Source organism: Schistosoma haematobium, chromosome 1 (genome assembly GCF_000699445.3).
Source record: "Schistosoma haematobium chromosome 1, whole genome shotgun sequence".
Taxonomy (NCBI): domain Eukaryota; kingdom Metazoa; phylum Platyhelminthes; class Trematoda; order Strigeidida; family Schistosomatidae; genus Schistosoma; species Schistosoma haematobium.
Window position 1 is genome coordinate 17,554,176 of NC_067196.1, and position 72,089 is coordinate 17,626,264.

General features: G+C 36.5%; 3 protein-coding genes across 4 annotated transcripts in view; 1 reads left to right on the forward strand and 2 right to left on the reverse strand.

Moving 5' to 3' along the window:
• Nucleotides 1–1,741: 1,741 nt before the first annotated feature.
• TMEM9B_1 (Transmembrane protein 9B) lies at nucleotides 1,742–29,212 on the reverse strand. Of its 2 annotated transcripts, XM_051211788.1 has the most exons (19): nucleotides 29,040–29,212; nucleotides 20,960–21,049; nucleotides 20,802–20,914; nucleotides 20,666–20,753; nucleotides 18,656–19,010; nucleotides 17,020–17,816; nucleotides 16,381–16,524; nucleotides 12,745–12,783; nucleotides 12,039–12,063; nucleotides 10,625–10,657; nucleotides 9,733–9,774; nucleotides 8,932–8,952; nucleotides 7,535–7,555; nucleotides 6,310–6,336; nucleotides 5,925–5,942; nucleotides 5,025–5,045; nucleotides 4,496–4,516; nucleotides 2,672–2,694; nucleotides 1,742–1,869 (listed from the first exon to the last, which is right to left on the reverse strand). In XM_051211788.1, the coding sequence occupies exons 2-6, from the start codon at nucleotides 21,008–21,010 to the stop codon at nucleotides 17,602–17,604; spliced, it is 822 nt and encodes a 273-aa protein (XP_051073285.1). In that variant the 5' UTR covers nucleotides 21,011–21,049; nucleotides 29,040–29,212; the 3' UTR covers nucleotides 1,742–1,869; nucleotides 2,672–2,694; nucleotides 4,496–4,516; nucleotides 5,025–5,045; nucleotides 5,925–5,942; nucleotides 6,310–6,336; nucleotides 7,535–7,555; nucleotides 8,932–8,952; nucleotides 9,733–9,774; nucleotides 10,625–10,657; nucleotides 12,039–12,063; nucleotides 12,745–12,783; nucleotides 16,381–16,524; nucleotides 17,020–17,601. The 2 variants fall into 2 exon arrangements, with proteins under 2 accessions (XP_051073285.1, XP_035588398.1); XM_035733221.2 differs by lacking the exon at nucleotides 16,381–16,524 and having other exon boundaries at nucleotides 17,020–17,819.
• Nucleotides 29,213–35,513: 6,301 nt separating this feature from the next.
• MS3_00003924 (uncharacterized protein) lies at nucleotides 35,514–52,500 on the reverse strand. Its single transcript, XM_051211800.1, has 12 exons — nucleotides 52,463–52,500; nucleotides 51,022–51,142; nucleotides 50,903–50,984; nucleotides 50,786–50,859; nucleotides 50,632–50,744; nucleotides 48,723–48,912; nucleotides 46,370–46,442; nucleotides 44,144–44,749; nucleotides 42,321–42,685; nucleotides 41,368–41,692; nucleotides 38,124–38,191; nucleotides 35,514–36,235 (listed from the first exon to the last, which is right to left on the reverse strand). The coding sequence occupies exons 2-12, from the start codon at nucleotides 51,102–51,104 to the stop codon at nucleotides 36,106–36,108; spliced, it is 2,109 nt and encodes a 702-aa protein (XP_051073286.1). The 5' UTR covers nucleotides 51,105–51,142; nucleotides 52,463–52,500; the 3' UTR covers nucleotides 35,514–36,105.
• Nucleotides 52,501–63,167: 10,667 nt separating this feature from the next.
• The window catches only part of MS3_00003935 (uncharacterized protein), a 22,898-nt gene continuing 13,976 nt past the window's right edge, over nucleotides 63,168–72,089 (forward strand). The window contains exons 1-4 of the mRNA XM_051211812.1: nucleotides 63,168–63,202; nucleotides 69,960–70,252; nucleotides 70,286–70,501; nucleotides 71,625–72,035. Of these exons, the coding sequence (XP_051073287.1) occupies nucleotides 69,983–70,252; nucleotides 70,286–70,501; nucleotides 71,625–72,035 (897 nt within the window). The 5' untranslated portion in view covers nucleotides 63,168–63,202; nucleotides 69,960–69,982. The remainder of the gene's footprint in view (nucleotides 63,203–69,959; nucleotides 70,253–70,285; nucleotides 70,502–71,624; nucleotides 72,036–72,089) is intronic.

Here is a 72,089-nt window from a genome sequence, read left to right on the forward strand (position 1 = left end):
TCTTGTTGCTTGTTAAGTCAGTCGTCGCTATTACTTCTTTTAGGAAATCTGCTACTAACATCGGTCTTGGAAGGCTTGTGGTTAGACATACGTACAACCTCTAACATGTGCCCCCCTATGTAGTGGACAGCTTACTTACTTACTTACTTACGCCTATTACTCCCGATGGAGCATAGGTCGCCGACCAGTTTTCTCTAATCCACTCTGTTCTGGGTCTTCCTTTCCAGTTCTGTCTAATTTTTGCTCATTTTTGTCATCTCTGTCTCCATTTCTTGGCGTAATGTGTTCTTTGGTATTCCTCTTTTCTTTTGGCCTTGAGGATTCCAAGTCAGAGCTTGCCTTGTGATGCAGTTGTGTGCTTTCCTCAATCTGTGTCCTATCCACTTCCAGTACCCCTTCCTGGTTTCTCCCTCCGCTAGGATCTGGTTTGCTCTCCCCCCACAGCAGGTTGTTGCTGATAGTGTCTGGTCAACGGATCCGAAGTATTTTGCGAAGACAACTGTTAATAAACACTTTTATCTTCTGGATGATGGTTTTCGTAGTTCTCCAGGTTTTCGCCCCATACAGAAGAACACTCTTGACATTTGTGCGCATCCACGATTCTGCGCCCTGCGAGATTCGAACCGCTGAGAAGTCCCACAATAGGACGAAATGGCCGTCCAGTACTTCCAGGTTTCCAACGGTGGTTTAACATCAATCGGTTCATGATCTCAATCAAAAACCTTATAATCTCCACAACCCCTATACTGTTCATTAAATATTGGAAAACAATACTTATTTTTATTCTTCATATTATTTCTGTGTTTATTTTCTAAGAGAATGCTTCATAGGATAAAGTTTTTCACGAGTGAATAATATACAAATACACATTGGAAGTACATTATCTTTTCGCCTTTGTAGTCCATTTATTTTTCAAATTATTGTATAAAATATCAAATAATATACAATGATAGTTAGTCAATGTATTTAGTTGTAGCTTTTACAAATTACATATAAACTATTGTAGGATGTTTTTTGTTTTTTAATCGTAATCGACAATAGTAGAAGAATATCAAATGTTTGATCGTAATGATTTTATTTAATTCTACCATGTTGAAGCAAATGGTAATCTGATAATTTAATGACTATTTAGAAAACATATGAAAAATACACGTTTCCATAAACTGATGACATTTCATTGAATATTTGTTTAGTAGGTTATATTTCTTTTGAGTTGACAAATTGGATATATCATGAATTCATTTTATTTTGTAGGTTCTCGTCAGTTGCTTACAATATGAGAGGTTTGGTTGGAAGTTTTATTGAAGACATATTCGTATAGTATAACAATGGTGTACGAATATGTCTTCAATATAACTTCCAACCAAACCTTTCATGTTGTAAGCAACCGACGAGAACCTATAAAATAAAAGAAATTCATGCTATTCTGCTAGACTCTTTATTCTTACTCTTTTCAAAATGATAAAGGGATTTATGTGTATGAAATGGGATATATGATGGAAAGGACTTATACTACTAACAACATCTATATTTATATGTGATTCGAAACCTTTATATTTATATATAATGTAAAGTTTGCTCATGTATAATGAACAAAAATATATGACGAGTTACAAGCCTTTACATCGAAATACATTTATATGATAAGCCATAAAACATTTTCATAATTTTCTACCTTATTTCTAGTAACTGAACTGTTTTAACATTATACCTCTCAACTAATTCAATACAAGATGTATTACTTTGGGAGAAAAAAAATAACTATGATGGTGATAAATTCAAAAATGATATTTTATTTGAATTGGTCAACGTGTATCATATTGATATCATTCAACATATTTTCATCCGTTCGAATTTAGTTTATGTAATCTAAAGAATTGAACATAAAGATATAATGTAATCGATGAAAAACAATAAATCCATAGGAGAAATTTAATTATCAGAAGGGGTTTGTGGAGATTGAAATCATGAGTCAATTGAACCTAGACCACCATGGAAAATCTGGAAGCACTGGACGGTCGTCTCATCCTATTGTGGGACTCTTGAGCAGTGTGCACCCACGATCTCTCATTACGGGGTTCGAACTCAGGACCTATCAGTCTCGTGCGTGAGCGTCTCAACACTAGACCACTGAGTCGGCATCCAACGGTGTTAATGTTTAACTTCAACTAATCCACGGCCGTCCAGTGCTTCCAGGTTTTCCATTGTGGTCTAGCTTCAAATGACTCATGATTTCAATCTGAGAAATTTAATTATTCATCTTTGAGTAAATCTTCTTTTCAATTATTATATGATGTAGACTTTGGTGTCTAATAAGGATTAGTTATCTTTTACATAATACTATCAGTCATGTTGGTTATATTGATGACATTTTATATCATCCTATTGTATATGGTATGATTTTTGTATTATAAGAAATGATTCAGTCAATAAATGTTATAAGACTGTAAAACATTTTATGAAGTGACTAGATCTGAACTTCAGAATTATTCATAGTAGACACTTGAAAGAAAGTTTAATTTATGGATCAAATTATTGCAATAGTACAATCATTGGTTTTATCCAGTTACTAATTTTATTACAACCATCCATATAACTCCTATACAATGAAATCAATCAGTCTAATCAGTTTAGAGTATTCACTAAAACAAATTAATATCTTTCAACTTACATGATACAGTCCTTGCGAACACTCTTAGAAATTAATATAAACAGATAGTTTGTCATTAATACAATGATTGTTCAGCGAAAATTATAATAAGGAGTTTATTCCTCTGATTTACTGTTTCGTTTATTATTTTCTATATAAAATTCTTATACTGCTTGTTATACTCAGTAATGAAAATAACACTAGCCATCTCATGAAATGAGAAATTTAAAAACAGATTTAATATAATAGATATATGTATTTTATATAGTGACATATCGATTATAAATTAACATTGAATAATTGGAAGAAAGAGGATTAATAATAATCGAAGTAATTATTCGAAAATTAAGCAGTTGCTACGTCGCATAATATATGAAAAAAAGAGAAGGAACTGACAAAATATTTTGATGAAAAGCGGTACAAAAAACATTTAATGCAGCCAAACTGCCTGCCATCTTCTACAACCGCCTCACAATAAGAACGACTAATAATGACAGATTACCTGAATTTGCCACATCTATGTGTATTTATTGATTCAAATGCCCCTGTAGAGCCAGTTATATAGGACGTACAATTCGGCAAATTCGTCGTTGTATAACAGAACACCATCCTCCATGGTTGAGCAAAGGACAGATAAGAGTGACTACGAGTTCTATCCTCGCTTACTTGGTGGACACAGATCATCAAGTTGAACTGAACAAAGCTTTTAAGGTTATTCCATCAAATTTATCACATGGTTTACAAGTGCGTCTTTTGCACATTGTTGAAGCCATCGCAATCCATGTTCACAAATCTAAACTTTGCATCCGAAAGAAGTCCGTACAATCACTCTCGCTATCTTGGCCATCGGTATACGGGAGTTTGTAGCAGAACCTTTGATAAACTGTTTTCATATTTCTTCCATTTTTTTGTATTTTGCTTATTCTCAACATTCGTCTCTTGATTCTTACATAACTACTATACTGCTGACCATTCATCAAAATATTTTGTTAGTTCCTTCTCTTTTTTATATATATTATGCAACGTAGCAACTGCCTAATTTTCAGATAATTACTTTGATCATTATTAATCCTCTTTCTTTCAATTATTCAATGTTAATTTATAATCTATATTCCATTATATAATTATTACGTAGCGTATCCACTCAATGAGTATTATTTCATTATTGTAAATCAAATATTTTAATGGTGAAGTTAATAATTTAAGTGTAAATACTAAAATGTAAATATTACTGAATATTTGAGAATACGAGTCAATTGAAGCTAGACCACAATGGAAAACCTGGAAGCACTGGACGGCCGTGGATTAGTTGAAGTTAAACATTAACACCGTTGGATGCCGACTCAGTGGTCTAGTGGTGAGGCGCTGACGCGCGAGACTGATAGGTCCTGAGTTCGAACCCCGTAATGAGAGATCGTGGGTGCACACTGCTCAAGAGTCCCACAATAGGATGAGACGACCGTCCAGTGCTTCCAGATTTTCCATGGCGGTCTAACTTCAATTGACTCTTGATCTCAACTATTGAAATTACTACAATCTCCAATAAAACCCTTCTGATATTACTGAATATTTTTATGTTGTAGACAAAATATATGTGTACTGGATTCGATTAGAAAAACCTTAAATAGACTAATATATAATAATATGAATTTTAATACATTCATTAAAATCATTCAATGGGAGAATCTATAAATAATTTATAAATGAACACTAGCAGAAGCGATAATGAAGACTGAAGTGATTTGCCGAATCTAAAAATAACCAATCAGTATAAAACATAATTTAGAAACTAATTTGTTAACTTGTTGTATATTTTGATTTAAGTTGTTTCGAAATAAAACTTACTCAAATACATAGTACATTGGGCTAAAGATAAGGAATTAATATTTTTAGAGAAAAATAAGAGGGGAGCAAATATAATCTGCTATCTTGCTGAAATAAATTCAACATTTACGAATTCCATAGAACCTTCCTATTATCTATCAATATAATTTGATTTTAACACTTTCCTCATATGCTATTTTACAATGCAAGTGATTTAATACACAAACTGACATTAAATTACTATAGGAGGCTTAATGGAGATTTTCCACTTCTTATAGTTAACACCAGTGACTAATCCTTTTTAAGTGACTAAAAATAACCATAAATCACTGAACAGCTGTTTCTTCATAGCATGGAACTTTAAAACCGTAGGTGCTAGTTTCGGTGGTGAATGCGTACAGTTTAGAGATCACAAACTGTGACGAGACAGGTAGCCAATGCTTCCTGATACTCAATCCCCCTATTATAAAGATCAGTACGTGATGTTAATAATATTATTAACATAAAACTTTTAAACTAATTTAATACTAGTTAAAAAAATTTCACTCACTTCACCAACCACAATGGTAGGCTATGTTGTGTAAATATTTTGAAAATTAGAATGAATATTCCTCATCACTGTGGTCAAATTCGAAATGGTCGGCAGTATGCTTTCCTAATAATAATTTCCGTTATGATTAAATAAAATGAGGATATCCAATAAATATAAGTGAAGTTATAGTCTCTGTGAAAGTTTTCAAATGAATGTCGTCTGACTTCAAGAGGTATATCCTGGAGTTCTAGTGAGAAGCAGTGACCAGTTGAGTTCAATCGGGTCTGTTGTGAGATAGTAACTCACTGATGACAAAGGGTTGACGTGTCGCTCAATTTCGTGGATTAGCCAAAGCTAGACATTAACACCGTTGGATACTGGCTCAGTGGTTTAGTAGTTAAGCGCTCGCGCTCCTGGGTTTGAATCTCGAGAGGCGGGATTGTGGATGCGCACTGCTGAGGCTCCCCACAATAGTACGGAACGGCAGTCCAGTGTTTCCAGGTTTCCCATGGTGGTCTAACTTCAAATGACTCATGATCTCAATCATTAAAAAAAAAAGAATGTCGAATTGTCACATTGTCTTGTCTGTTTACAAAATGCCAATCAAATTATACAATGACTGGAGGTACTGACATATAAATAAATTCAATGAGTAGAAATCATATCACAGTTTCTCTTATCTGGCTTGCGAATAAACATCCTTCTCAAATACGATACACTTTGTTGTTTAGTATACCACAAAAGTAAGGTTTCCTCATTCACAATATCACGTATGTAACTAGTGATAAAACACGATCAGATTACTGAGGTACATTTATTATCATTCATATTGTATCCTGTTATTGTTAAATGACTTATTTTATCGATAAAAGAAATTACGATCTCAAAAAAAAACAGTAAACATCAATGAAAACTTACACAGATCCAGAATTAAGCCTACGATGAAAATAGATTCAAGAAAGAGATATTAGACTTCATTGTCAGAACTTGAATTCATTGTCCATTGTGTGGTCTACAAAGTCTTTCAGAGTCATTCGTGTTTAAATAATCGTCAAATAATGTTCCACATGATTAACATTTACAGTATGAATGTATGATTTATTCACTAACGAAGAAACTAGTTTATTGAGTAGACGTTTTGCACTACGATGTTCATTCCGTCAATGTTTTCAAAGTCAGTCGTTATAATTCGGTTTAAATGATGTCATCACTTAAGCTAAAATCAATCATACAATATATATACGCATGGCTGAATGTACACTAATTAGTTCTATAAAAAAAGCCAAGTCAGTCTACAACTTACAGTTCAGAAAATCTGTGAAATGGGCTCCTGAAGTGTACAAAGAATAATTAATATACTGGCCTAAATGAGGTTTTATGTAAGTGAAATTTAACAGCTAAATATTAATTAGTGAAATGATAAAATTTTCATTCTGTGAATCTGTTGATTTTTAAAACTAATAACCGATAAAACATGTTCAGAGCAATATACCATAAACAAGCACATAACATTGCAAATAAGATATTGTGCCCTGTTAAAGGTTACTCAATCCCTTCTAATAGTTCTTAAATTGAAATCACTTTTCATAGATCATCTACAATCTGTACACAGCTCTTTTCGGAATCTTTCCAGTCAGTAACAATGTCAATAGAATTAACTTCTGAATTACATAATAATATAATTAGTTTGTATTTTCTTGATTGCTGGAAAACTATTCAAATATTTATCATCAGAAAACTTGCTAATTTGTTTTATCTTCATTATAAATCAAAGTAATGTCATTCAATAATAACGATAATACATCTAATTCACTCATTTGAATTACAATGGTCTAAGTAATTCGATTATCTATGGGATAAAAAATTATTTGAACGTTCATGACAATGGACTACTGTTCGTTGTGGTGTATGTAAACAAAAGTAGTCATCTAAATGTTTAGTCAGATTAAATCGAATATATGCACAGTGGAATAAGTAACAGTGCGCACCCGCATGAACGCTCAACCTACTTGACCACTGAGACGGCATCCGACGGCGTTAATGTCTAACCTCCACCAATCCACGAAATTACGCGGACATCTTCTGAAACTGAAGGTGCTGAGTTTGAATCCCGCGAGCGGGATCGTGGATGCGCACCGCTGAGGAGTCCCACAATAGGACGAAACGGCCGTCTAGTGCTTCCAGGTTCTCAATCGTGGTCTAACATCAATTGGTTCAAGATCTCAATCAATAACTTCATGATCTCCACAACCTCATACTGAAAATAAATAACAAACTGTAATCTCTATAGTAATATAAGTGATAAACACGAAAGATGTAGAAAATTTGTGTAATGGAATCAAAATAAGAAGTTATTTCGTTTTTATGGAAGATAAATAGTCTTCGGAGAATCAGGTTTATCCTTCAGTTTCCATAATACTGTATTATATCGTATTTTTTTACATATACAATAGGAAAAAATATGATTTGACTTGATTAGATAATGAAAAAGCATATTATAAAATCTGATGTGGAATAAGTAGTCTTACTCTTCTTCTTCTAATTGCTTACTATAATTCAAAGAATGATTAAGGGGTAAATAAATGGCATGGGTTTAAATATATTATCAGAGATGATGTGTGTGTGACCACTAGATTTCTTGATATAAACAGAAAGTTATACGCTTTGAATAATAGCAAGCATATACTTCCATTCCAAATGTGAAATTAAATTAAGAGCTAATTGGGACGGTATCTAATATTCAACTGATAACTTTCAGAATATTAAATACCAAACTGGTTTAACATCTTTCTGTAAATGTGACATTGGTTTTATTGAAGCCAGAAAAATGGTAATTTGATCCAGGTATTATAGCTAGTAATTTTTTTATTATTTAAAGTGATCGGTTTAGAGATCAAGACGAATAATCACAGTTACACTCGTGGCTACATTCAGATGATGAATTCCACAACCCAACAACCAGAACGACTGAACTTAATTCTATCGTTTGCCAAATAATATGTATGTCAGACAGAGTTCAGACGTTTCACTGTAGCTTGCATGAAGAACAAAGTTTCGTAACTACAAATCGCAGTCTGCTTGAACCCTAAAATAATTTTAGAAATAATATCATTAGAGTAATACAATAAACGCTGCTGAAAATAACATTACCACTACCATTTAATAAAATGGGAAAACATGTTGTTTGTTTACAAACATGATCCATATTGAAATAGATCGGGACATTACCTCTGAGCAATTTACACGGACAGAGTAGTGAAATTTAATTCTCAGACACGAAACACAATTAATGGAATTGTAAAATACTGAAGAGTAGACAGTTGGATTTAGAACTATCAAATGTTCAGTTATGTCGAGCTATTCATCTCGTGTAAATCACAGCTCAAAAGCCTACTTCTGTCAGCTTTCATATTCCGTTCTATCTTAATACTGGTATGAGGTACTCTTGAGTGTGAAAATAATATAATCACTGAATATTATCAGAGGTATCACATCAACACCACTAATGAAGACACTTTAAGTTAGAGCAGTTTTTATTTTCGTTTAGGTCTTTCTAGAAGATTTATTCATGAAATTGCCACATTTATTGTAACTGTATGATTTTGTGACGTTTGTAATAGTACTGAATAAAATGTGTCTGTATTATTCATGCATAAAGGAAGATTTTGAGTGTGATGGAGATTAGAAAGAAAGGATGCAGTGTTATTTATTTCGGAGCACAATTTAGCTTTTTCAATCAATGTGGGAACTATAATACATCGATTAAATCATTACTTTCAATCACCTACAAGGTTGTACTGTTGTATAGCATTTCATTAATATCATGTTTAGTTTTCCAAATAGAACCATTTAGGCATTTCGTATTTGATCAAAAAATTGCTAACTATCGAAGTAAGAATAACATATTTAAAAATGTTCATCTTACTGTGGAAAATCGGGAAGTTGGCTAAGACATGTGGTAAAGGAAAATGTTGGTATGATCGTTTATGATAATCCATGGAGAAACATTGTTTGGGTTACTTTTGTAATCCTTCATAAAAGGGTTAAATCTGTTAACAAGTACTAATATTTTCATTTGCATCACATGTGTACTGAAGAAACAACAGATTATTTGAATTACAAACTAAATCACATAGACTAAACTAAACTAATTTCAAAGTAAGTACAACTTAAAATCAGTAGTTTCTCAGCTTTTAATTAAGAGTTTGGCAAAGTCGAATAGGAAGAAATAATTCATTAGGCAACAGCAACCTCTCTATTTCAAGCTAGCTAAAGACTAATGTAACTCTAATTGGAAATCGCTCACCATTATTCTTCGCGACTTTCAATCTTAACATTAGAGATTACGGGTAAAATTATTCTTCATACACTATACGACAATCTATGTCTTTTTTCAAGTTGAAGCTTTCGGGAAATAATTACGGTTAGGAAACTAACCATGACATTCCTTGAACTTACTCATCCAATATCAAATACGGCATTAAATTATTAAATTCCAACAGGTCCTGACATAAATGATGTCAATTCTTAAGGAAAATCACCTTGGAGTATGCTGGGAAATGTTTCATTCATGTGGCAAAATGCATCGTAATACTCGCATTAACATCTCAGTTCTTAGAGTTGGTCACAGTATGTAGATCGAATTATGCAACTTGATCTGTAAGCGAAACTTTTTGACGAACAATGAAGTGAAATGGATTTCTAAAATCAAAGGTCAAAAGCTTACTCGTCGTATTCAGGCATCTTATCAGAGTTTCTGTTAATAGATCTAAAAGGGATACGAACAAGATTAGTGATACCATCGAGTGTCCTTTTTACCCTAATTTCCAAAATTCTAATTATCTCTACTATTATTTGAAAAGTAGTTAGAAAGTAATCTTATTCTCATTGAACTGTGATAAAAAACACTGAAGCTTATTCCTATAACAATTTAGTTGGTGTCTAACATATCAAGGAATCTTTACTGATTCGGAGTAATTATCACACTTCACAAAGGTAACGTAAAAAAGTTTTTTATTCACTGGATAGTAAGTAACCTTTCCTCCAGTCTCTTGTGATATTTAATCATGCTTGTTAACAAATTAATACTTTTCAAATCAGTATGTTATTTCGTTTGAAAAGAAACTATTATGCTGGACAAATATCATGTTTTCTGACATCAGCTCATTCGACGCTTATGTCGGTGATCCAGTTTCGAGAGAAGACACTACTTAATCACTCCATATTATTTATTACTTGACACATTCCACTCAGTGATTTCATGAACCCGAAACACCCTTTAATTGCAAATCTTCAAACCTTGATTCATAATACTCAACCGAGTCACTTTTTAAAGCTGTGTCGAATTATCATTGTTATTACTGCATGTGAGTTCAGACCTGGAAAAAATTTATGTCGTTATATCATAATTGACTGACACTCTACGATTCGAATATGCTAATGATTTTTCTACATATCTCCAATTACGGTGACAAAAATAAGATAAAACAACGAAAATACACCTGATATGCTGGTGTGGAAATATTTGAGCAGATAAGTTTAGCTTCTTTTCTCAAAATAATTGAGTTAAATAATGTGAAGAGAAGACTATATATAAAGGTTCATACATTAAGTCTTACTTGTGTGTGACTTGACTATTATATTTACCTAGACTGGAAAGATGCCGTTGAAAACGTCGAATTACTAGTAATATTGAGCTTAGAATCTGAATAGAACAAGTGAACAAAATCGAGTTTCTTCATCATTGTCTTGAAATGAGCTTGAAACTCATACACTGATTTGTTCGACGTGTTTCCGGGAATAAACTTTAATGAAATACATACTGAAGTAGAGCTCCCCAGGACAAAGACATTGGTGAATCATTGTACAACTAGTTGACGTTAATAATACTACATGGGGATGTTACGTGCAAGGATTTTTGATGATGTAAAGAATGAATAAAACCTTCTTGGAAGCAGCTTTTTAAAAAACTCAAAAGCTAGATTAATGCCTGACTGAGAATATGAATCACATTTGATGATGAAATATTCATTTGAAGTATAATACCTGTCACTTTATGTTTAATATGGGTAAATTATTTAGCTTTAATGACTAACTGTAGAGGAAAAACTATTTATGGTCATTGACTAAAGTCATTGTGTGTGTTTTCCTTCGCTTGACATTTATCTACTGTTTAGTGTTTCATGGTTTCCTATAGATCTTCAGCCGATACCAGTCTATGATGACAGTTAACCTTATATTATAGGTTAGAACTTATTATATCTGATTTATCATTGATGTTACGATCATTTGTATTGACTCAATTTGACCGAAAGTGTATTCACACTTCTCTTTGTGTTTTTTTAATATTCTAAACCCCAATAACTATCAAATAACAGTTATCTATGTCGAATTCATTTTTGATATGAGCTATTACGAAAATTTACTGTTCGAAGTTCGAGAAATTTGTAATTCATTAAATCAAATATAAAGAAAATGGTGTTTATCTCTATTGAACATCGTTGAGTCCTTCAATACTAGTTTATTTTGTAAAATGTAACATGTTATAAACAAAATCATGTTTCATCAAATTCCCTTATTGTTTGCTGTTATAGTTCAAGGTAAATAGATGTTAGAAGCATACTAACATGATGTTCTAAACTTTTTGATAAATTTTTGTCCTCTGAGCTGGATAGTTCAGTCGTGGAGCTTTCATAGTTCTTCCGAACGACATTATCAGCACAAACTTCAGGTTCTAGACTTTCATAAAGTGATATTTGCCTAATGTACACAATAGTCTTACTGTATATAATAATTCAAATACAGATTGAAACTTGATAACATAACAAAAAAACCGATCAATTTGAATTAATAAGTGAAATTGCAAGCGTGATATCATTACGATTACACATTGAAGCATCCTTAAGTGTTACATAATACAACCTTATTTAAATGAATAATAATTGATAGATATTGAATTACATTTATTATGATAAAATGTAATTTATTTTTAAAAAAAATGTTTATAATTTGTTTATCATTAATAATTCTTACTTGTAATAATTTACTTTTTCTATAACTGCAAATAAAACAGCATTTCCAAATTATGAACTTATTATTAGGAAAGATGAACTATAAATATTGGTTATTATACTAGAGAATATTGCAACAACTTATAATGTTATGGTAAACGGTGGATTAGTTGAAGTTAGACGATAACACCGTTGGATACTGGCTCAGTGGTCTAAAAGTTAAGTGTTCGCGTGTAAGACTGATAAGTTCTGGGTTTGAATCTCGTGAGGCAAGATCATGGATGCGCACTGTTGAGAAATCCCATACTAGGATTAAATGACCGTCTAGTAGTTCCAAGTTTTCCATGGTGATCTAGCTTCAATTGACTTATGAAATTCAACTATTAAATTATAATGTTACGCTCATTTTGTTTGTATTTTGATGTATTCAACTTTGTGTGAATAAATGGAGTATAAATACATTATCAATTATTTAAAATAAATTGCTGTAATGTGAGCATATTTACAAAACAAGTGACCGAGAATTATAAGCCGGTAAAGATCTGATTATATGACTACGTATCCATTATTAATTCTTTAAAACTATATAATTTCTCAAATTGATTGTTTAGAAGAAGTATATTAAGAAATATAATTGGTTATCAGTATTTGAATCTTTATTAGATTTTTTGATAGTTATATTTCTTTTAATATGTTACAATAAAGCTTCATTAGAAAATAATACTTACGTGGTTCAATGTTTGAATGCACGCTGAGAATGGTGTACACTAAAGTTACGTAAAGTGTAAAGAAATTCATTTCTAAATACGAATTGTAAGTTGAACAGTTAGACAATTATAATACTTGGAATAATTTCAGTGTTCTCCAACATATATATATATATACACGGGTACACAGGCTAATTTCTCTTAGCAATTAAAAGTAATATTTGATGAATAAACTAATTTATTAGTTAACATACATAATCATAAAATATCCAGTTTCAAATGTGAAATACAAATGGAAATAAACATATCCTTTTACATATAAATAATGTTAATGTGTAATAGACGTAATTGTTTTGAATAAACAAAAATGATAGGTAAACATGCATTTCTTTTTCTTTTTTTGCATCAATATTGCAAAGCAGTTCATTCATATGAAATTTTACTAAAACGTCTAAATGTACTTTAAAATTTCGTAAAGTGATTTTATCAATTTATTCAATATTCCACAGATTGAAATCGAGTCAATTGAAGCTAGACCACCATTGAAAATTTGGAAGCACTGGACGGCCGTTTCGTTCTAGTATGGGACTTCTCAGCAGTGCGCATCCACGATCCCACACCCCGCAAGATCCGAACCCACGACCTATCAGTCTCGCGCCAAGCTCTTAACCAACTAGACCACTGAACCGGCACCCAATGGTGTTAATGTCTAACTTCAAGCAATCCACGGAGTTGCGCCACCGTACACCATTGTCTTCAGTGAGTTACTATCTCACACCAGACCTGGTCGAACTCCATTGGTAACAGCTTCTCACTAGAACTCCAGGTGTATCTCTTGAAGTCAGTCACTAGTGAGCAGATGATTATTATCAGAAGGGGTTTGTGGAGATTTTAGAAATCTCACAGATTGAAATCATGAGTCAATTGAAGCTAGACCACCATGGAAAACCTGGAAGCACTGGACGGCCATTTTCTTTCTACAACTGAACTCATGATATTTAAGGATGAGACTATCATTTATGAATGACCTTTGAGCGATGCTAGACTGACCTTGAGAATGTCTACCTGACAAGTAGGACCAAATGAGGGCTATAAATTAGTATAAGGAATTCGTATTATGATTTATAGTTAGTGGTTTAAGTTAGGAATTAGATTTAGGATTTTCATCATGAACTGATATCAACTATAATAGCAAAACGTTATTTAGCCAAATGGATGCGTAAATTTTGCGCCAAAATCCGAAACCTATTATCTTATACCTGATTGGTTCATCTATAAATTATAGTCTCGCCTATTTAAACTTCACAAGAAGTATATTATCCACACAGTTTGTTGAACAGAAAAAAATGATAGTCAAATTTTAAAAGTTTATTTAAGTTGGCAATAAAATTTAGTTGTCAATTAATGTTGAAGGAGAATATTTATTTCCATTAATAATCATATTAATATCTACAGGGTAGAATGTTCTATTTGAAGATAGGATCTGTTTCAAGGGTACATAGTTTTACTTTAGTATGAGGTATTTATACGAAATAAACAATTAGTTGGAAATAGTGAATTCGACTGATTTATATAAAGAAAGCCTATTGTTTCTTAATGTGCTTAAAATGCTAAATGTTGAACGTTCGAAAATACTTTACTTTAAATTTGTAATGTAGAAATTATATATCAACAGTTTTTTTTTTATTTACTTAATTACATAATTCATGACATCGAATGAAAACAAGGGAATTTCTTCAATAGAGAAAATGGAATGGACTATAGTTATAACGAATAAGTGAGTGAAATAAACTATACGAAAAAAGTTTCTGTTTACCATTAGAGCAACCATATTTGGTCGTTGGTACACAGTTTGGCGTAATGTGTCGAAATCAAAATGTAGGCATTGCACTTTGCAATGATTTATCAGCCTTATACAATTCAGTTGAAACAGAGTGTATATACATACACGAGCTCTCAGTTTTTCAGGGATAAATTTATGTATAAAGTTTGTATAAGATGTTACCTTTGTTCTAATTCTGTCTTGATCTTCTTGTTCACCTCTTGTTTTATGTTGCTCTATACTACTTACTGATATTCAGTAACGAGTTTCATATCTAATCAACTTTGAGATTCATTTATTTGAACACATATATTGATACAAGGGGGAACCAGATACATATTTGAGGGCTGTGATACTACCCGGGTAGCCAAACCGAAGCAGGTGGTTTTCTTAGGGGGCCATACCCGGAAGCTTCGACCTAAAGTTCTGATCCACAAGACAGAAGAGCATCGTAAGGAGATGCAGTCCCATGGTGGCCAGTGACCAACAATTGGTTCATACGCCATTTGTTCTGTCAGGATACTGGAGCCCATGGGCACCATCGATTTAGAATCAGGGTATTCCAACTTCCCTAGGTGGACTCTCCGTGTCCACCAACCCGGTTAGTGCGCCGGAATTCTCTTTTCGTCCTCTCAATTTCGTAAACAACACCCACGCCGCGAGAAGGCAGTGATTAGGACTTCCCTGGCAGAGGCTATATACGCGTGGCCATGTGAGAGCATTTCGAGAGGGAGAGCGGACTCTCCCCACTGTCGGCCGTACCAGGGCATTTGTGGGCATCAACTTTGAGAATGTGGTGTGGAACGTGTATTTCTTATCACAAATTGTTCTTAAGTACCTGCGTAGACAAGTAACCTTTACTCTATTTTTTGTTTCGGCAGAACAGCTTCCATATTTTGTGCTCTTGTCGTTTGTTCGATTGTTACCAGTCACCAATGACCTTAGTCAGCTGACGACTTTATTTACACCATTGTATGTTGTAGATAATTTCTGGGTAATTACTGAAGGAAGCATTTTTCTCTTTAATATACACAGACACATTAACTGCCATAAATACCTCACAAGTTGAGGTTTGTCACCAATCTAAATATATTTTGTAATGATATAACTATTCACTAAATAAAATATATATTGGAATTCGATTTTCACGCGTAAGTGATTCGTGTGGTTGGATGCCTCGGTAGGATTTAATACAACCTGTAAATGAACTGGGATAAGGCGGAACAGTCATGTAACCACGAAATGTATCATTCCAACTCTATTAATTATTTGGTACTTATTCACGTTTAATAATGTCTTTCCTCATGTACAATTTTCATGTGTTGATTTTGTTTATTTCTCTACCACTCATTAGCATTTTTTAAACCACATAAACTAACAGTACAACTACTACAATGATTAATTTCTATATCGATTCACACCTCACAATTGACTGACACATTAATCTATACAGTACATAATTCAACACTCACTTCCTATATATTTTAAACTTATTGGTCTACTGGTCAAGTACCTGGGATATAACCATTCCTAAAATATTTTGTACGAAACCCCTTTTAAATCTCATCTCCAAGTGAATCTAATTATACACTGGGGTCGGTCTAAAAGATCTACGGAATTAGTTGGAATTTATAATAATTGGAAACAGATACACTTACGCCCACGTTGGATAAAAAATGGTAAATCGGACGTCGCAAATCATAACGTCTCAACAATTCATCAGCCATTTTCCCTCCAACACTAGATTTATTATATTGACATTATAAAATTAACGATTTGGTGGATAATATTTATCGTCACTAAAAACGAACGCAAATTTTAGGAGTCATACTCACCTTGGTTTCAAGTTTTGTTTGGCTTGAAAGTCATTCAGTGCTCAGTTACCAAATCCATAAGCAGTATTCACCCATTATAATCATGTAAGCGTAACCTCTAGGCGGGAGACGTATGACACATCATCAGCCATTTATACTTATAATCTACGAGCCATATATAAATTAAATTGTTGAAAGACAAAATAAATTTCCTTACGAAAAGTTACGATTAGTGAAGCTTAATGTATTGGGTAATTAGTTCATTATATATATTACCAACCATCAATAATGATGTGAAGGCTAGAGTCAAGTCAGGGCACTCAAGTCGAATCAGGTGGTTTCCATAGAGGATCACCCCTGAGCTTTTCAAATAAACGTCTGGTACATGAGATAATATAAGATACAATCCCATAATAAGCTACTTAATCTCTGAACGTCCTGGACCTCATGCTCATTGGTCCGAGGCCAGGGTTTTTAAATTCCCAAATGTGAATTTTAAGTGTCCATCAAATTCACCTGAGCTGCAAATATCTGCGAGACAACTGTAGCAATCTTACACTTTCGTCGTCTCAGCAACACTGTCTAAACTTTCCTATACTCTACTTTTGATGGCCGTAAGAGAAAATGATTACTGACAAAACAAAGATCATCTATACTTACATGATTTTGACACATTCTGCGATGCTTTTGTCCCCAGTATTGTTCTTAAGGGTAGTCAGTAATCACGAATTAATATGACCACTAGACAGATTTATATATTTCTTAAGATAGAATGTATTCATTTGATTTATTTACAAAGCACTGTGAAATACCGGATCTTAACGTGACAAATAATTGCATTTTACATCTTGTGACTGCAATTGAATGAAAAAGTAAGATAAAACTGAATAATGAATATTAATGAATTACAGTCAAGTCCACGAATCATGAACAAAAGTTGTTAGTTTGATTATGCAACAAATAGTTAAGTATATGAGATTAAAAAGTTTCAATTAAGCAAATAAATAACGTTGACCAAAAAATTATTGTATATATACACAGTTCAGTATTCCAATGAGATTTAGAAATTATATTTTAGCTTTCTAAAGCTAGTCCATTATTTATTTTTTAATGAACAATATAGGAGAAAATCAACAGTCATATAGGTTTCAGACCAGTTACCCAGGACTCCTAATTAATGTTATATTGTCAGTAAAGAAATCACTGATGAAAAAAGATTTAAATAAATTGTTATACTACATGTTAATTTAGTAAACTACGTTCGCTGAAGACACGAGTACGTTGTGCTTCAACATTTCCTTTCCAACGCTGTTGTTGATCTCGAACACGATTTACAACACTAGATACTCCAACAGATGTAGAAGGTATTGTGGTAAGATTTAATCCATTAGGATCTTCAACTTGATCATTTGAAATTAGCCCAGAGCGATTACGCAATCGCCAGCGATTTGAAGGAGCTGCTTTAAAGAAAGTAAAACCGAATCCTCACTTTTATAGTAAATAGGTGAACATGACAAAATCAGTAAAATCTAAGCATAAATTGTCTGAACGGCAATTTTTTGCACATATAGTTAATGGAATTGTGATATAGTACTAAGGTCATGATGGGAAACAGTTATCTTTATTTGAACGCTAGGAGATGACTATACATTTCGAGTGAAGTTTATTGCAAATTAAGTTTGAATGGATAGAAAAACGACAAAGTTATCAAAATTACGAAATAAAACCGCTAATAAAGCAATAAAACGTGTAACATTAAGCAACATGTTGGTATATCATGATCTATTTGATAATTTATAATAAGTTGGTTATTTGAAAAGTAGCGGAACTTAAAAGCATTGTTGATTGACTTATTTGTGGTTAATCTGTTCGAAGTAATGCATTTGTTGGAAGCTTAACATACTACCCTAATATATATATATGCATGCATGTTCTAACAATTCACATTGGTGGATATCGATTAAATTGTTAAGTTTTTTCGATCATAGCCTATGGTTAGAGATCGCCACATCTCTACCATTCCGCTTAGCATAAGAGATTTTATATTTTATGTGATCAAATTTTATTAGCGATTAATAAGGTAGTTTTTGGATTTTTGTATAACTTGAAAACCAGTCAAAACTAGATTACAAGTTCGCTTTTACGTGGTTATGTATGTGCATGGTGGGACAAACTAATCCCCTTCACTCTTCAACTGACGTCAGTTTGTAATGATAATTAACCCAAAGTAATTATAAACAACAGAATTCAGAATACGGTCAGTGGCTAATTCACAATTGAAAACTTTAAAACTTACTGATTATTCTCAAATTGGAATCCATAAATTGTTTAGGAGTCAACTTAGTTTTATCCCAAATAACTGCTTTATCAATCGCTTTAGAATATACAGCTGAATCACCATGACCACTACTACTAACGGGAATGTTTATATTAACCCATGAATTAGTTGATCTTGCATCATTTATCTTGTCATTATTATTGTGTTGATTAATAGTAAAGTTATTTGGCTGTTGTGGTTCTGAACATATTCCCATATCAATTATTGTTTTATGTGATAAATGTCTTGTAGATAGTAATGGTTCAAGTAGTAAGAGAAATAGCATATATAAAACCAAGGCTGTAATGACTGTTAGAATAAGGCAAACAACAACCTAAAATAATATGAAAAGAAATAATGGTTGATAGACCAAATGTAATATAAACGACTTATTGACCGATGAATATAATGTGATTAAATAAGCTGTTTCTGACATTTCTACCTCGTATAAAATGGAAAGATACATTATTTAACTATTTATTCATTGAAAAACATAAACCAAAGGTACTTAAGCACAGAAAAAACGTGACATGCACAGGCTGAACTAATCACTTTGACGCTGTTTGGTATATTAGATCCCTAGAAATCACTTGGTAAACGTCTTATTTTTATAATTTTATTTTGGAAACTTGAATTTCTTGTTTTCACGCCGAAAGCGCCCATTTTCACCTTTATATTGTATTTCCCACTTGGCAGGTCCTTAAATGTCATTGATTCGTCCCCTCTTTTAATATGCTATTTTGTGACGTTTCCCAAGGATATTTCTATATTATATATACGCTTGAGTTACGTGCTTTTTGTCGTTTGTGCTTCTTACTGCTTGTGGAATATACTTTCTCTTATCTGAACCTGGACTTCTCCCTCTGGTTAGCGGGACTGAGACGCATCGGAATAGTTTAGCTGTCATGTCGTTGTGTCGCTGATCCTTCGTTCCATTTGCCGACTTTTAGGTGATCTCATAATATCTTCAGACATAGTAGATGCTAAACACGTGTTAATTCAAACCAAATGTTGCTAAGCTATTCAACAGTATTAAAAGAAATACTTTTATTTGTGCTTTAGTGGCTTGAGATCATACAGGATATATCTAAAAGATAAAACGGTGATGAATAAAGGTATACGATTAGGATTATTTTATTTATTTGCTGTAAATAAGCACACTTTGATTGCAACATATCTCCACTTGCATATTCATGATTATTAAGAGCTAGTTACTACAATAAAATATTATTAGGTTCAACAGCTATAACAAACGTTAGATGACTTTTGATGATAAAATACGTTCCCATTATGAAAAATAGAGAATATAAACGCATATATTACGCACGCCTCATCACCACTAAGAAAGAATCACTAGTAAAAATCGTATTAGTTGGACTTTGGAAATGCTATCACATTATTGTGTATCCTATTTTTTTAACCTATTAACCTACGTAACATTATCATACATCATCGACACATAATACAAGTGAAAAGGCAGATACTTATTAATGTATTTATCAGGTAAAAACGAAGAAATAGCAATCTATTCATGATTACTTGGATTTGAAAACTGTTACTTTGTTCAGTATTTTTAAAGATACGGGAACTTTACAACTTATTTTCAAGCCAACTTGTAGTACAAAGGAGTAAACTTGAAATTAAGAAGTAAATTACCAGTTTCTAAAACAAGTAGCAGAGTACTAAGTTATTATTTACAAAATCCAACTTAATTCAATTAGTTACATATTTGAATCAACCATCTGTGACCTGAATACGAGACAAAGTTTCTACTAATAGTGAGAATGACAATAATGAAGACAGATACATCCATTCTGTTTTCCGATAACTGTGATGAGATATATTAGTCATGAATTATTTTTAAGATTTTCTTATCACTAAGTTATAGTACTGAACAAGAAATGAACTAAAATAAAATTTTACGATACACTTAAGTATTCTTATAAACGTCAAGAAACTATTTATTTCAGTACGAATAATAAAACCTACTTTTATGGTAGCAGTATTTCTAACCTGAAATTTGCATTCACAATAACGACAAAGGTCTTTATCGTTTTGTAACATATATTCACAGGTACTACATTAAAGAAAAATATTAGACAAATGTCAATTTAAAGTAGTATACCATTTCTCAGAAGGAATCGCTTTCACATATATCTTCTTTGATGATTTAGTATTATTCATATAGGAGCTTGGGAGTAAACAGACACATTTACACCGAGCATCTTCGTAAGCTGCCTATAATGTGAGAATGAAATTAGCTCAACAAACAACATGGATTACCGAAGCAGAATTTATGATTAATACACATATGAACACTGCATAAAACTCCATTTGTTACATACGGTCCAGAATTATATCATGGATAATAACCTAACAAATGATTAACAGATCAACAGGTCAAAACTTTCTCAAAAGATATATTTAAAAAAAAGAAAATAAGCACGAAATTCATAAGGCATATGTACTAGTCTCTAACCTTGGTTGTCAGCGACTACTAAGTCCTCCAGACTGAGGCTTTATTTTGACGTTAAAAAAGTAGAGCAGGAAAACTATGATAAAGTGCCAGATAATCTGACTGTCTTCCAGTTTAATAATCTTATTTCACTAACTGAGCTTTACTCCTTTTATTCTTATCAGAGTTTACTCAATATGTAATCGCATGTTTCTAGCCGATTGAACTTTTGTTACAATCAATGTTGTAGAATGTTTTTCTACACAAGATGTACATTTACAAAATTCAGCCTATTGAATTTATTTACACCCTGACTATACCATACTGACGTGTCTTCAAAACAACTTCCAACTAAACACTTTCACGTAAGCAATTTAAACTCATTTCAGAATTATTTTTGTAAATATTACAGGTTGTAAGCAGTTAAAGACAACCAAATGAAATTAAATGGATTCATGCTATTCTGCAAGAATCTTTGTTCTTGCCCTCTTCTAAATGTGTTTTCTCGTTAGCTATCCATATTTAATTCAAAGATACAGTTTTTAGATGTCACTCGCTGTTTGCATGTAGTATCAGGATGTGATCTTAGAAACCAACATTACCGAGAACTATATAGCCCCCAAATGCCCTGGTATGGTCGAGAGTGGGGTGAGCTCGCCCGCCCTCTCGAAATGCTCTCACACGGCCACGCGTATACAGCCTCTACCAGGGAAGTCCTACTCATTGCCTTTTCGTGGCGCGGGAGTTGTTTACGAGAATGAGAGGAAGAAAAGCGAATGTCCGGCGCTTTAACCGGATTCCAAACGAATGGTGCACATGGGCCCCAGTATCCTGTGGGAACAAATGGCGTATGAACCAATTTTCGGTCACCGGCTACCAAGGGACTGCATCTCCTCACGATGCTCCACTGCCGTGTGGGTCAGACTTTCAGGTCTAAGGCTCGGGGTGTGGACCTCTAAGAAAACCACGTGGTTCGATCTGGGCACCCGGGCAGTATCACAGCTCACACACAACTATGATGAACTGTCTATATTTGTGGAAAATACTCTTCTTGCTGCGATTACCAATCAAAATGATTCACATTATTATTATTATTACTATTATTATCATTATTATTATTTACTACATCATTTATCCAATCTCTTTTATTCCCACTCTGTCTATCCTTATTTTTCAACTCATACAACAGCTCACCTATGGTGGAAATTCGGCTCTATCTAACGTTCTCGAGTCACTGCCTGATTGAAAATTGTATGCTACCACCGAATACGAGTACTGAAGCAGTTTTTCAGAAACCACGTGCACCATTCAAACTGGCTGCCTTCAACGTTCGCACACTTATGCAGGTTGGACAACAGATAGGGCTGGCTGTCTTTAGAAAGTCTTAATATCGATGTTTGTTGTCTATCCGAGACCCGTATTCAGGGCTCTGGTGAAGTAATACAAATTCGCTCTCCATCTGTCGCCGGTGACGGCTGATCCACCGAGTGAATCGGAAGTCCGCAAGGAGCTCCAACTCTTGAAGCGTTACAAATCACCGGGCCCAGATGACTTACCTCCGGTTCTTTTTAAAGATGGTGGTGGCTTTCTGACTAAGGAACTGACGACGTTGTTTACAAAGGTCTGGGAACTAGAGAGTGTACCAACGTCACGAAATGAGTCGATAGTTGTCCCTATATTTAAAAAGGGTTCACGTCGTTCCTATAACAACTATCGGGGGATAAGTCTACTTCTGATTGCGTACAAACTATTGGCTTCCGTCATACTTCGTAGGTTGTTCAAAACCCGAAAAAGACTGACTCGCGAGGAGCAGGCCCGACCGTTGTTGCTACCTTGACGTGGTGGTCGGGATTGCCTATCGTGATTAAGCAACCGAGCTATACTGGCTGGAACAACTGTTACTCAAGGTCCTACCATGTCAGACAGGTCGGTTGAAGAGCGGTAAGACTAAAAGCAACAAACCCAAGGTCCGAAGGCGAAGTCGTACTGCTGACTGTACAGAGGTGTGACAGCAGTAAGGTTTTTTTTTCAGACAACCAGCATGACAGCGATGCTGCCTCTCCACAAGGAGGGGTGGGGTTAGAAAAGGTCGACCCTAAAAATGTCACACCTCACCTTACCTCACGGATTTCCGTCTCCGGCGGTAAGGCCCTTTGAAGAACGGAGCTAACACATTAAAAACCTTCCACGAAAAAGCCGTGCGCGACCGGCCTCAAGCAGTTGTCCGCTGGGCTCTGCGGTCACGGTGTGGGCAGCCGGGAAGTGATATCAGCCCTCATACCCGTAACAGTACACGAGACCAAGTTGGTCACATTCAAATCCTTCCTACACCTCCTAATACCTCTCTTATCTCCATGACTAACCCTCCTTACGTCCCTTTATCATCTCGCACCGCTAGGGCAAACGATTCGAGTACGCGGAACGCTATTCCTGGTCTCCTGAAACCACGCTCTAAACTACACGTAGGAGCTTTTAACGTCCGAACACTGTCAAATAGGACATCAGGCTTCCTTAGCTAGGACTTTAGAATCCCGCGCCATCGATGTGTGCTGCGTCTCCGAAACGCGCATACAGGTTCCGAGTAGCGTCATTCATCTGACCTCACCATGCCAAAATAAAGAACCGACTCGATTCACACTTCGTGTATCTGGAAACCCTGATTCTGCTTCCCGTGGCCTCGCCGGCGTAGGTATAGCATTGAGTCCTAGGGCAGAACTAGCTCTCTTAGAGTGGATCCCAGTAGACAGTCGTTTGTGCGCTGTCCGACTAAACGGAACAGTAAGGATCCGAAAAGATAGGGACACTCGTCGTTGCCTCTTCGTCGTCTCTGCCTATTCTCCCACTGACTGCAGCGCAGATGATGTAAAAGATGAGTTTTACAGAAAGCTCTCCGACCTCCTCCGAAAAGCTAGGCGCTCGGATGTAGTAATAGTGGCCGGTAACTTTAATGCTCAAGTAGGTAAACTAAGCGATAGGGAAAGACACCTGGGTGGATCTTATAGCATCGTGGCTCAAAGAACAGATAATGGCGACCGTCTGTTGCAGCTATGCTCAGATAACCGCCTGTTCCTTGCAAATACTAACTTTAAGCATAAGGAAAAACATCTTTTAACATGGCGACCCCTAATTCGTCCCAACGTTGGACCCAAATAGATCACATCGCTATCAGCCACCGATGGAGGGGCTCGATAGAAGACTGTCGCTCATTCTGGAGCACATGTTTAGATTCAGATCATGCTCTAGTACGAGCGCGTATTTGCCTGCGTCTTACTGGATGTAGGAAAGACGCTGCAAGTAAACCTCTTAGGGGCCTACTTAATGATAGTCAAGCTAAGAGTATATTTGAGGAACAACTAGAAAAACAGTTAGGCAGCTATGTATGTGATGCCCACCCCGAGGCAGCATGGAATGATATCCGAAAAGCTGTGGAAAAGGCAGTGATATCGGCTAGTAAGGTAAACCACAAGGTTAGGGAGCAACACTGGATCTCAGCAGCATCTATCGCACTGATAGATGCTCGGAAACTCATTCCACCTGGCTCTGAACATAATGAAGAGCGGAGTCAGCTTAAGCGCAAGCTGACAAGAAGTCTACTCAATGACCGTGAACAGTGGTGGGTAGCGAAAGCAAGAGAGATGGAAAAGGTAGCGGCAATAGGTAATAGCAGACAATTGTTCAGACTCGTTAAGGAAACCGGAATTAGGAACTCGACCGTTGGCAAAACAATCTCAGAGAAAGATGGACATATTATTCATTCTCAATCCAGGAGATTGGATCGATGGGCAGAACACTTTAGGGATCAGTTCAACTGGCCTTCAGCCACACTTCGGTTTCCCACGATCTCTAGTCAACCTGAATGGCAAGTTCATGTAGGTCCTCCGTCCCGTTACGAAGTTGAAAAAGCTATAGGAAATCTGAAGCGAGGGAGAGCAGCAGGCCCTGACAGGTTAACTCCTGAGATTTTTAAGGATGGTGGTCCAGTATTAGCAGTGAGATTTACTGAGGTCTTAGGTAGAATTTGGGAACTGGACGTAATCCCATCTGACTGGTCTCAATCACTGATTGTGCCAGTCTATAAGAAAGGACAAAAGTACTCTTGTGACAATCACAGAGGAATCACTTTGACAAATATAGTATCTAAAATATTAGCTTCAATAATACTTCGACGCCTAACCAAAGCTCGTGAGGAACAGACTAAAGAAAATCAGGCTGGTTTTCGACCTGGATGGGGTTGTATAGACCAGATATTCACACTACGTCAAGTTCTAGAACACAGACACACGTTCAGACGCCCCACAATCGTAGTATTTCTCAACCTTAAGGCGGCATTCGACTCTGTTGATCGTAAGGTTCTATGGCAGTGTTTGACACTGAAAGGAGTACCAAAGAAGTACATTAACCTTATACAGGCTCTCTACTCGAACACAACTGGTCGAGTCAGAGCTTATGGCAAACTGTCATCAGAATTGATTACCTCAAGTGGTGTTCGTCAGGGCTGCCCACTCTCTCCATTCTTGTTCAACTTTGTCGTCGACGTACTTTTAGAGATAACACTTTCCTCGTCTAGATTCCCAGTGGTTGAACTTCTACCGGGAGGTTCACTTGTTGACTTAGAATATGGCGATGGCATGGTTCTACTTGGTGAAGACACTGACAAAATTCAGTCTTCTAATCACTAAGCAACAATGCATGCATGTTTGGGAGGCGTTTCTCCCCCTCGAAGTGCAAAATGTTGCTTCAGGATTGGGTTAAACCGACACCTGAACTAATGATAGGGAGTGAAGTAGTTGAGCGTGTCGACCGCTTCACTTGTCTGGGAAGTCTCATCAACCATTGTGGTCTGGTGTGTGACGAAATATAAGCACAGATACAGAAGGCTCGATTAGCTTTTACCAACTTGCGTCATTCATGGCGTAGGCGAGATATCCGTCTATCAACCAAAGGACGTGTTTAGTGCGCAGCAGTTCTTTCCGTCCTAATTTATGGCTGTGAAACATGGCCGGTAAGAGTGGAGGATATCCGTAGGTTACTAGCATTTGATCAAAGGTGTCTTCGAAATATTGCTCGTATATCCTGGGACCATCGAGTAAGTAATGCAGTTGTTAGGAAACGGGTACTAGGTAAGGATGGCAAATCAATTGATGAAGTAGTGAAACTTCATCAGTTGAGATGGCTGGGACATGTGTTACGTATGCCCAACGACCGACTGCCTCGACGTGCTATGTTCAGTGGTATAGGAGTAGATTGGAAGAAAGCTAGGGGCGGCCAGACCAAAATATGGCACAAGTCCATGAAGTCACTGGCAAGTGAACTGAGTCATGTTGGTAGGTGTAGACTACCTGGTTGGGGACCGCGAGATGATAGCAACCGATGGTTAGAGACCCTGAATGACATGGCTCAAAATCGTTTGCAATGGTGCAGGTGCATACACTCTTTGTGTTCTCCCAAATTTTGATCTCCTTATTCCTCCTTGTCTCTTTTTTTTCTCTTCCCAAATTCGTTTCACTGTATTATACTCTTTAAGTAACATCTCCAAACACTAATCTTCCCGATTACTGCTTATACTCTTATTACCTCTACCACTACGGGATTTGAATCGACCACTGCATCTCTGTGTTAACGTGGTGTGGCAACTCGAACTGATGTACGTACGTACGAAGTTCTACGTTGTTACCGACTGACTGACTGTTTCCATTGTTCCATTCGAGCAGTGGGGTTAGACAGGGTTGCCCAATCTCACCACTCCTCTTCAACTTTGCCATCGATGACATTCTGGAAACAGCTCTGATGGATGTAAGTAATGGCGGTGTGGATCTGTTGCCTGGTGAAAGACTTCTCGACCTTGAGTATGCGGATGATATTGTCTTACTGTGCGATAATGCCCAAGGCATGCAATCCGCACTTAATCAGTTGGCAATCAATGTCCGTAGGTATGGTATGTGCTTTGCACCTTCGAAGTGCAAAGTACTTCTACAAGACTGGCAGGATTCTAATCCTGTACTCACCCTGGATGGTGAGCAGATAGAATTAGTCGAGATGTTCGTGTATCTGGGTAGCTGCATAAGTGCTGGTGGTGGAGTGAGTGATGAGATCATTGCATGTATAGTGAAAGCCAGAGCGGCTTATGCCAATCTGGGCCATCTTTAGCGCCTTCGTGATGATAGTTTGGCTGTAAAAGGTCGGATCTACAACGCGTCGGTGAGAGCAGTTTTGCTCTATGTTTGTGAAACGTGGCCTCTCCGAGTTGATGATGTTAGACGACTCTGTGTTGGATCATCGTTGTCTCCGAAGGATTGCTGACATCCAGTGGCAACACCGTATCAGTAATGCAGAGGTTCGGCATCGTGTGTTCGGGCACAGAGACGATAATCCAATTGGTGTCACCATCTTAAAACACCAACTTCGATGGCTTGGACATGTTCTACGAATGTCGTCCCAGAGAATTCCACGTCGTGCATTATTTGCCGACGCTGGGACTGGTTGGAAGAAGCGGAGAGGTGGTCAGTGCATGACATGGTGTCGTGGTATGAAAGAAAGCTGAAAAGGACTGGCTTGTGTTGGTCCTTCACGACTCCCTGGTTGGGGTCTGAGAGATGGTGCTACACAGTGGCTAGAGACGTTATCAGATATGGCTCAGAATAGAAGCCAGTGGCGATCCTGCTGTAACCTTCTTTTACTTTTTTCACAAAAAGTAATTGCTTCTTCCTTAACTGAAAGATTTCTGACTGTACCTTTTCGTTTCCCCCATTATTATTATTACATTACCTTACACTTATCTGTGCGTTGTTTTTCCTTAAGCTTCTTGCTTTTTTCCTTCTTCTCTTCAAATTCTCATTGTTTTGTGTGGCGCATATGTATTTGGTGCCCTCTTGTACCAATATTTGTGTTCAAATAAATAAATAATAATAAATAAATAGCTACAGAGTGATTAACAAAAGCCCTGGTGTGTATCCAGTACAAGTATTCTCAGTAACAAGGCATTGGACAATGTATCACTTGGGACTTCTATGGGGTCTTTCCAAATTTTGAATGACAGCCATAATACAATATTGCATAGAAAACACAATGATTTAAATGAAATAAACGGTCCCAAAGCTATGGTTTGTAGATTATTATCGGAAATTGTGGGCCAATGTACGTTGACCAGGCTGTTAATCACCAAACAATTATCAATTAGACACTTCTTCAAGTGAAAGAACAAGAAGACATGCGAAACTAATTCACATGTAAACGAGCTCATACAGAAGGGAGAAAATGATGAAGGCATTTAGGTGCTACGATTGATGGGTATAAACGTTAAGTAAATTGATGAACAGGTTTCGGGTCTTATAATCCACCTGTGCGAGAACCCCCTTAAGTATTACATTCTAACTACAGGTTCGTATCACATTCAAGATTCTGAAAGATCTGAGTGTCCAACGAAGAGAAACAGTCCGTTTCAGTCCCTTCTAACTATACGATAAGTAAAAAACAATTAAGCTATTAATTCTATCTGATAGCAAAACGAGAAGTCATCTTAAATTGACGTTCAATATTTCACGTAGTGCTTTGGATATCACATTATCCCTTTGTTCCCTTTACGATTACTTTCTAATGCCAATACGAAGGGCTCGGGAACTGCAACAGAAGCCAGATTGTGACTTCATTTCTCTCTCCCAGAGATCAACGACGGAAAACCAGCAAAATTAAGTGGTATTACACATATTAGACAAACATCTCACAAGAGAAATTTGATTTCCACAGTAGGAAATAATACAGAAATCAACACAAGTGTTATAGCTTGACTAAGCATTTAACTTACGAATTGACAAAGTGTATTTACTAATTATGCCAAACCAGAGCATTTCTATTTAAGTGGAATTACACTTAGGTAGAATATCCGCTCAACAAAACAATCTGAAAACTTACGTAACATACTCTTTAAAAGTTACGCGTGACTATTCGGAAGTTTAAATTTATTGTACATGTGTTATGTGCTCCCGCTCTCATATCTGGTTGTCAATATTTTCTTATTTCCACACAGATGTCACTGCTGGACCTCGCCCTCACCCACCACTCTGAGGATGTCTTCGATATTCAGCACCTTCCCCCACTAGTGAACAGTGATCACGTTATAATTCACTTTAAGTTTAGGACACATGGTATACAATTCGTATCTGCTCAACCCCGTCCCAATATCTGGCGAGCCAATATTCCGGAAATCAGAAACTGTGCTATCTCGACTGATTGGTCGGTCGACGCGGATGGATTGATCGAAGATGAATGGAATAAGTTTAAGGCTACATTCGAGTCCGTAACGTCGCCGTTTATACCATGGTCAGCACGTAAGCTATCATACTGCCCTCCATGGATTAATAAGGAAACCCAGAAGCTGTTAAAGCGTAGGAAACATTTCTGGGACTTGTTCTTGTTGACAGGTCATGAACCTTTTACGCGTGAGTACCATAAATTCCGTAATAACTGTAAGAAAACCATAGCCAAATCCCGTACCACTTACGAACGACAGTTAGTATATGATAGCCGTACTTGTCTGAAACGATTTTTTTCGTATGTTAAACGGCGGACGGAACGTAGTGATGGTATTCCCCCGTTACTGTTACACGAAAATTCAGAATTACCAGCTGAATCAAACCGAGCAAAAGCTGAGACTTTTTCAAACTATTTTAGCGAAGTCTTCTCTACGTTTATTGTAACAAATACCTGTCCCACTCACACCAAGATACCAACCATGGAATCTGTACAGGTGACTGAGGAAACTGTCATTCCGTTGATAACTAACCTCAAACCTGGTAAGATACCGGGCCCTGACGGGTTACATTCACGGCTGCTGTCATCTCCTGCGGACATTATTTCAAAACCGCTCGCGACACTCTTCAACATGTCCCCTTAACTCGCTCAACTCCCTACAGATTGAAAAGACGCTATAGTCAGTCCTATATTTAAGGATGGTCAGAGACAGATCGTACCTAACTACCGGTCTGTCAGTTTCACTAGCATTGTCATTAAGTTACTTGACAAGATAATTCGGGTTAGGTAGCTAAGCCATATAGATTCACACAATCTGTTAGCTCCTTAACAACATGGATTTCGTAACAAGCGTTCATGCTTGACTAACTTATTGCGAGAGAGGATTGGACAGCAGCCTTAGATAAAGGCCTGTCTGTCTATGTGATATTCATAGATTTCAGCAAAGCATTTGACAAGGTTTCACACCTAGGTCATACGCAGAAGCTCACGAGCTTCGGAATAATAGGTACTGTACAGGAGTGGATAGGTAACTTCTTATGTAACCGCAGACAGAGAGTAAGGGTCAATGGGACGCTATCCGATTGGAAGCCGGTCAAAAGTGGTGTACCCCAAGGCACCATCTTAGTCCCTCTGCTCTTCCTTCTCTACGTTAATGAGTTACCGCTGTTACTTAGGTCGTCGACATTATTGTTTGCAGATGACGTAAAAATCTGGAGAACAATAGAAAGTGCGGCTGATCATCTGGATCTTCAGCTGACTTAGACGATTTAGTTAGATGGGCTCGCGAGTGGGGCTTAGAAATCAATGCTAGGAAGAGTGTGCTAATGCACATCGGTCACGGTAATGGTTACCGTTACACTATTGAGGGTAAACCTCTTCCATGCGTTCAAGAGCATAAAGACTTAGGAGTAGTATTAAGTCATGACTTAAAAACAACTACGCATTGCAAAGCAGCCGTTGTCAAAGGTTTTCGTGCGTTATGGTCACTTCGCCGAGCGTTCAAATCTTTTGACGAGGAAACGTTTCGAATTTTATATCCCACCTATGTAAGACCACACTTAGAGTACTGTATCCAAGCAGCTAGCCCGTGTCTGGTAAAGGATACTAACTCTCTTGAGCGTGTCCAGCGTGTGGGAACGAAATTAGTGAAGGGTCTTTCTAGACTCCCTTACGATGAGCGTTTAAAACGCCTAAATCTTTTCCCACTGTCGTATCGTAGAAAATGAGGTGACCTTATACTGGCATTTCGTATCTTTTATTATGATTTGGTTGTTAATATGTCTTATCTTTGTGCTCCCTCCAGCGCAAATAATCTCCGTGGTCATAGCAAGAAGGCTTATAAATCAAGATCTAATAAACTTAAAGTGGGGTCTCGTTTTTCTCATCGAGTAGTCAATCATTAGAACGCCTTACTCGAACAAATGGTATCAGCCCCATCAGTGAATACTTTCAAGGAGAAGCTGGACCTTCACTGGAAAGCAGTGTGTCAGGATTAACACAGGTTCATCAACCTACTATCCTTATTACTGAAGACTGAAGACCGAATACGACCTCGTGAGAGACTTCTGAACTGTTTGACATCCCTAACAGTGCCAAATTTTTCTGACGTGTTTTTCAACATATCTAAGATTCGACATAACATATAAGCATGTCAGCTAGGACATTTCACATGAGTATTAGGGCTGAATGGTCGGTGTAAGTATACATGATGTTATATGTTAATATTATTTTCAGGCGAGAGCATGTTCACGCCATTTTTACATGCATGACCTACAATTTACAACATTCGTTTGTATAGAAAATGCTTTTAAAGTAGGGTTATTGAATATATGGAGTCAATAAAAAGTAAAGCAGTACATTCCTACAAATGTCCCATAGGATTAATAATTAAGTTTATATTTTATTAATACACTGTGAGCATAGTTTCTAAAAAACCGTTTAAAATGGCATCGTGTCCATGCCGCGACTATGACAAACGCACACAATGTTCGAACTCGTTATTGTCGTGCTGGGATTCTGGTCATGCTAGGTATTTGAGCAATGCAACTATTTTAGAAGTTTGTAGATGGTATAAAGTAGGTATAATTGGTGTTTTGTATGGGCTGTGACCATCAAAATGCGTACATTTATTTCGTTTTAGGACCAAGAGGCTTCAAAGCTGTGCACTAAGGGCATGATTCTTAAAGAGTGAAATTATGGAACAGTAAGGCCTTTGAAAATAGACCTTAAATAATGTTTAACAGTTTGTAGTGGAATAGATAGTGGTATGATAATTTATTAGATAAAACTCATACTAACTGGTGCTGCTAAAGTGAATTGTGGCTAGAGCCTTCAAATAAGAGAATACAGTAATAAGTAACAATGAGTTATGATAGGTCTGTTTCTTTATCATCTCATTTTCATTCGATGCCAACGGCGAGGTTATAATGTAAAAGTCTGAGTTAGAATGGTGTAGGTTATCTTAGTCAAATAGCAAATTTAACATAAAGCCGGAGTAGTGAGCGAAGGAGAGCAACTTCAGCATCACCGGACGGCTGCTTCGTCCTCGGCCACAAATATCCAGAAACAAACAAAATATACAAACAAATAGGTTATTGCCAAAGAATTATCACTGAGTACAAATGGTTGAAAATTGCAATCATCATTAAACTAATCCACATTTTATGCAAAAGATTGCTAGTTTTACTTTCGTCACGCGGTGAAAGGTCAATTAAGTTGTTTTCTGATCTCAGAGTTGGTCGTAAACATACCTATTTTGACATAACCAAGAGTATTGTATCGAATATAATTCAACACCATACCGATTAGTCTGATGATAAAATTGCATTTGAACATGAATCAATAAGTTTATGTATAACCGTTCGAAGAAACGGAAATTTACCACAGACAAGTAGTTATGGGCTGTGTAAATTTAAGCCGAGCCTACCAACTTCGATTTCATACTATGATCCACAAAATGGCCTTCCATATGTAGTTGAATTATTAGACCCTATACATCTGAGTTGAAAAGGAATAATGACTGCCTTACATGCGCAATCCCAAGTTGAAAGTATATCTCTCAAGTTTGATTTCACGTAACCTTTCGTAAAGTCAGTCAATCAATTAACATTCAGTGAAACGCCTCCCAAGTAGAGATGCGTTCACTTTCGGATAAATTTCAGTCTTAGCTCACTGGTCTTACATGGTGGGTTTATAACCACTAAGGCGCTTAAGATACTGCAGACATAACTGAACCGTACAATGCTGCTTTTCAGGAACCCTAACAATTATACTCCAAAGAAATATAAAATAAAAAAAGGGGTTAAAGACCCCGGAAACAATATGTTTGTATACAATACCAAATAGAAGAATCATCAGACTATTGAGTTGTCAACTTAGGGAATAAGATGTGTTTACTCGAGGGCAGTGTAAAGGTATCGTCATGATGTTTGGCCAGGAGCTTTTAGCTAGTAGGGTACGTCAAAAATGACAGGTCCAAAAGTGTTTTAGCCCTATTTCTATGTGTCTTAGACGTTAAACTCCTAGTAAATGTATATATTTCGTCTGTTTACAGTCCACTGAATACTGACCAACATTCTGCCTGGTTTAGATGTGAATAGCTGTTTACTGATCACCAAGTGACATCAGCCAAAATGCTATTTAGCCAAAAGGATGAATGAGTTTTGCTTACAAGTTCTCATAACGAAACTCCTTAAGATTATTGGTGTACCTCTTGGTGAAACTACGATGTAGACAAAAACAAAGATTATGAAGAAGTTTATTGATAGATCATTGCTTCTGGTATAGGAAGAACAACATTTGATGCAGAAAAAACAGTTTACAAGTCGTACATAAAGTGAAGTTAAAAATACAACCACAAAGAACTTATAGCAAACAGTTCCTGTCACGTCTCCACACTCGCATATACTCCGAGTCATGTTTTTTTATCGTAAAACAGACTACAAAGAAATAAACATTGAAGAAACTGTGGTGTATGTAGCGTGTGCTCGACAATCGCTGTACTGAAAGAGAAAAATGACCAGAAGAGCCAGGAACAAGAAGTGATTTCTAAAGCATAGTCGTTTACGATGAAATAAACTAAGCTTTACTTAATTAGCAGGTCGAACTCAAAACAATCAGCCTACAAAATTAAACTATAATTGAAGGAACCACTAACGGGGATAAGTTATCTTTTATGTCAGATACTTCACTAGGTAAAACTCTTAGTGTTTCGAAGCCTGGGAATAAATATTTCTGTGAAGAAACAGTACTTCAATATGTACAAACCATATACGTAGAATAATCTTACTGAATGGTGAAATACTCATGGAATTTAATTCAATTGATTTTAGTTCTACCACCTTAAGTTCTTGTTTAACGTGGTTGCAACCAGACGAATAAGTCCTATAAAATAAATGAAAGGCGGAAATGTTAATTGGGGCGTAGAATTAATTAACGTGCACTTAAAACTAAGATAACTCCGCCTGGAGCCCCTCTGGGCTACTGTCGATCCTAAGCCCGGATAAAGGAGGAGGGTTGGGCATGGAGTTAGCGACCTCATCCCGTAGAAAACTAACCCGCTAAAAAAACTCTAACCAGAAGATTTAAAACAAGGATGCGTAAGGGCTCACCCAAACCAAGAACAGATTTAAGTCAACACAAATCCTAACTTTGCGGGTACAAATAAAAAACGGGAACATGACCAAGGACAAAATGTACCTCAAATCAATAAAATTATCACACTGAATATTAAAGGACCAATGTCATTTGGTGACCTTGAATGAGAACACTACAAACAAGTTCTTTGAAAGTCCAAGGTGTCCACAAACTCCTTAACGTTAGGGGGGGTTTGACAACTTGCCAATCCTGTGTCGAAGATAAAAATCTGGAAAACTATCCTACGTACTGTAGTTTGTCTTGAAAATTTTGTGCCCAACACCTATTTGGCATAAAAAGTCAGTGACCGAATTTGAAAAAGCGGAGAGTGATTACGAAATTTACTTAGCTCATAAAGTGAACATTGGGAGTGACTAGTTAGTGGTCAATCGAAATGCAATCAAAGTCGATACATACAAACAATACACACTGAGAATCAAATTGTTACATGGAACGTCGCAGAGACAAAATTGGTTAGCTTACAAAATATAACGAAATTTTGTCCATGAAATTTAACAAACCATGAGTGATGTATCTTGAACCATAAGTAGGAACAAGAACTTCAGTTCCGAATGCTCGGTGACTTTATGTTTTACCTGAACGAATAACTGCCGTGTTGATTTCTGCAGTTGGAGATTTGCACTTGATACTCCGACTGTGAATTTCAGCTATACCTGAAGAAGTCAAGTCATTTGTTTATAGCAAGTATTTTCACAAGATCATAACCAGGAACTGATAGTGAATAAGAATAAATAACCTTACAGATGGATATCACTGTCGCCCTTGAGAGTGAGATAATTGTAGGACACATGGGGTAAAGAGACTAAGTACAAACCGTCTAAACTCTCTGACAACAAAGCTGAATGATCATACACTTAATTTCAATTACAATGATTAACAACTAGATCAAACAACATAATTGTCAACACAAACAGTCATACACTAGTTAAATAAATACGAAAGCAATTAGTGGAAGTTTTATTTTGATTTGCATAACCCCCACACTGCTTTCATATTTTGCCACAGCGAACATACGTGTGTTAAACAAAGAGTCAACATTTATGCACTAACTCAAGCCAATAAGATACAACCAAACAATAGTCCATTGTCCTAACATGTCATCTTCATCGACAATGATGTTTAAAGCGTTCAATAAATCACCATCACACCACTATCCTGAAATTATATGGTATGTTATAGAGTAAATATGTTTGAAGGGTAAGATTTCTAATATTTAGCCTTCAGTCCACTAATTACACGAGTAGATATGGGTCGATGGAACGAGAGAAGGTTTGTTTGCAGGACGTATTTAACACACTAGGAAAGTGGAATGAGGAATGCTGAGACAAAAACACATAACTCGTACTCCCATAGACACATAACATCAACTCAAAGACAACACCCAAAATGAGCAGCCACCAAGTTGTATCTTCAAATCAAAATAATAATTGAACAGATAAATACGTTTAACAAATAATTAATAAAAAGAAGCTAGATCAATAAGATAATAAAGTCAAATTTTAATTTATTTCTTGAAACTATCAAAAATAACATATATACAATATATCGTAAGGAAAAAAAGCCTAACGTTTTAGTCAACATCTTCAAGTCCAAGTGAGTCATTATCTGTATCTGAATTTTCTGCATCTGATGAAGATGTGGAGAGTGATGATGACGAAGAGTCCATTTCCTTCAATAACAGAAGTGATGGATCACGGTAACTACAGGGAATAAATAAATAACATCATCGAGATATAAAGAGTGACTTTATAGAATAAGAACTGTTTAATATTTGTATAATATGTAGTTCCAATAGTTGTGATTCGTCAACTAGCAATAGTATACAAACCAAAAAACATTTTTATTGGCCTGTCATATAACAAGAAATAAATGGTCCATGAATCCAATTTCAAAGACAATTGTGGAAAGTACCATGACGTTGTAAGAGCTGAATGTATGTGGTCAAGAGTCAAACAATAATCTGGTGTTAGAAAAAAACCATTATAGCTAGAAGTTGGAATTATTTACTCCCTTACTTTATGTAGGCGTTACATTCCTTATTTTCCTCTACTGAATGATGAAATGTTTGTGTATTTAAATATTATAGACATGTAATAAACGGTACGACGAAACTATTTAAAGAGGGGGTGAATATTGTTCTAACAAGGTAAATACTGCACGAAAATTGGTCTGTTATACAATATACATAAAGAATCAAAATCAAAAAGTGAATCCCACTAACTAGATATTTTCGTGTAGTACTAGGTAAGTGTTATGACTTTAAGTTGTGGTCGACTTTTACCCTGTGCTAATTGTTGTGTCCTTGACTGGAAAATTAGAGAGCAGCGTACTTATCGATCGATTCAATGACACGTAAACACGTACGGACGGCCTAGAGTCTCGATTGGTCTCACTTCCCTGTCTAGCCCAGTCAGTTGAGTCCAGAACACAAGTCACAGCCTCGGAGATATGAATCATTGTATTTCAGACATGCTCTATTTATATACCAAACAAGCATACCACATCGTACCATAAAATAGAAAACAACATTTTGTACAATATTCAACAAGTGAACAGATATCGACCAATAGGAAATGTCCATTTAAAGTCCAAGGACACCATTGGACTTAACATGATAATTATTGGTCTATTCCTCCGCATCCACAACAGTAAGGATGGCAAATCAATTGATGAAGTAGTGAAACTTCATCAGTTGAGATGGCTGGGACATGTGTTACGTATGCCCAACGACCGACTGCCTCGACGTGCTATGTTCAGTGGTATAGGAGTAGGTTGGAAGAAAGCTAGGGGCGGCCAAACCAAAACATGGCACAAGTCCATGAAGTCACTGACAAGTGAACTGAGTCATGTTGGTAGGTGTAGACTACCTGGTTGGGGACCGCGAGATGATAGCAACCGATGGTTAGAGACCCTGAATGACATGGCTCAAAATCGTTTGCAGTGGCGCAGGTGCATCCACTCTTTGTGTTCTCCCAAATTCTAATCTTCTGAATTCTTCATGTCCCTTTTTTCCTCTTTCCAAATTTGTTTCACTGTATTATACTCTTTAAGTAACATCTCCAAACACTAATCTTCCCGATTACTGCTTATACTCTTATTACCTCTACCACTACGGGATTTGAATCGACCACTGCATCTCTGTGCTAATGTGGTGTGGCAACTCGAACTGATGTACGTACGTACGAAGTTCTACGTTATTACTGACTGACTGACTGATTCCAACTATTTTATATAAGGGACAATATAACCACCTAATTCCTCAAAACTTGGTAGATGAAATGGCATGGGAACCTACGATTCAATAATACGAACCTCGAAATGAGTAATAATAGTGCAACTTGATTTAAGCTCAAATCATGTACGGTTTATCAGTATATGACAAACGTATGTCCAAATAAATTTATATGCATATATAATCCAGTAGAAGCATTGTCAAATAGATCACGTAGGCTAAAAAGGCAAGGATCTTATTACAAATAGAGATTAAATCATTTCCACTGCTTAAAATAGACAGTTCTTTTGAATGATTTCCTAGCTTTTATAACGGATCATATAATATAGTTCGGATTTAAGAGTAGAAAAACTTACCGATTCAAATTGATTGGTTCTACCGGTATACTAGGATAAGGTGGTAATTTTAATTTGATTCGAGATTTCTAAATAAAAAAGAATAAATGTCATAGAAGAGAATACAATAGTACACAACTATTCTCTAACAAACTATAATTTAACATCATTTATACTTACATAGGCATGTTACCCCTAGTGGAGGAGCATAGACAGCACACCAGCATTCTTCATCAAACTCTGTAATGAGCGATTATTTCCAGTTGCTTTTGGTTGCTATTTATCCTTTTCATTTCTGCTTCCAATTCTCGGCAGTATGTTATTCGGCCTTCCTGTCTTCCGCTCCCCTTTAGGATCCCAAGTTAGCACTTGCCTCGTGATACAGTTTGATGATTTCCACAATGTAAGTCCTATCCACTTCCAACATCTTTTCCTAATTTTCTCCTCAGCTAGAAGCTGGTTCGTTTGCTCCTACAGTAGTAGAAAGTTGTTGCTCATAGCATCCGGCAAACAGATCTGGAGTATCTTGCGTAGACAAATATTTATGAATACTTGTACTTTTTGATGATGGTTGTGGTAGTTCTCCAAGTCCCAGCTCCGTACAGTTGAACTATCTTGACATTCGTATTGAAGATTCCGACTTTGATATTGGCTGACAGTTGTTTTGAGTTCCATATATTATTCAACTGTAGGAATAAAGCCCTTGCTTTGCCGATCCTTGCCTTTACGTTCCCATCGGATCCTCCTCGTTCATCGATGATGCTGTCCACGTACGTGAAAGTTTCCACCTCTTCCAGAGTTCCTTCATCACATTTGGTTGAGATAGTGTCCTTAGATTTCTATTTCAGGATCTTGCTTTGACCTTTGTGTATGTTGAGGCCTACTGCTTCAGAGGCTGCTGCTTCACTGGCTGTCTTCGTCTGCACTTGTTGGTGTGTATGGGATAGAAGAGCTAGGTTATTTGAGAAGTCCGAATCTTCTAACTAATTCAGAGCTGTCCATTCGATTCCGTGCTTCCCGTCAGATGCCGAAGTCTAAATAATCCAGTCGACTTCCAGAAGAAAGTGAAAGGGAGAGAGTAAGCAAAGTTGTTCGACACCGGTCTTCACTTAGAATGTACCTGCGAGCTATCCTCAATACACTACTTTGCAGTGTAGTCCGTAGTATGAATTCCGTATGATGTTGACGACCTTCTCCAGCACACTATAGCGTCGAAGAGGGTTCCATGATGTTCTCCTATCTACACTGTCAAACGCTTTCTCATAGTCAAGGAAGATGATATATAGTGAAGAGTTCCACTCAACTGATTGTTCAACGATGATTCGTAGTGTCGTGACCGATCCTTACGAAATCCAGTCTATTGGTGTCGAAGTCGGGCGTCTACTGAATCTTTCATCCGGTTCAGCAAAACTTTGTTGAAAACATTTCCTGGTACTGACAGTAGAGTGATGCTTCTGTAGTTTTCACATTTGCTCAGATCTCCTTTCTTTGGTATCTAGATGAGGTGTCATTCTTCCTAGTTTGTCGATACTTGTTCTTCCCCCAAATCTTCCTGAATAAAGTGTGAAGCATGTTCGCGATTGCCTCTATATCTGACTTCAGTGGTATATTGTCAGGTCCTGTTGTTTTCCCACTCTTGATTTGTCTGGCGGCCATGGTGATTTCTTCGATCGTTAGTAGAGTGACATCTATAGGAAGGTCTGTGTGTGCTGCTTTGATGTCTGGTGGACTCAGTCGAGCTTATTTATTCAAGAGTTCCTCGAATTCTTCCACCCATCTGTTCCTGAATCTTAGTAACTGGCTTACCTTCTTTGTACTTTACCGGTCTCTCTGGTTTACTATATTCCCCTGCTAGATTTTTCGTTGTGTCATATAGTTGTTTCATATTTCCTTCTCCTGCAGCTTTTTCTGCTGTCACTGTTAGGTCTTCCACGTGTTCCTGCTTGTCGGCTCTAAACGTCATTTATACTAAATGCAAATTTACAAATAAATCATAGTTTCATCTTTTTTTGTTGAGAACAGCGAACGATCTTAATAGTGCTTAGCCACTGGTTTTATCAGTTAAGTGATACAGTAAAAACATAGGTTACGAAATTCTAGCAAGCTTCTCATATCAATGACCTTCGAAGGAGACAGATGTGAACAAGGTTATAGTGCATATTACATACCCATTCCTTAACAGACAAATGACTCTTGATTATCATACCTAGTGTAAGCAAGTTGAGCCTTTCTGTTTACTAAAATTAATAAAACTTAATTGTTTACAACTCACGGGAAGTTAGTTTTAAGGTATATACACATGACAGCATTAAGAAATATCAGTCTGTACACCAAGATAAGCTTAAGGTGTTAGGACACGTTACGATTTTTCAGAAGTGACTTTTTGTAACCATAACAATAGCTATTCTTGATAAAATCCTTTAGAAAACTTTCTTTTTATGTGGTTGATGTTCACAATACGATGACCTACACGGTTTAATCAACGTTTTTTCCAAGTTCGCTGTTGCTATAACCGTAGACAGTTAAAAAAATTGTGAAGTAGGATTGAAATGAAATTATGAATTTTACAAGACATTTACTGATACGTAAACTTTTAGTGTCTAATGCATAAAATCAGATGGTAAAGAATAGTTGTCTTAAAATTCAAGGAGAAAACTAAGATAGCCCACCCGTTTAATACACATTTGAGTGACGGTTGACTAAGGATCCCAAAATATTGTAAAAAGCTAAAAATCAAAACATTTTCCATAGACTATCTGATAACTTCAACTCAAAATGCTACAACAGATATGAGAAACAGTCTAACATTTAATAAATAAGTTTTTTTCCAAATGAATGTTCAACAACGAATATCCAGTTCAATGGACAAGAACTTTACTTAGTATGTATGACGTTGTTCTTAGTACTCGGTTTATACCACGTTCTCTAGGTTTACTGAAAATACGTGGATATATGAAAGTTTGTACGATAAGTCACGAATTATACTTGTCATGTTAAGGCTAAAGAGATTATCCAATTGTTCAAATACTGAACTAGGAGATATAGACCATAGAGTTGGAGTTTATTTGTTAAATCAAGAAAATCAAGTGTTTAAACTAATAAATAAGAATTGTAATATTGCTTTATTGCTACCTAGAATTAATAAATAAATCCATGTTTATAAACACTCCTACTTTATCCAGGCTCGTGACCGATAGTAATCCTAGAAGAGATCCAGGGGGAGTTATAAACACATTTTTAAAATAAAACAAATCTGATTTCTTACTTCATAGTTTGCTTGTACATTTTTCATTAGGTCTATTGATTGATCTATATTGAGTGGGCATAATTGACGATGCCCAAGAGGATCGAATAATTGATTACCAGAAGATATCCATGCTTGTATTTTGTCACTTAATATATATTTTTTATCATGTTTATTAGTAACATCATCGAATTCGACATTATCACAGTGATAATCTAAGTAGGACAATAGAAATGGACGATGCTGTTTATTGGATAACTTCGTCGATGAGAATGGCTTCATTAGATTTTTATGATGATGGTTATTATTATTTTCTAAATAACATCTTTCATGACGATCAAGATTTCTAGGTAGAAGAAGAAATGACAAAAACAACGAGTAGAAAAAGTGAACAGAATGAATGGGTTTAAAACGATCGTATCACGTTTTGTGACAGAAGATAGTCTTAGAGAAGTATCTATTCGAGGAATTTAAAACAAAACTTCCCACCATGGGCTAAATAAAGACAAAAACATAGGGCGTAGGTAAATGGAATAGAAATTAACAACTGAACAAGACGAACAATAGATTTCATACAACTAGGCATTATTATAAATATGAATAAAGCTTTATTTAAATGTGATAAGTCCGATAAATTATGAAGTTCTAGAAACTTTGTGACTCAACAATATAAACCAATGATAACCAATGCATAGCTTCGAGGTTAACAAATACCAATAATTTACGGTGAGGTTATTGTATCAAATCCAGACCAATTTTCATTTAAATAGCTCCTATACAAGGGAAATAACTAACAGTCATCCAACTAGTAGCGAATGAATACATTTTAACTTAATAAGAGAACACTTTCTAGCTAATCTCCTTCATACCACAGTGTCTGAAAGCAAGAGAATTAATATATATTAAGACTACTCAGACTGAGTTAGTTAAAAACAATTTTGAATATTGAAAAATATTAGTAAACATTAGCTTACTTGTAAACATTACGAAAATAAACATAAAGTATACGAATAGTTTCTAGATCATCAGTGACAAAAGCATTTCTAACGATATCCGCTTCTTCATTTGTGTGACTAGTAATCTTGGAATTTCCTGAAATCGATGATGATGACGACGGATGATAAGATAAAAACCCAGCAAATTGTTTCCACCCGCCTAGACCAGCTAAACGGGTTAAACGGGTTCGACCTAAACCAACAACGGCTAATCGACGTAAAATATTGTCAGATATTTTATTCAAATCATTGACTTTGTTGTTTGTTGAAGCCAAAGTAGATTTATTCGTCATGATACTGCAAGCAGTTTTAAGTTCACGCAAAAGATATAGCTCAATAGGTGCCTGTCAAAAGTGTATAAAAATTTAAATAAGTATGAAACAATGCTAACAAACATATTTATTGAAACTAACGATTTGGTCTCGCATTTTAAACATTTCAATGAAAACTAGTGGATACAGCAGTATCTCAGATAATAGATTTGAATATTAGGGTGTTTTGGTTGTGATAACTTCAAACTCAGTCCATTAAATGAATGCAGGCCATATTATTATCGCAAATAAGTAGTGGAACCTTGTTTTTTAGGTAGTTTTTCTTGGATGTTCTAGCTATTTTCAGTAAGCACTTGACTGACTTGATCAACAAAACCATAGAAACAATGATGCCAGCTATATGACCATTGAAACCAAGGAATAGAAAAAATGTTTCTCTGTAGCTCATAAATTCTCAGGAGTGATAAGACACAACTCCAAATTCGGGGTCAGACCAACAACCTTAATGTCGTACGGAGAGTATAATACTTCTAGATCATTAAATCAGAATCAAACCGTTCATTGTGTCCTCACTAATGACTGGCTACCAGATGAGTTTCCGTACATTCTAACAGGAAACAGTAACCTCTAGAATCAACTAAGTGGAAAATGATGTAGTTATTGAACGATGACATTGGTTAAGGATCGTTGTATATTACGAACAGGCTGAAGATGAGACTATGACTTAGTAATCCAGCGTACAATGCTTGTTGAGATTCGTGAAGATCCTTTATTAAATCCCATAAGAATTCGTAAGCGTCCACTACTGAGGAGTTCTAAGGTAGAACGAAACAGTTTCAATGTATTCCCAGGTTCTCAGTGGAGGACGATAATGAAGATTATTTGAATTAAAATAAGTAATAATCAATAGTGCTGAGTATAAGTCGATATATATACAATCGTAAACAATGCTGTTAGCCGAATCTAACAGACAATTGATGCTTTACAGTTCACTGCAAACAAGTAGAATGAAATAATCATAAGAATATTTACGCGTTTAAGTTAACAAAACCTTGTTTTTGTATTTACAAGTGTTGTAACGTGAGATGCTGCAGATTGGAGGTTAGCGAATTACCGATCGATCCAAAGACGTGTAAGACACGTAAGAATGGCCTAGAGTTCCGATTGGTCTCGCTTCCCTGTCTAGCCCGGCCAGTTGAGTCCAGAACACAAGTCTCAGCCTCTGAGATATAAATCATCATATTTCAGACATACTCTGTTTATATACCAATCAAGCAGACCACATCGTACCATAAAATAGAAAACAACATTTGTACAATATTTGACAAGTGAAATAAATATTGACCAATAGGAAATGTCCATTTAAAGTCCAAGGACACCATTAGACTTAACAGGATAATTATTGGGATATTTTTTTGAATATCCCAACAACAAGGGATACTACTGTAAGCAAAATAAACTCAAAGAAATCGGGAAGATCAGAATTTATAAACGATCAAAATATTAAACAAATTAAAAAAAGTAGTTTACCTCCATCCACATTATTGTTTTAGCTTTGGACAACTTCAAATATTCCAATGAATTTGAAAAATACCGTAATACTACATTATTCATTGTGTTTTCGTCGTTATTCGAAGGTGAAGGCAACTTGTCAAACATTAATTCATAGAGTTCATAACATTTTTTAATAAATTCTCGACTGATATGTGTAGGTGATGTTTTACAATGTGACAAATGATTATCTTGTTTTTCCATATCATTCATGAATTGAACAATTTTATCAATCTTATTATTACTAATATTATTATCATTATTGGCATTATTACTGAGAGTTATTGTATTCAAGGCATAAAAAGCATTAGAGAAATAACAATCATGCGGCTGAGCTGAACGAACAATATTCGAATGACGCGTAGAACGTATTAACCGACTAAGATAAATTATATCATCGAAATTGCTAGAATTATTAATGTTATTATTTGAAGAGTAGCATATAAGGCAATAGGTCCTTGCATTCGATATTACAACTTTATTTTTACCACTGGTTGTTGACATAAATAACCATAAATCATGTAATGCATGTATTGGTTGACTAAGTGATATTTTTTTCAATGGTATTTCATTCAAAGTGGATTTCTAAGTATTTTTTTTAAAAAAAAGAGCGTAAAATAGAAAGTTGAGATTCTTATAATGGTAGACTTAGTTTTTTGAAAAAAGGTTATAATAATATAGTGAATTATATTCATGTGTCGTTTGAAGGCTCAAAATTACAGTTTTTGTTAATAAATGGTACATCTTACGCGTTAGGATAACCGTAATGACTTTTTTCCAACTCATATTTCTGATTGAAATCATGAGTCACTTGAATCTAGACCACCATGGAAAACCTGGAAGCACTGGACGGCCGTTTCGTCCTAGTATGGGACTCCTCAAATTGGTTACTCTTACTTTATCTTGCTACTACTAAGATGCCTCATGGTTGTATAACTGCTGCTATATAAACATAACTGTTTTATTACAAATTTTTAACTTCTATTAAAAATAAAAAATTTATAATCTTTACATTAATTGTGAGTGCGGAATATTGATGTTAAAGTATTGCAGTGCATTAGCTGTTCAGTCCAACTGGTTTGCATGTATTCCCTATCATATTAGAATCTCCCGATTGATTGTAATTTGGGATTACAGTAGGCCATCGTAAATCATAACAATGTGGTTTCACCTAGAAAGACTTAATTGTTAGGAGAAATGAGCCTGATGATTTTTATCTTGATAGCTGGCAAAATGAATTGCGTTATCAATAAATAATATCAACGAATGGAAAAAAACTACTTCCAAAAATGTTAGTAATAGGAAACTTTGCAAACAAGATAAGAAAAACATACGTAAAAATGTAATTGGACTTCAAGAAGCTGAAATAAAAAGTCCGATGGTTATAATGACCCTTCATTACAAAGGAAATAATAATTGCTAACAAATAACTTATCTGTGTATTGTTGAATGAAATAAATAGATTAGTATCTTTTATAACATGGACTAAGGGTGATGTGATGCATATGAAATACAATAATGTACAACACAAATTTTCCTATGATAAAACATCTAATGTGATGTCAATGTAGGATAGAATATGGTCACATACTGCGAATAGATTAGTTAAACAGATCTGAATGTCTATTTAATTTCTAAATGAATACTACGTAAGCAGACAATCGGATGAAAACAGAGGGGAATCTTGTGTAACACTGTAAAGATTAAAGTTGTTACACTTCACAAATGGTATAACAAAAGAAATGAACAACAAGAAGATAGTAGTAAGCCTGTTAATCAAAAAAACAACATCAATAGTAATAAAGAACTAAGAGATAAAAGAAGAAAAGATATTAGGATATTATTATTTATCTAAAACAATAACGATTTAATGTGTCTGTCATAACCCGATCAATTTTAAGCCACATAACAAACAATAACTTTGCGTATTTCGCTTGCATTTACGAAATTAATGTGGTTCCGATCAAATACTCGTACAATGAACAAATATTCCAACATACACTGATGAGTTCGGTGTAGCAAATGAGCAACGGGAAATTAAAAAACTTAATACGTATTAATAACCAACTTGTATGAAACTTTGAGAAGGAATTGCAAGTCAATAATTTATTTTCAATAATACGATATTATTTGTGTACTTGATATCCATTAGTGTGTTTATAAGTATACCAAATAATACTTATTTGTACATATAAATTTACTCACTGCGTTAATACAATTCATATCAGGAAACCATGTGTTTACAAGACCAGCACGTAAAAGGCTTCGATTAGGATTGCTAAAATAAATAGAAATAATTTTTTAAAAACTAACGACTAATTAACATATGTTCTCTGATCGGTAAATATTTTTGACCAACTCAAGTCATAAGAATAGTAAAAGTGAACCAGACTACAGTATCTCAAATTGAAGTGGATCGGGTTGATAAAGTACCTACAGATTTTAGGATATAAATTAAAGGTGAAGTTATCTTGGGAAGTTTGACATGGGGCTGAGATACTATGTTTCAGATGAATGCCTTTTACACCTATTGAAATCCAAATGGATCAACGAATGGTTTGTTTTGTACTTGTATTTTCTGTACACTATACTTAGAGCTCCATCAATACATGAGAAAGATGCTGTTCAGTTTTCAAAATTGACTTTCGAGGGAGAAATAACCATAGGGAGTTGAATACTTAGTCTACAAGATGATATTTCCAGCTCACAGCATCATTTGTTTCAACTTTGGTCTTCCCAGCTACACAGTATTTCAAGCAACCAAAGTGTGACTCGAAGCGTAATTTGAAAATAAACACAAGTTATAATCTACGAAGTACGCGCAGGAAAAGTAGTTCATGAAACATGTAGATTCTACAGAGGATTTCATTTAAAATGTGTAAGGATTATTTTTGTGAAAAAATAGTCTGTTTTATTAAGCCGCTTGCTTGATAATGTAATGCAAAATCTTGATACTCACTTTTTGAGAGAATCTTAGTAAAACGCGTGCTTGTATTTCATATATTTACCTACGAAGTATGTGTCTGTATTTCGTCAAGACCAACAAAGCACCTCAAAATACATTTATGGAGAATTTATTTACATTTTCTTGAAATTAATGAATAAACGACAACCAAAAAACACAAATGAATATCTCATGAAAGGCACAGAGAGTCCTACAAACAACGATTAATTGTTCGGGAGTACCAGGGAAAACAAACGTATGGTCAACAAATTTAAACCAAACAAAAGAAATTTTGGGTTGTCTACTTAGTGTGAGTTTAGGAAGTAAATAAACATTACATTTTCTAAATACGTGGTGACCATCATATCTACATGAAAAAAAAACGAAGTAAAATCGTATTGTGGTACATTACATCCCACTTGCTATTCATTATCCCTAGCCAGATAATGGGGATCAGGTTGACCATAGTACCAACAGAAGCCACCTATCAGAGCTAACCGATAACTGCTAGTTATATTATAGTAGTAATTTAAACAACTGAACGATTGTGAACAATGAAGCCAATAGATGCTGGAATCAACAGCAAACAGGGTACTCAATATACTGAGCTGTATCTTGGTAACCCTCCATACTAAGTACCAACTTCATCTCAGTGATACAATTCAGTCCACAAATCAAATCTGGTTTCTAAATGTAAGTCATCTATAGATACTATGTTTTGTTGTTACTCATTTTACTTCCCGAAATTCTTTGAGTCAAGAACCAATTAATATGAATGTTTAATTTTGTAAGGTTCTCAAATAAATTAACTGTAAACAACTTCCAGAATACCATAGCTCGGGTATTTTTCCATACTGAAAATTGTGCAAGTTATGACGAACAAATAAATTCGTAAGTTTAAAGCTTGCAATACCTTGTTCAAGCATGATTACCATTGAAGCTTTGACAGGTTGTCAGTGACATAAGTGTTCACCCCCAGATGCCCTGGTACGGCCGAGAGTGGAGAGAGTACGCTCTCCCTCTCGAAATGCTCTCACATGGCCACACGTACATAGCCTCTGCCGGAGAAGTCCTACTCACTGCCTTCTCGCGGCGTGGGTGTTATTTACGAAATTGAGAGGACGAAAAGAGAATTCCAGAGCATTAACCGAGTTGTTGGACACGGAGAGTCCACCTAGGGAAGTTGGAATACCCTGATTCTAAATCGATGGTGCCCATGGGCTCCAGTATCCTGACAGAACAAATGGCGTATGAACCAATTGTTGGTCACTGGCCACCATGGGACTGCATCTCCTTACGATGCTCCACTGCCTTGTGGATCTGACCTTTAGGTCGAAGCTTCCGGGTATGGCCCCCTAAGAAAACCACCTGCTTCGGTTTGGATACCCGGGAAGTATTACAGCCCTCACACAAATGAAATGAGATTTGTGTGGCGCATATGTATCTGGTTCCCCCTTGTGTCAGTATTTATGTATTCAAATAAATAAATAGACTTAAGTGTTCATAGTAATCAATACATTATGCTGCTTTGCACAGAAAGTAACAGAAAAGCGAAACAAGGCAGCGGGGGTAAAATAGTTAATTACAATTATTATTTTTATACCGAATGCTTACCTACAATCCAATACAGATAAATATACTAAATTACCCACGAACCGAAATGTGAAGGTGAACCATTGGAACGAACTTGAAATATAAGAGCATGGAAGATTTAACGATTGTCTAATGCCAGTATACTCATCATACGATAAACATGAAATATTATCATATTTTTCATCCGAATCTGAAGTAGTATCATTACAAGCTGTAGTAATATAATATAATGAAGTAATACATATGAAACTAGTAAAGTGCATGAGATTTTTCCAAAACGTCAGCCATTGAATGACAAGGATGCTATGGAAGTATTAAAATATTTTCACGGTACCAATCGTAAAACATGTGCCCGTGATTAAATGTAAACTACGAATCACACTCATCTTGAGGTACTTATTCAAATCTTGACGGTGGCATGCGTTGAGCAGATAAATTATGGAAATAGAGATCAGCTCTTACAGGATAATGAAAGTTGTTAAAAGATCACGGTAAAATTTATGAGTCTTACATTCAGACTACCTATTCCTTTAAAATATGATAATACAATATACTGTAGAGGCATGAATATTAAAAGATATGGAAACCAAACTAGACTAAAATTTTATCTAGAATGACTAAGATTTAGACATGATCTACTGCAAGTAAATACTAACTAATTTAACTGATGAAACCCTCAGTACATGTATTTTGATAAACTAAATTACGTTAATTAATTTTTCAACTCAATTGTACACGAATCCACATACTCGTGAACTAACTATTCATTGAACTGGGACCATTATTTCAAATGGCAACACTTAACCTGCTCAAACCTTAAACCGTTAGCATACATACAAAGTAACGCTAAACCTTCACGTTAAAAAGATCATATTTTTTCACACCCACTTAAATATACACGAATACACACACATGTCTTGTATAGAATCACCTCTGACCTGAATGATAGTAACATTAGCACAATTAGGCTTGTTCAGGGTACATTAAATGTTTTGACTTTCCAATTCGTACCATTTAAAATTGTTCTAATGTAATTTGGTTTGTTCTTCTATGACGAAACAAATTACAATACCACAGGTCAGCAATCCAAATGAGATATTACAAATATACTATAATTCAAATGGATGTATAGGTCATTGGTTCTAAAATTCTTTTGAGTGTTATGTTCACATCTGAATTAGGTGTAACTAACAGTCGGGTAAGTGGATCCATGTACTACTGAGTTGGAAGACCAATCACGTTAATTTAGTTTGCCGGAATATGTATTGGATTTCCTGTTCATTGGGGTATTACAAATATATTATTACTTCATTATCAAAAACAAATTACTCAGTGCTTAAGTTATTTAAGACTATCAAATCAAAACTTGATAGTAAAACTTATGACTTTGTAGGCCAGTTTTTACAAGGATAGATAGACTTGATCAAAACAGTGCCGAAGATGATCAAGATTGGTGTGAATCGCTTTAGCTTTCCCTACATGAAGACTAATATCATCGGTGGGTCTATTACCATAGGTCATGAAACTATCCAGAAGTGCGAAATCAGAAATTAGGTTGACTCATTCACCGGCTACTTCCGTATGAGCCACACTAAGTGTGAAAGATAATGAGACTAACCGATTGCGTAAAGCGAATTAGATAAAACGAGGCTCGAACCTAGGACTTGACGAGTGACAGCCGAACCCCTCAACCATCAAGCCACCGCTTCACAGACACGAAATTCTTGATAATTTCCAATGGATAATCACTAAGAGTGATCTCAGATACAAGCTGTTTTTTAAGCACTTTATACTTTTATGGTCTAGAGAACATGTTATGTTTGTGGAAGTTGATCATCAAGTGATTAAATGCTATCACATGGTAAGACTTTACTAAAAGCTAAAACAAGTAGAATGTGTAAATAAAGGTTGGAAATATACAAGTACTTACGTAAACTAATAGATATATTGGAAAGATTATTTGATAGACTATCAATGGAATCTTCTTTAGGATCTGTATTAGTACAGGTTTCCGATTCGCTTCCTTCATGAATCGAAGTCAAACTGGAAGTACATTTCTTTAATTATATGAGATAACATATTACTTTGATAATCCATGAGTGACCTTTGTTTCCTTATTCGCTATGGGATGGCTTTCGTCATCTTTGAGGAGGCGAGTCTATAGGAAGGAATCACCGTACGACTGGTTAAGACTTCAGTACCTTTTTCTCTGATAATATATCCCGAATCTTTTCAATTGACCTTACTAGTTTTTCACCGGAATCAGGCAACTTGGGAAGAAAACTAAAATAAATGAATCAGATGTTCTCATTTGACAAACTGGTCGCGTAAGTGAAGCTGCTTTGAGAGCAATTCTTCCAGCTCCAAAACTGTTAGGGACTCTAAAGATCGTCGGTTTTCCATCCAAGATCGAGTGGAGAAGTCTTAAAAAGGAAGTAATGCTATGAGATAAAAGACACAAATAAAATGTCACAAACAGCAGATATCAACCATAAGGTGGTTTAATAAGTAATTATAGCGTGGAATAGATACTAATAAATACACAAATCAAAAGACAGGCACAGATTTAAAGACAGGTAGCCTAGCAATAAGGACTAGGAGAGTTTGAAAAAACCCTGATTCCAAACCAATGGTACCCATGGGCTCCAGTATCCTGACAGAACAAATGGCGTATGAACCAATTGTTGGTCACTGGCCACCATGGGACTGCATCTCCTTACGATGCTCTACTGCCTTGTGGATCTGACCTTTAGGTCGAAGGCTCCAGGTGTGGCCCCCTAAGAAAACCACCTGCTTCGGTTTGGGCACCTGGGCAGTATTACGGCCCTCACACAAATCGAATGGTCTATGCGGCGCATATCTATTCGGTGCCTCCTTGTATCAATGTTTAAGTAAATAAATAAACACACCATAAGGCATTAGACGCAGTGGGTTTTGAGTTGAGAAACATGTTATGAAAATTCTGGCCAATAAATATAAATGGGTACTCATAAGGAACTGTAATGGAACAAGTAGACATTTACAGAGATAATAATGCATTTTTACACCCAAGTCGGAGAAAAAACTGTAGGCGTTCATCCACATGTCTACAAATCGCTCATTTACTCTGATTTTGACCTAGACTGTTTCAGGTTTTTATGTGGTGAATTATTTATTTATATCGCCTGTATTTTGACTAGCTGACTACCAGATTTTCTCTTCCGATCCCATTTAAAGAGTTGCTCAACTTAGTAAGATTTACTCTCGTCATAACTATACTTACCTGAAGCAAACTAATGACTGTAAAATGCTCAAGATAATTATCTTGTGCGTTTTACAAAGAAGTCTATTAACAGCCCAAAAGTAGCACATTCTTAGTAGATTCTTCCGTTTAAATAGAAAATCAACAGGCGGTATGAAACTTTATGGTTCTCAGTCACATTTACCCTAAAACTTTTTCACAATTGACGAATTTTATCCCAGAGTTGGGAGATTGTACTCGTACTACAATTTGCTCATATTTTTTGCCTACTGACTAATTTATATTTATCAGCATTTTTTCACGGCTATCTTAGGAATTGTCTACGTTGGTCAGTATGATTATATTAAGGTATTTTGACAACTGTCTGAAGCTTTCGAAAGGAATTTTAACATGGACATACTGAAATCACAACTTCAGTCGTATTTGTTAAATAACTGGGTGGAATAGAAAATCACCCGACACTACGTTACCAAGAGCCAAAACTAGTATAAATAAAATTCCAAATGAGCTAGAAACACACCAGTAGCGTGCAGCGTGAATGCCGCGCTGGCTCCCAACAGTTCAGTTTCAGTTTCAATTTGGAAGAGATAGGACGCTTGACAGCCTGTGTTAGTCCTGGCAATGGTGGTCTCTCAGTTGATCCGACTTTCTTTTGAAAGAGTCGATGGATGGAGCCACACCTACATTCTGGAGTAATAAATTCCATAATGCAATGAGAAGACGTAGTTTATCAGAATTATGTGATATATTTGCCCAATACATTTCGAACAATCTGATCACACATATACTTGTTAAGAACATTTATATATGAAAAATTAAAAGGTCAACTAGATAGGTTAAGGGTAAGTCATAACAAAGGAAAAAATATTAAAGTACACAAAAACAAATGTGATTACCACTCTGGACAGTAAATCAGTACTACCAGGGTAGGTTAAGTGTAAGTACAAATTGTTTTTGAACACATAAAGGGGGTTTCAATTTTCGTATAACCAAGGCTTCAATAAACCTTAGTATACGTCCTTGAAGGCTTTTGTACAACACAACAAATGCTGATTTGATATCAACCTTATAACTCGTCTCAAATTCCACTCGTTGATGACTCGATGGGAAAGTCGATAGTCAGTCGACAGGTAATTTATTCTGGGTTTGTGAATTTTCGGAGAGTCCTCGTAATTTCTATTCTATAGAAAACAAAAAATAAGGGCATATCTGGCGCAAATTGACCACTAAGTAATTTGAAGACTGTAATCAGGTCACCTCTAGTGCTTCGATATGACAACGGGAACAAATCTAGTTTAGCCAGTCGAGCATCATACGGAAGCTCCGCTATTCCGGGAATCAGCTTAGTTGCAGTTCTCCGAATCTTTTTTAGAACCTCACTGTCTCTTTAATTAGGGTTTAGCCACTTGTGTGGAGTACTCAAGTTTAGGACGCACAAACACTGTATACAAAATCAAAAAAAGTTTTAGCTACGACATCACTAAAGGCACCACGTATTGACCATAAGGTTCTAAAATCTTTGGCGGCTATTGCACGGCAGTGTGCAGTAGCTTTTAAGTCTTTACCAACGATGTGTTCAGTTTCGATAAAGGATTATGTACTGACGACCTTCGGAGAATGGTGAACTCATCAGGTAATGACACCTAGTTATAAAACAATTGACAAGAGGAAGGAGTGAAATAACTGAATAATCAGCCCACATATAAAATTATCCTCAATAGTAAATAAAAAGGTGGTTTACACGCCTATATGTATACATAATAGTAGTCGGCCTAATTTTGTGAATTAGGGTTATTGCCCATTGTTGTCGTCACTAACTGGCATCAATTATGATGGAAAAGATTAGGGTAATGTATTGAAGTTGAACTGGAGTATTTAGTTAGGTTAATAAATAAGGGTGTTGTTTTTCGACACTAACAGACATCAGTTATGGGGCCATGCATTGTCACCTCCCCATTTACAACCTGAAATACAGGGTTGAGATTTAGAGTAAGGTTAAGAAATGTCATCTAGTTTCACCAAACGATATTGAATATACAATGGACAAGTTCACGTACTGTAACAAACGATCTGCCTCAGGAGCAGGTATGTTTCGTGATTTAGTTTCAGCATTATCTTAAATTGATTTTTGGACGTAATAATTGGGTGTTTCTATTGATTTCGAGTGTTTTAAGGACTCTTAGGGCCAGTGGGATGTCAATGAGCCCTAACCAAATCGTCCGGCAGTCGGATCACTGAATTTCGAGTAGTTCATCATTCCTCGTCAAGCTGAATAACAACTACAATGCACCAACTAATTGCACGCCATGAACTGACCCATGCGGTGTTGATCATACTCTCTTCCTTGTATCTGCTCTTACTAATATATATTTGTGCCTGAATGCAACAAAATGGAAATCCACGTTAGGCGCTAGCCGTGAGATGTGACTTTGACGTTAGTTGTCCCTCAATAATTTGACACAGGTCATCTACGTTAGTGATCTACAGGCCAAATACTGACACTTTTCACCTTGTTAATAATAGCGTGAAATTTATTTATTACTACAACACATATTTCTCTCAAAAAAAATTACGAGTTAGTCCCTATTGGTCAGACTGTGATTTGATCGAGTGATGCCAACGAAATATAGATGCCCCCTACAATCATATATAATCATTTATTTAATTCGCGTTATTAAACTATGGAACAAGATGGGAATAAATTTTCAATGCATATATTTTATGTACTCGTTGCTGCAGGCAGACAGTAAGAGAAACGAAGCAGAAAGGCGTACTAAAGAAGGCAAACATTCCAATTCACCATACTTCTCGTGGCAAATGTTAATATAGATCGAAACAGATTATGGGCAGTGTGACGATGAGATAGACGTTGCACAAAATAATGATTGTCAGACGAACACACATAAGTACATTCAAGGATCATCGGCGTAGAAATACAAGATCGCAAACATAAGACGTGCATTTGTGCTGAAGATTGGAATTTCCTGTGAAAAGTGTAGTTATCGTGAGGGCAAAAATGACTCAATGTCACATGCTGTTTCAGTCAATAAGGTGTGTCAAAAGCTAAGAGGAATCATAAATGCATTAGTACTAGACACTACAGGCTTTTCCTTAATTCAGATTGGTCATCTCAAGACCGTCAGTATGTCATAAGTTTACCTCAGTTTCAGTTTCGGAAGGACAAGAGACTGGATGGTCTTCGTTCGTCCTGACGATGGAGTCTGCTTTGCTTAGAATGCAATAATATATGGAGATATACCACGCACTAAGGTTTGTAGAATCTTTGAAATAACAATGAACCCTCGAAAGGTTGTTCTTTAAAATGAATGAAACACGTGAGAAACTTAACATTGGATGGTGAGTCAGCAATAGAATTTTTCCACGACTAATGGTGACGAATGAGAATTGATAGACAATATATTTATAGACAATATAAAATTGTTACAGAAGGTACAATATTCACTGTAGTTGGTTACTCAGTTAGATTGATATTTTATAAGACATACTGGTCATAGAGTTATGGAGAACAACACTTCTCACGTATGAATGTAGGTAGTATTAGTATGACCCGTATTGGTAATATGACAGTTGGCGCCCTTTGCGGAGGCTGCGTTGCGACAAGCAGCTGGTGGTCGAGAATAAATCTACGTTAAGTTGAGAGCTTCTAGCTAGCAGTTATTCGTTAAATCTGAGTGAATCCATGGGAGAGCTGCTTTAGAATCGTTGCTTTAATGTGCAATAAACTTGATATTCATATTTATACTTACCGAATGATGATATATACTGGTTAGTTGCAAGCATCGAGTTTGGCATAAGGTAGAAATCGACTTATTTGGAATGAAATGATTATAAGTTGCTGAAATTGACAAGGCGTATGTGCCACAAATAAAAGTGACATGGTATTGTACGATGCTTTCAGCTAAATAAATCTCTACAAGATGACAAACAGTGAGTGCTGTTCATGTGATTATCAGGGAGAGCATAAGTTGCAACTAAAAGGAATACAACTTCCAACTAATCCCTGTAATGTTGTCACGAACCTTTGTCACTGTTCAGCTAAATTCGACAGTGGTGTCTTCAAAAGGCAGAAGATTTGCTCGATTGACTATACTGATGCTTTACATTCATAATTGCGTCACTAAACCTCCAATCAGACTGACAGGGTTTCAAGATGTTTGGTTGAATGTGTTAATGTCTAACTTCAACTAATCCACGAAAATGAGCGATACATCCACCATTGTTTTTAGTGAGTTACTATCTCACAACAGACCCAATTGAACTCCACTGGTCACTACTTCTCACTAGAACTCCAGGATATACCTCGTGAAGCCAGTCACTAGTGCGCATATGTTGATTATTATCAGATGGGTTTTGTGGAGATTGTAGTAATTTCAATGGTTAAGATCATGGGTCAGTTGAAGCTAGACCACCATGGAAAACCTGGAATCACTGGACGGCTGTTGTGAGATAGTAACTCACTGAAGACAATGGTGAATGTGTCGCTCAATTTCGTGGATTAGTTGAAGTTAGACATTAACACCGTTGGATGCCGGCTCAGTGGTCTAGTAATTAAGTGCTCGCGCGCGAAACCAGTAGGTCCTGGATTCGAATCTCGCATTTGGCGAGGTCGTGGATGCGCACTGCTGAGGAATCCCGCAATAGGACGAAACAGCCGTCCGGTGCTTCCAGGTTTTCCATGGTGGTCTAGCTTCAACTGACCCATGATCTTAACCATTGAAATTACTACAATCTCCACAAAACCCATCTGATATGTTTCTTTTATTGCTTAGCGCGCTACTTCGCGTCAAAGAAACTTCTGACTGCATAGCACAGGCTATACCGTTTGAGGTATTTTGTATTTCTGATATAATTTGTTCTATTTCCTAAATTAGAACCGTTTAAATTGAGAACGGAGTTTGTGTTTTGATATAATTTAATACGACTGTCTCAAAAACGCTTTGTAAGCTATACAGAACGTAGTCTGGCCTATTCGAATACGTTTTGGTTCATCAGTCCTGCATTCAAACCAAGTACTTGCTATTCGGTCGTTACACTGTCTAAATAATTATTAAGTTCAAATGGGATAGAGATATGATGCAACGCATGTATAGGCCAGGTGAAGATGTGGGTTGGTGAGGGTTATAGCAATTAAAGAAAAAAATAGACCTGGCCAAAAAATATTTTATAAGTCGAGACGAATAGTGGAACTACGATTGGGAATATGATGGGTTGTAGTAAAACGTTTGCTGTTGTTAGTCTAGTAGCTTCATGAGTATGTAGCAATGATCGGGTCTAGGAAGTTTCAAAATAATGTTCAATCTTCCCTGTGATTATATGTTCAGCCTCGAGAATCGTGTGATTATGAACCAATGCCATTACAAGTTTGTCATCTCGACTATGGACCAAAATCTATGAGTCACATCGCTTAATGATTTGATGGTAATGTCAGTAGTCCGTAACCCTCGTAAGTCTACCGGCCTGGTAAGCAAGAAGAGATTTGGCTTATCAGATACAGAATCATTGTTGAGTTATTTCAAAACCGTTTTTTAAACCTTAAGACTCGGATTAACCAATCTCTCGTTTCACAACTTTGTGATTCTATGAACCTACTTAACTGCAGTTCTTTGAAACTTATCTAACAGCCGTCTTTTTTCAGGCAAGATCTAACTAAACATGTATAATACACGAATTTTTATCAGATGAACATGAAATAGTACTGGGCTCAAACCACACAATCCTCAAAGCTGAAAACGAAACAACTGGTAAAATGGATACCCAACATTTAACGCGGAGAAAACCCAGCGATGGAGAAGGCGAGAACAATGGATTGAATTGACTCGAATTCATCTTCTGGCATGGCTCGGCCTTGCAGGCGTGGTCATTCTTGAGTGTTGTCATGTACTTTTTACTCATATTAAATATATTGTTCTATCTCAAGCCTAAGTGTTTTCATCATACATTGATGATTGCTACGATGCGATGAGTTGGTGTAGATAGTGTGACTTCCATGTAAGATCTTATAGATTAGGAAGTCCAATCGTGATAAATCTACAATCTCGGGATCACGTCTTTATTTTAGAAGCAAAGACAAATTCACTTAGTACCGACCTAGACAACAACTTTACTTTGTGAGACCGACCAAAGCAACTCAATCCGTCATTAATTTTAATACTTACTTCAAATCTGTCGATCGACATTCAATCTGTTGACTAGTGCCCATATGCAAAGTCATATTACAGTGTTAATAATCATCTTAACTTGTTCATTCGTCTGAATAACGATAGCTCAACATCATTCAATGTGGATGCTTCTCTGAGTAGCAGAAAAAGTCAATAATTTTTAATGTCACTAAAATACGGTGTTTTCATTGCTTTGCAACGTATATTAAAAATTTATTTTCATTCAGTTTATTTCGCTAAAGACCACGAAGAATATTTCGCACGACGCTCAGATGTGTAAATTATTATTATCTACCTACATAACCGTATTCTGCACTAGTGATAACAAAACTGTCCTCATATCACCGTAGTGTTATGTGGATTTCTAGCCAATTTTCATTTTGTAGAGTTATCAATCGTTTGTAAATTCAAAGAATTTGTGAACTGCATATTATTTAAGCATACTTTATCTCCATCTTGTCAGGTACACTATTACCTATTGTGTGAATGTGTAAAATTTGGGTCCACGCCGGTACTAGTGCACATATATATGTTGCTATAATAATATACCTAATCTAATATTGTGAGATTGCTGTGATGAGACTACCTAATCAGTAAAACCTCATTTTCAAGTCATTTCATCGTACGTACTGACTCTTTCAATCGTGATGGTCAGTAATGTTTGAGATGACTTTTGTTGAACACATTTGGGCTAATGTTAGAGTAATATCTGTATAGTGATCGAGTAGTTACATAAAGTGATCGGGACTACATGAACGAGCCATGACATCATTATTAGAAATATCTCGTTGTTCACTTATTTTGACATTCTTCAGGTGGTGCCAAGTGGTTTGTTCTTATGAGGCCAAAGTCACATGAAGGTGGTTCTCAAGAGAGAAAAGGCAGGTTTCACATCTAAAAATCAGAAGGATGTGGCCCTGGTATGTAAAATGTTTGTTCCGAAGTTCCCACACTGCGATTTTGCCACAACTTAGGTTGACTGGATAAGAGTTGACCGCACACTTCTAAGTAAATGTCAGAACACTAAACTCAAGTATTCGTTCACTTCCTTATTTTATATAGGGATCATGCTTCCTATTGTTTTATACTGAATGCTGAACAGCTTTGTGTGTTTGGAAAGGTAACCTGGCGATTCCCTCCAACTTTCAGGATTTAAAAACAGAGACCTGTTCACTATTAGCCTGATTCTTTCTATGGTTAGAACGAGTAGTAACGAAAGGCACTAAAACTTTACCGCAAGTTCGATCAGGATACTTTGGAGCTCCAGGTTACCTGTTTAAGAACACAAAGTCCTTCAACACCTTGTGGACAGTTCGAGTTTGCACTCATGCCATTCAGCCTGAGGAACACGACACAAGCATTTCAAAGAAATATGGATAATTTTCGGAATATGCCATTTGCACGGGGGAATACAGACGACTTGTTAATTGCCAGTCCGGATTTAAAACCCCACAAACATCATGTGAGAGCAGTGTTAAAACAACTGAGTGAAAAGGAATGAACATACACCAAAGTGTGTTCTCCCCGTTCAAGCCCTAGTATTTCCCGGACACACAATAGGCGCAGTAGAGATTACACTGATCGAAAAACTGGACACCATTAGACAATACCCACTACCAAGTGCTTTAACACAACTTAGAAGTCTTCTAGGTCTAATTAACTTTTATCAAAGATTCACACTTGGTTGTGCACAATTAATGCAGTCTTTGACAGATTCCCTTAAAGAAACCAGACTAGTAGCGGACAAGTTTTTTCTTTAGATCGTGATGCAGGATAAAGTGGAAAGTCAGGTTACCTGTTTAAACATACAAATCTTTTCAAAGTTCAATATCGGGTAATAGAAACTATAATACCTATACAGAATACGAAAGTGAACGAATACTTGAGCTCTATTGTTTTGACAAATGCTTTAGTTGTCTGGTTTTGGCTCTTACCTAGTCAACCTAAGTTGCCACAAACTAAAAATTTGGAGGGGGCCACTGATGGATATAACTAAAATTATTGCATGCAGCAAACGCTTATGATAGCATACTATCTTTTTTATGAGACTCATTTTGTTTTAGAAACACAAGCAACCTGATACCACGTGTATTCAGGGTTTAACGACGCTCTTGTCTGCGACACCTCTATAATCAAGTAGTACTAAACTATTCAAGTTAGAACTCAGAAAATAAATAGGTCTGAAAATATATTTAGAAAGCTGTCGACGTGTTAAAAAACGTTTTATCCAAACCGGTTGGTAGTTGCGAACTGTACATAGCACAGTGTACATACTCCTCATTTGGTGCGGATGCCTGACCGAGCGCCTTTAGCCGGGGATGGTCCGGTAAAACCGATGAGGTCAGAGTCAATATCAAAGACTTGCAGAGCCATTTAATCCCTAAATTTAGTCATGGCTTAAAGAAGGGTTTAAATGAACCCCATTCACCTTATTCGCATCGTAATCACCCAGTGGTTTTTTGAAACAGGTTGCCGGTATATCTGCAGGTTAATACGGGATAAAAACATCAATAATGACCAAATAGAACCTCATATTATTTATTGAGCTTATAGATAAATAAGTAACCAATAATTTAATCAATATTCGCATCAACAGTCTAAGGCGTGGGGCATTATTCATTTAGTACCTGAAAAACTACTTAGACCCCATTTTTCGATTTTAGAATCATATGTGTTATTTACTTAGGTGTTTCAAGTTGTCGTGTTGTGGCTGTAGAATAACAGTGAACCCTAGACACAAAATCCCTCCAACCGAGTGCGCTCTATTTCAAAAATTTCACCTTTGGTCGTCGGGCGATGAATGAAAAGTAATGAGGGTCGACGAAAAGTGAGTGAGGAACATTTTCGAGACTGCTTGTCTCGGCCATGAGGCATGATTAGTTAACTCAACTTCCTTCTTCAGACTAAATATATAGTCTCATTGTTTAGCTTTCATTTCCTCCTCAGAGGTCCTCATGAAAAAGCACTCTAAATGTCGCGTAGGACAAGACAATACAAACCATTGTGTGACCTTGAAGTAAGATCGCATAAATCATTCAGTTATATTGAGGCCAGTCAACTATGTTCTATTACGTTTACAAGCCTTGTAGCGTAATTAGGTTAATCAGTATATATAATATACTGCATGCTTCATCGTTTTTCGTGCAAAATTAGTCTGTCAAAGCGAATGATACGTGAGAACAAATCTAGTTTGATATGGTGTCTCTGGCTCTAGGTAACTGTATATGGAGTTAAACTGCAAATTGTCATTGTTGAGTGATAATGGGTTCGTAAAGCAGCAAATAAGTCAAAATTAACGGAGGTCATGAAGCTAAGTAAAGCCATGTTTAACTAAATAGTAACTCTGGAAATTCGGTAGCTCACATACAAGCAATTAGATACTCTCAGTCCAAATTCAGTAGGCCTCTGAAATTATAGTTATATTAGTTCCTAACCACGAGACCTTTGAAGCTGAGCGTAAAATTGATGAGGAGGTTTACACTCAACATATAACACTATGGGAAGGTCAATAGTAGGGAACGCGGAAACAGTGAGTTGAAATGTCATGTTTAGGTTATGCAGGTGTGGTCACACCACATAAATTCTTGCATTCTGTATCAAATGTATTACTCTTTTCTTAGTTCATATGTGTTCTCCAGCAACTCTAAGCGTCATGTTGCTGACGATCATGATTGGACGAGTCAGTATAGACTGCGATGAGGCATCTACGTAAGACCTTGTAGTGGCATTAGACTCTGACCACACTTCCTTCGAAGCCGAACATATAATTACTTAGTAGATTTATAGTCAACAATTGACATGAAGAGAAAGCTAACAAAGGAGTATGTGGGAGAATTTACTCATCCAATGAGATGGCATGGTTTGGCCTTTCAGATGTGGTCATTCTCCATAACTCGTCTTTCCCACATTATATATATTATTCTATCTTTAGCCAAAAGCACTAGACGATATATAGCTTATTCTTATGGTACGATGAGTCAAAATAGACAATGATATGACTTCCACGAAAGATTTTATTGATTAGGCAGTCAAATCATGACAAATCTACAATTTTGTGATTAGGTTTATTATTATAGTAGTACTAATACTAAACCTTTTTGCCCTAAATATTATTAAATGCAGAATGATAATAGTTGATTGCATTCGATGAACATTATTTGTGGTACTCTGAATGTTTCTTCCCATTCGCATTCTTCAATCAACAAAGCATCATTACTCTTGGGGTTTCTTCATAGAATAGACCAAAATTTTCTGTGCTTACTCAAAGCCTCATCTGAAAAAAAGTGGCCATATGTTCCTTTGACTTAATGAGAACATTTGACTCTTGACACTTGTTTTAAGAAAGTGACTAAAAGTTAACTAGGAAAAAAATATAAACCATGCTCAGCTCATCCAGAAGCTCAAAATGTACTGTCATTCAAGCACAAGATGCCTAAATAGAATATGATGAGGATTTATCATGTTCCTCAGAGTCCTTTCTACCCAAATGGAAGAAATAGATCAAACACAGTATTTCAGTGATAATTCGCACTTAAGAGGATACAGACATATGATAGAACACGAAAGAGCTCGCACTAAACCACATGCGAAATTCAGTTACTTGTGCTACACCATGCTAAAGATATAGCGGTGAAACCCTCTGCTTAGTCTTTAGAAAGGAGTTTCGTTGATTACCTAAGCTATGAAGGTACTTTGGATGGACTACTTTATGTGTTACACCACAAACAATTATGTTAAACATTAAATTGTTTTTCATTTCAACTGAATAACTCTCTATAACAAAGTGTGGTTTTCAGTTATTAAGACCTATATCCTAAAGCGTAGATATTCGACTAATTCTATCAAAAATTCGGAAACAAATGTTTTACAATCTCACCAATACGTTTCCTTTAGAAAAACCATATATATTATAAATCAACTGCCTCTAGACATGATCACACCAATCGATATTCACAATTTTACGGGAAGTTTATTCTACTGTTGAGCACGCACTTATTTCTAAAAGCTATCATGAGTCATCTTGTTTAAGTGGCGTTTTTACTTTATCAGAGCGCGCAGTTTGTTTTTACGTACTTTTCGAGGTAACTTGTCTTATGCGCTTCGTATTCTCTTTTCGGTCTGACTCTGAGTTTCTTTATGCTAAGTGTGTGTTTTCACTTTCACGAATAAAATATTCTCTTCTCGAATCATGGCTCTGAAGCATATTTTGTTCAAATGGCGTAGTCCTTTTACACATTAGTTTTAGGCAGGTTTGACCAGGTTCTCGATAACTTGGTGATATCTTATTTTGTGGTTAATTACAGGCTGAGTTACCAGCACTTTGGTGAGTTAGAGGAGTCTCCATAATCACTGCAGGTTTGTCCATGGAGTAAACTGCTATTAGTATGGATGAATCAATGAGATTTGAGTTCACATTCTAGGTTTCGGCTCAAAAATCAGTCATCCATATGGCTGAATTGTACTTTTTGCATTTTTGCTGATGTCAGTTTTTGATGAAAGCTTTTATTCTATTTGCCTTAATTCTGACGTTCAACTGTAAATCCAAGTCTTAGTACCTCACACATTCCTAGCCTTCATATCTTCCTATGAAGTAGGTTGACAATCTCAGGGTCAGGATACCGTCCCTACTTCTCAACATGGTTTGTGATTTAGTTCGTAAATCAAGTTTTGCTGCTTAAGCTAAAACAGAGCAGTTCCAAAGAGCGTTCAAAACCACTGTCGCCCATGCTACTAAAAGGATATCTTTTACGATTGCAAAAAGCTGTTAGCTTTCTCTTTTTCCTATAAAATCGACTCATGACGCAAGCTTGTCAGGCTCAGAAATTACAAAACGGTCATACTTGGTCAGTACTAGGCAGATTGTACGCGAAACAAATCCAGGTGATACTCTAATTTATGGACGTACCAGTCAGATTTACGACCTCAAGTCTTGGATTTCGGCGCGAAATTCTTTATCCATATGCATAAATAACACATCTTCCAATTTAACTGATGTCAGGTCGTGATGAAAACCTTGAATCTAATCCCTATCACTAACCACCAACTGTAAATCACAATCCCGCGAGACTATTTTATGGACGACCTTTATACGAATTTTAAGTGACCTTGAGAAATATTAGCCAAACAGAAGTATAAAGTAAAAATATATTATAAAAAACCCATGAATTACAGTGGATATTCTTCTTTTACATGATTTATAAACTTGTTAAGGTTAGATAAAGGTTCAGAAGTTTTGAAATCATAGTGCATGCGGTATAGGAAGTCGTCCATATGGCTCCATAATAATCGTCCTCTGGAGCGATGGTAGGGTCTTAAAATTCCTTCAGCCTAGACCATATGGCTTCAATATTGTTTGTATGAACCCCGTCGGATCGACAAAATGGCATTTGTGCACTACAACATGATGCACAAACCCGAGTCTCTGGAGGCATCTATAGGCTTTCCAATCATCGGTATAGATCGTGGTGCCAGGCTGGACGTACTCCTTTATGACTGGTATTATTGTCGTTGCCTGACGGTTTCTCACTCTTTGAAAATGTCCCTTTTGGGTTGAACGATCATAAAATCCAAGTACCTGTCAAGTATATTTACGGGAGTGCTACTTACCCAATCTTCCTTGATAAGACGTCCTTTGTTGTATTTTCGCTTTCTAACTACTGTCTCATCTATTTCCACTATTCTTCCGACTCCTCCAAATGATTCATGTAGTCGTGTCATGTTTATTGCACATATATCACGGCAATATTCGTACCACTGAACGGCTGAAACTTCCGTAACATCTGCAAAAGCCGCAGCTAATGTTACTGGAGACTTTATGATCCAATTTGCAATAATTATCGTGATTTGTCTTAGTCCGAGTCGTGATCGAGCAAAGAAAGTACCAGTTCGAGCAGATATTTTCCTCCAACATCTAGAACAAAGAAATACAATTTCATCACGGTAGTCTGCACATCGTGCTGAAATTCCTAGAACGCTTCTGATTGGCTCGTTCATAAATTATAGTCTCGCGAGCCAACAGATGGGACTATTCAGAAGTTCCTGTATCTGTGACTGCGGCAATCAAATGACTGCAGCACGATGTGCAGACTACCGTGATGAAATTGTATTTCTTTGTTCTAGATGTTGGAGGAAAATATCTGCTCGAACTGGTACTTTCTTTGCTCGATCACGACTCGGACTAAGACAAATCACGATAATTATTGCAAATTGGATCATAAAGTCTCCAGTAACATTAGCTGCGGCTTTTGCAGATGTTACGGAAGTTTCAGCCGTTCAGTGGTACGAATATTGCCGTGATATATGTGCAATAAACATGACACGACTACATGAATCATTTGGAGGAGTCGGAAGAATAGTGGAAATAGATGAGACAGTAGTTAGAAAGCGAAAATACAACAAAGGACGTCTTATCAAGGAAGATTGGGTAAGTAGCACTCCCGTAAATATACTTGACAGGTACTTGGATTTTATGATCGTTCAACCCAAAAGGGACATTTTCAAAGAGTGAGAAACCGTCAGGCAACGACAATAATACCAGTCATAAAGGAGTACGTCCAGCCTGGCACCACGATCTATACCGATGATTGGAAAGCCTATAGATGCCTCCAGAGACTCGGGTTTGTGCATCATGTTGTAGTGCACAAATGCCATTTTGTCGATCCGACGGGGGTTCATACAAACAATATTGAAGCCATATGGTCTAGGCTGAAGGAATTTTTAAGACCCTACCATCGCTCCAGAGGACGATTATTATGGAGCCATATGGACGACTTCCTATACCGCATGCACTATGATTTCAAAACTTCTGAACCTTTATCTAACCTTAACAAGTTTATAAATCATGTAAAAGAAGAATATCCACTGTAATTCATGGGTTTTTTATAATATATTTTTACTTTATACTTCTGTTTGGCTAATATTTCTCAAGGTCACTTAAAATTCGTATAAAGGTCGTCCATAAAATATAGTCTCGCCAAAGTTGATTATAAGATCGGCGATCATTCTCTAAGTTGGTCAGAGACATGAGTCTACGTGCAATGCTTCCAGTTCCTGTCCTTCGTAAAAGCATATACGTTTGTAATGTGAAAACGTTTAAATTGACGAGTTAAAAGTAAAACTAAGATTAATCTAAGTATTTCTGCTTACTATTTTTGTCAAATTTTGGACCATTCTATTCCTTCCCCGTCTGTGATTGTGGCTTCTACCTTGCATGTTTAAATGGCTCAGTGGAGCTACATTGATCTTATCACTCATTCTGTCAGGTCTTACTATTCCAAACAGGTCAGTTGTTATGCAGCAAGGACTTGATTCTCGAGGGCGAAATCGTGCTGTAAACTGTTTAGAGACACTATAGTAGTATGATGTTTTCAGACAATTAGGACATATAATAACGCTTCCTTTTAACAAAAGAAGGGGTTGTGAAAGGTTGGCCCTAAAACTGACACCTTTCCCTCCCTTTGTATATTTATCGCTGACGGTAAGACCTTTAAGGTACGAGGCTAACACATAATTCTCGAAAACTTATGACCGGTCTCATGAACTTGTCCTTGGGGCTCACAGGCCGTTAAGATCAACCCATTTTTCTCTTAAATACCTTAGAAAAACGTTATAGTGTGAAGAACCGGAAAGCGACTACCACCTGCACATTAATTAGCATTCGTGACTCGCTCATGGTTACATCCCCGATCTGTCTACCTATTAATATAAAGAAGACAACTTGTCTGTTGGTTTAACCTTGAGGCTAAAAACGCGTGATTTGGAAGCAAGACTAACTACCTTGGGTAAGGGGACGAAAACGATTCTATCATCTGATTGTGCGCGCGAAAAAGACGAGTGAATTAGAACATCACTCGATTTATTCCCGATTCGGTTCCGATTCAGATTAGTGTAAAAAGATACATGAATGAATAGATAACTAACAAGATCACAATACACAAACAATTAGAAAAATAAAATGTCCAGAACTGAAGATTAGGGTAGAAAATCGAGTACAAAAGATTGCGTTTAAATTACAGTAGCTTTGGAATGCAAAAGGCTATGGCAGTGAATCAAACGAAAGCTTATGGTTTGTCGAATAAACTAGGTACAGAAATAAATGTTAGTTTTACAAGCTTTGGATTAAGCGAAGTAACGTCCCCAAAAATAGCTTCCATTGTTTGTCATGACTTCTTGTTTCTCTGTTCACGTCACTCATTTGTTTGTTGATTTCTTTTTCCATTACTGTTCCACAGTTGTTTTAAGTTCTTACATTTACTTCATGTTGTTGATGTGACCTTAGTTATCTTAATGCAATGTCCTGCATTTACTTTGCAAGGTCAGCAAAACGAAAACTTGTTCTTGACTTATGTCCACTTGAAAGTTTTGTAATACCGTCTTTCCAATAGAGGAAATGTTTATGTAGAACAACTTAATATTAGCATAGGTTATCAGGCTAGTTTATACTGTAAAACCTATCCTACTACTAGTTGAATGCGACATTTTTATAGGGATTATTTTATTATAAACCAAATATGACTCAAAATCAAGATATGAGTAGTAAATGTTTCTCATTACTCAAGAAAGTTGGTTTAATTCAACCCCATATCTAGGTCGTTCCTAAACAGTCTAACTTGGAAAGTTGCACACTACTATGTACTGAATCATGTAATATACCGATTTATTCATATGTTTAAACAAATATTAACACATAGAGGCATCAAGTATACATGTGCCACACTTCATTCGATTTGTGTGAGGGTTGAGATACTGCATGGTCGCTCAAATCTAAACAGGTTTATTAGGATTACACCTCCGAGTTAAAGGTCCGGGTAGGTCCTCCTGAGAAAACCACCTGCTTCTGTTTGGGCACCCGGGCAGTATTCTAGCCCTCACACAAATCGAATGAAATGTGGCGCATATGTATTTGGTGCCCCCTTGTATCAAGGATTATGTTTAAATAAATAAATAGAGGACCACTCCTCGGGCCTTTGATCTAGAGGTCTAATCCACAAGGCAGTGGAGCAACGTCCAATGGTAACCGGTGACCAACAGTAAGTTTATACGCCATTTGTTCCTTCAGAATCCTGTAGCCCATGTTCAATATTAGTTTGGAGTCAGGGTTTTTCCAACTTCCCTAGGTGGACTCTCCGTGTCCACCAACCCGGTTAAAGAAGTGGACGTGCTTTTAGAGATAACACTTTCCTCATATAAATTTCCAGTTGTACTTTTACTGGGAGGTTTACTTGTTGACTTAGAATATGGCAATGACATAGTTCTATTTGGTGAAGACACTGACAAAATTCAGTCTTCTAATCACTAAGCAACAATGCATGCATGTTTGGGAGGCGATTCTCCCCCTCGAAGTGCAAAATGCTGCTTCAGGATTGGGTTGCATTGACACCCGAACTAATAATAGGGAGTGAAGTAGTTGAGCGTGTCGACCGCTTCACTTATCTTGGAGTCTCGTCAGCACTTATGGTCTGGTGTGTGACGAAATCTAAGCACAGATACAGAAGGCTTGATTAGCTTTTGCCAACTTGCGTCATTTATGACGTAGGCGAGATATCCGTCTATCAACCAAAGGACGTGTTTAGTGCGCAGCAGTTCTTTCCGTCCTATTTTATGGCTGTGAAACATGGCCGGTAAGAGTGGAGGATATCCGTAGGTTACTAGCATTTGATCAAAGGTGTCTTCGAAATATTGCTCGTATATCCTGGGACCATCGAGTAAGTAATGCAGTTGTTAGGAAACGGGTACTAGGTAAGGATGGCAAATCAATTGATGACGTAGTGAAACTTCATCAGTTGAGATGGCTGGGACATGTGTTACGTATGCCCAACCACCGACTGCCTCGATGCGCGATGTTTTGTTGTACAGGAGTAGATTGGAAGAAAGCTAGGGGCAGCCAGACCAAAATATGGCACAAGTCCATGAAGTCACTGACAAGTAGACTGAGTCATATTGGTAGGTGTAGACTACCTGGTTGGGTACCGCGAGACGATAGCAACCGATGGTTAGAGACCCTGAATGACATGGCTCAAAATCATTTGCAATGGCTCAGGTGCATCCACTCTTTGTGTTCTCCCAAATTCTAATCTTCTGAATTCTTCATGTCCCTTTCTTTTTTCTCTTTCCAAATTTATTTCACTGGATTATACTCTTTGAATAACATCTTCAAACCCTAATCTTTCCGATGACTGCTTATAATTTTACTACATCTAGCACTACGGGATTAGGATCGACCACTGCATCTCTGTGCTAACGTGGTGTGGCAACTAGAACTGATGTACGAACGTACGAAGTTCTACAATGTGACTGACTGACTGTACACTTTAATAGTAGTAGTAAACTATCGGTGTTGACTTTACGTTGTAGCAATCTGTTTGAGTTTGTAGTGTTAGGCTAATCTTAGTACAGGACAAATGTTGAACTACACTATGGGGTTGGAGTCTTGGCAACAATGAAAGCTCACGAATCACTACTTATGAACATTCACTAGGGTTCGGGAAAAAATATACGAAAAGTAAATTTTTTCCTTGAAGAGGCTAAGGCTAAAATGTTTGGACTATTTCAATTTTAACCATTGAGATTACTTCATTTGTAATTTCACATCTAATGCATTAAGGATTCAGCTTCAATTTATCTGTATCCTTTGCAGTAATACCTAGCATTCTGTGGTCATAAAAGCGTTTAGATGACTAACAAGTGGTTTATTTCATATATCTGACAATCCTTACACTTATCTAACGGTATTTACAACCGTAATTTCTATCTTAAAGATATATTGGATTTTTATTTTTTCTTGCGATAAACGGTATTAATTTTCACATTACCAAAACGTTGGTTTCTATTGCTTCACAGGAAATGTTTGAGATGTACTAACCATGGCTAAAATTTCCAACCGTAAACTACCAAAAAATGTCCATTCATCTCTTGAGTGGAATTTTCAGAATAACGATCCAAACTCTTCCAGCGATTCATGTTGGTCTTGGTCGGATGTCTATAGATATCAAAGAAACAACAATGCTCAAGACAACCGTGTTAAAGTCGTAGTGTCTGTGGAACAAACTTTGTATGATGTCGCTGAACTGCTTGAAAGGAGACTAGGGATTTGTCTTTCTGGCTGCCAGTTTTATCTTCAAGATCGAATCAAGGTAAATCCCTTTGCAAGCTATTTTATGTTTTAGCTTCGTGGGGAATCGCCCCTGGTTGAACATTGTGTTGAAATATCCGGTTTAGTTCAGCTATTACTTGAGGTAAAAACAGCACATGCAGGCTATCCATTTCGACTCAATGTTGTCGATATTCAAATCCCAGAATCGGTTGATCATCATGGACCTAACTCTACTATACCAACCGAAAAAAGCAAACGTCCTGGTATCGCAAAAGGACCAGGACAACAGGTGAGATCTTAGTCTTAGTATTTATTGTTATTTATACCTCCATATTGTCATATTTACTCGTTCTGAGTTGTGTATCCTGATCTGTGCCAGGGAAGTCCTACTCACTGCCTTCTCGTTTCGGGGGTGTTGTCTACAAAAAGGAGAGGATGAAAAGCGAATGTCCGGCGCTTTAACCGGATTCCAGACCAACGGTGCACATGGGCTCCAGTATCCTGAGGGAACAAATGAAGTATGAACCAATTGTTGGTCACCGGCTACCATGGGACTGCATCTCCATACGATGCTCCACTGCCTTGTGGATCAGACCTTCAGGTCGAAGGCTCGGGGAGTGGCCCCCTAAGAAAACCACCTGCTTCGGTCTGGGCACCCGGATAGTATCACAGCTCTCACACATATCGAGTGAGATTTGTGTGGCGCGTATGTATTTGGTGCCTCCTTGTACCAATATCTATGTGTTAAAATAAATAAATGAATAAATAATCTGTGCCATTGGTATCTATTCATGATTCATCGTCTATCATTTGGATTTCCTCAAGTGGAGATATAAACTAAATAATCTACCTATAATCTGGATCAAAAAGTTCATTTTCGGTAGATGTCCCAAAACCTTCAATCTTTGACATTTATTTTAAGCGCATAAGTTCTGGTACAATGGAGCACCAAAAAGTGTTCTATGAGAATGAACCGATAACGTTTTGGACAAATAATGAAGGGAAAGATAGTACATTTAATAAAGAAATGAATTGAAGTAGCATTTAATGACAGTTCGGTTAAAGGTACGATCAAAAAAACCTTTCAGTTAAGTAAGGTCATCTCATTTTTACGGATAATGTAATATTAAACTACAACAGGATAGTCCCCGACTTCCGTAATTAGTTGGATAGAAAGAGGAAGAGCGGACTGCCTGTCATCGACCGTACCACGACACTTCGACATTCTTGAGAATTAGTGACTTATTTCAGCTAGTATGCTATTTGCGTGATATGCAGTTAGGAAAATTCTAAAAAAATTTCTCTTCACTATGTTCCTTATCCAAAGTAGTCATACACAATTATCACAAGAAGTTGGTTTTCATCTGATTAAGCTATGAAATTTCCCACATCTTTCCATCGGCTTTTTTCAGATATCCAGTGTAAATTCGGTAAAAAACGAGGAATCAAGGAATGATAGTGCTCTTTCAAGTTCTAACAGACCAATAAGTCCAAAACCCGAATGTATATCCCCTCTCACTGTTGCCGCAGCTGTGGCAGCGGCAGCTGATATTGCATCAGGAGGGTCTGGCTTATTGGAATCACAGCCTTCTCTCAATGAAAACGGTATGGTCTCAGATGAATCTGTTATTCCAGAAGCATGCAATATTCTTGATATACACTCATCGCAAAATCCTTATTTAGGATCCCAGTTGGAACCTGGTGGAATTCCTGGAGCTTACGACTTGGAAAGCTTATCAAGATGGGTTCCTGATGGTCACTATCGACGTTTAATGGAAATGAATGATATTCCACGTGATCCTATTGAGTGGAATTCGACACAGGTAAGTGCATTTTTATCTTAAGTTGTTTCAATTCAACCTACCGAGTCTGGTTTC

Coding starts and splice junctions, on each gene's coding strand:
- MS3_00003924 (XM_051211800.1), bottom strand. CDS start 51,104: ATGGAAAACCGACGATCTTTAGAGTCCCTAACAGTTTTGGAGCTGGAA. Junction 42,686..44,143: donor AAACAATAATGTGGATGGAG/GTAAACTACTTT, acceptor CACTTTTGACAG/GCACCTATTGAGCTATATCT. Junction 36,236..38,123: donor GAACCAATCAATTTGAATCG/GTAAGTTTTTCT, acceptor TATTCCCTGTAG/TTACCGTGATCCATCACTTC.
- TMEM9B_1 (XM_035733221.2), bottom strand. CDS start 21,010: ATGGAGTTTTATGCAGTGTTCATATGTGTATTAATCATAAATTCTGCT. Junction 20,915..20,959: donor TAATCATAAATTCTGCTTCG/GTAATCCATGTT, acceptor CTCACATTATAG/GCAGCTTACGAAGATGCTCG. Junction 17,820..18,655: donor TTCCAATTTGAGAATAATCA/GTAAGTTTTAAA, acceptor CTTTCTTTAAAG/CAGCTCCTTCAAATCGCTGG.